Source organism: Lygodium microphyllum, chromosome 18 (genome assembly GCF_053477565.2).
Source record: "Lygodium microphyllum isolate KBCC chromosome 18, Lygodium_microphyllum_v1.1.10, whole genome shotgun sequence".
NCBI lineage: Eukaryota > Viridiplantae > Streptophyta > Polypodiopsida > Schizaeales > Lygodiaceae > Lygodium > Lygodium microphyllum.
In genome coordinates this window covers 14,579,872-14,651,960 of record NC_141152.1, presented here as the reverse complement: position 1 = coordinate 14,651,960, position 72,089 = coordinate 14,579,872, and the positions used below count along the sequence as shown (strand labels likewise).

Genomic DNA, 72,089 nt, shown 5'->3' with positions numbered 1-72,089 from the left:
GGTCGATGCAAAAGTTTCTATTTTGATACTTTTGAAGGTTGTTAAGTATAATATTGATTTTTTAAAGTCACATCAAATGTGTTGAAAATTTAGAAAAAGGGAGGTGAGATGTCATCTCAAGTAAAAAGCTTTTGATTGAAAGTACCTAGAGAGGATTGGATTAGAGCCTCTTTCTCACACATTTTAAAAGTCATATCAAGGGTGTTGAAAATAGAAAAAAGGGAAGGCAAAAAACATCGAATCAAGTATAATGCTTTTGGTTGGAGGTGCCTCCAGGGGATAACTTTAAAATCTCTTTATCACCTTTTTGCTAAAAGTAGATGAAGATTGGATGAATTAGTAGAGAATCAAATATCACTTTTGACCACACATAGCATTGTCATATTCATCTATTCACCAATCTTGTCATTAACAAAAGTCAATCAAACAACTCGATTGGCCTCGAAATTGGCCCTAATGTGAACACTTGCATGTGATTGTAGCTTCCCCCAAAAATTTTGGAATTGTAAGGGAATCAATATAGATTTTGCATTCTTTGCAATGTTGATAAAGAGACATTCCTTTGGAGCTATGGAAATTATGGATTTGCAAGGCATGAGTGAAAGGTAGTAAAAGTTCAAAGTGGGGTGCCTTTACAAGGGCATGCTACTATAGTCATAAGTTAGGTCATATGTCAAGCCAATGCCCTATTGCATTGCACCCTCCTCCTCTCATAGCTATGGACCAATTAGACATTAAATTTAATAAATCAATGCCAACTTGTAGCCAATAGCATATAAATCAAATGTGGACAAGATAAAGTTAAACATGATACATTGATGGCTATCTTTTGTGGGGTATTGATAAAGAGACCATTCCTTTGGGAGCTATAGAAATTGTAGATTTACCTGGCATGAGTGAAAGCTATTACAACCTTAAGTGTGGAATCTTTACAAGGGGATGCTACATTTGTCATAAGTTCGGATATGTCAACCAATGCCCCATTCTATTGCATCCTTCTCCTCTTGCACCTCTGGATCAATTAGATGTTAAGTTGAAAAAAGTATATACTAACTTGTATCCAATAACACATGTAAAGGTCAACATGCGGTACTGATGTCTACCCCTTCAAATGAATAGTTAAAGAAGATTTTAAAGGATAAACTTTTAAAAGTATTGTTAGGGAAAAAACCTTGAAAAAAAATTATGTAAGAAAATGATGGTATTGTTAATTAGCTAAGATTTCCTCCTAATTTGGTCATTCAAATGTGAGTTATGGGAGAATTTATGGTTCATTTAAGAGGTCAGCCATTAAACATCTAGCTTCTTTAACTCGTTTTAGGGGTCACTTTTCAATTGTTATTCTTTATTTTTGAAGGGTTAAATGTCCTATTCTTAGAATTTTCCACCAAAATAACATTCCATGCTTTCTCCACAATCATTTGAAAATATTGTTCTCTCTTCTTTGCTTCTATTTTTTGCTTCTCATAGTAGATTCTATTTCTTCCTGCACAGTCCTTTAAACATTGTTCTCTCATGTCTCTTTTGTTTAATTCTTCCCTTCTCACATGCACTAGCTTTATTAAAATGGCAATCAATACTTGTTTAGAAAGCACAAGAGCATGCAAGTCTAAACTTACTATTTAGGGTTGATCAATCATATTCATCTTGGAAAAGACTACTTCATCGAGTATCCTTGGACAAGGACAAGACCAATAGATTACGATTCGAAGAAAGGAATCACATTGATTATGGTTATATCAAAACATTTATTCAAAGTATTATTTTGCTAACTAGTGAATGTCTTTTATTTTTCAATGTTCATGACTAGATAATATATGTTGGAGGTGGTTTTGATGGTCTACTTATATATTATACAAACTTATGCTCCACATGTCATACATATACAACGAAAATGCACCATATGAAGTAACCTTGTTAATAGCACTAACTAAAAACTATTTTTGAGATTTTAAAGAAGATTTTGGATTTAAAAACTCCTTTAAAATCCATTAAGAGAAAAACTAGTACACTTAGTAGAAACTCCAATAGTTCCAATTGCTAGGTGTGCTATGAATTACTAAATGATAGGTGTTTTGGGGGAGTATGTTCGAACACATTGAAGCGTCAATGCCTTATGCAAAATAGGAAAAAAAGGGACTATCTTAAAATATAATAAATGTAACAATATTTGGGTGGATCTCATGAAAGTACAAAATCATGAAACATAAGGAAGTTTTGTGAAATATGAAGATTTAAACTAAATGTTAATTTTAAATTATGCAACACATCTATCATATTCATGGGCCTTATATTGTGGAAGAGCATGGACCCTTGGAAACAATTTGTAACCAAGGCATGGAAAAAGTGTACTACTAAAGTATGTGCATCATTCTTTCAAAGCACAAGACATGGAGAGAAGCTACATAAAGTAATGCTCTTGTGGAGTTGTTCAATTGGTATTTCAAAAGACATGACTATATCCAAAAATCCCAATAGCAGATGTCTTTTCTATAAGAAAGACTTTGCTAGCATTAAATTATACGCCTAAGTAGCCAAGTTGCCTACTAAGAGCTTTTAAGTAACATAAGCCAAGGTACCTCTTGTGAGAAGTTGTTCTGGAACACAAGGAAATCATATTCATCAATCTTGGACAAGTAATATCCAAGATCATTGTCCTTGGAAGCGCTAGCACTCCTTGATCATTTGCTATATCTGACTAGAAAAAATTGGATATGTAACAAAATTGCATATATAATAGCAATCATGACTTTGTAATTTTCCTTAATCTAATATTAAATTTTGGTTTTCATCACCTCCAAGTGTACTTGATCTCCATAATTTAATTTTTGTGTCCTTTGATACCTTTGAGTCGTACATAATCACTTTGTTCCAAAATTGGAAATTCCAAACCTCTTTTGAAGTTGGTTTTTTTGTATCTTTTGATACCTTTGATCTCCACAAGTTAATTGTCATATCCTTTGAGACCTACCATATCACCAAGGTGTGTAGTGGATGGTAGGTCGTGTTGAGCTCAACACCTAAACACTCCCCCTTGAGCTCAACATGAGCTCATGTACTCTAAACATAGTCTTGAAGTAGCGGAGCTTCCCAACTCCCAATGCCTTGACATACTCACTTTGTTCAAAGTTGGAAATTCCAAGCCTCTTTTGAAGTTGGATTCACTTCTCATCTAATATTCATACAAAGAGGCAAGGCATTAGATGCATCTGTGAACTTATCATCTAAGGTTTTGAGTATCTAGTTTAAGTAATTTGTCCTTAGAATTGTTTTCACCATCAATGACTCCATCAGTAATAGTGGAACCCTCCTTACCAAACAATAGTCAAAGCATAAACAATCAATGCAATAGAGTTTATCACAAACCTACATCTCTTTGAGTGAAGAGATAAAATCTCTACACATGAAGAGTCACTCTCCTTGGAAACTTTTTGGGGAACTTGGAGGATATGGGGCTTGGAACTTGGAAACCCTTTTACATTTGAAGACTAGATAGAGCAACATGAAGCAGATAAGGTGACTCCTCGTAAAGGCCAAAATGGTGTGATTACAAGGGTTGAACATGCCATGAAAAGTCTATATTGTATTGTTACAACCTTCTTCTAATATGCCACAAAAAGGTTGAAACAATGGATTGGGGATTGAACTATCACATAGAGTCTATATTGCATTGTTATGGCCTATATGATTTTAGAAATGGAAGATGCAAATAAGGAATATAAGTTGGTCTATTAATGTTTGAAGTATTCATTTTTTCTTTTAAAAAATCATTGAAAATACGAAAATGGTGCAATGACAAGGTTTCAATAGGCTAGGAACAATCTATATAATGTCATTACAATCTTCTCCAATAGCTCTATAAATGGTTGAAAGAGCATGATTTGAGGGGATTGAATCACCATGTAGAGCCTATATCATGTCATTATATATGCAAATAATGAATGGATTTTCTAGAATATATAATAAATAAAATAATATATACATTATTTACATTTTCTCAAATATCACATTTTTCAAAAAAATCTTAAAAATATTGCATGATTTGGGAGATTCTTCATACTTTTCTAGATTTTTTGGAGCTCTCATGCTATTTTTTGGAAAATTTTAATGTGGATTTGAAGTCAAATCAAGTAGTAATTTTTAAGATTTATTTTATTTTTTAATAATCATGGTATTTTAAAAAATGTGAAAGTACAAATATTACTATATACATGCTTAAAATGGACATGATGCTTAATTTTCACTAGAAAGGTATAGCAAAATTTTCATAACTTAGAGGAATATATCTTTAAGGAACTTATCAAAGGTAGCTTAATGAAACTCCTGCTAAATGTGACAATATAAAAATTGTTACAACTAGTTGGGAGCGTCACTTAATGAAAAGATTGTTACAACTAGCTTGAAGTGCCCTTAAGCATATAAGACTTGCAAAAAATTTTGCCATCCCTTTTTTATTTATTCAACTTATCACTAATTTTAATGTCTAAAATTCAAGAAAGGCTATCTTTTCGAAGAGACATTGAATGGGGAATCTTTACCATATAAAAATATGTATATTTTTGAGACACACAAAATCAAAGTTAATGTATGTACCCCATGATTCTTGTATCTTGGCTACCATAACATACACACATTGTTGTGTCCTTCAAGTACCTCATGATACCCTTGATGGCATCCTAATCTCATCTACCAAGTATAGCCATATAGCGTGCCACAACTCCCATTGCAAATGCTATGTCACGACGAGTGGCTATCATGGCATATATCAAACTGCCCACCGTGGATGCATAAGGGATCTTGGCCATCTTGTCTTTCTATGCATCAAATTGCAGACCATCGGCCTGACTAACCTTCACATGAAAAGATAGATGAGAGCCAATAGGCTTACCATCCTGCATATAAAACCACTCAAGGACTTTTCGGATATACTTCTTCAAATAAAGGAGCCCCTTAGAGCAATTGCACAGGATGCGCATCCCAAGAATATGTGAGGTCTCTCCCATGTCCTTCATCTCAAAACTCTTCTTGAGCTAAGTTTTCAAGGCATCCAACTCATCATGATGAGCGCTCCCAGCAAATAAGCATATCATTCTCATAAAGTACTAAAATCATAAGGCTCCCATCACGAGCCTTGTTCTCATGGATCCATAACACTACAAGTATATCTTTGTGAATGTATAAAAGCATCAAAATTGTGGTACCATTCCCTAGGTGCTTGCTTAAGGTCATAAAGACTCTTTCTCAACTTGCACACTAAGTATTCCTTGCCTTTTTCTTCAAAGCCCTTAGGTTGTTGCATATAGATCTCATCATGCAAGCTCCCATGTAGAAAAATCATCTTGACATTCATTTGATAAAGGTCCAAATCTAGCCAAGCAACCAAGCTAGTACCAAGTGACCATAGGAGAAAATACTTCATCGAAGTCAATATCATATTCCTACTTGAAACCTAAATTTAGATACCAATCTAGCCTTATAAGTAGGCTTGGAGTGTCTAGGGATACTTTTCAACTTGTATATCAACTTTCATGGAAATGCCTTCTTGTCACTAGGCAAAGAAACCAAATACCACATATGGTTACTTTATAAGGAGTCAAACTCTGACTACAAAGCCCTATCCCATGAGTGACTATCATCTCTGTGCATGGCCTTATCATAAGGGAGAGGCTCACTTACATCTATCACCATAACATAATCTATAGAGAACGTAAAGCACTTAGGCTGATGTCTAGCTCTAGCAGAGTGTCTCAAAACAGACTGATCCCTCACAACAAGTGGATCCTAGATCACTGGGGCATCAACCACTACAGGCTATTTAGCTAGCTATACGGGAGCATGAAGTTTCTCCCAAAAGATCACCCTATGTACCTCAATCACATGTTTAGAAGACTGCTTATGTATCTTTTCCTCATGGAAAACTACATCATGGCTGTGGACAACCCTTTGAGCCTATGGATGCCATAGGTGATTGTCCATCTTGCATGCATCCCCATAACTAAGAAATATGCATTTCATGGACTTGGGACCTAGCTTATTGCACTTGTCCTTGGGAACATGGCAAAATGCCACATAATCAAAGATATGTAAATGAGGATATAATGGAGGTTTTCTAGTCCATATCTCCTCTATAACCTAGCAATCAATAGTAATGCAAGGGGACTGGTTAATCAAGGGTGTGGTAATAGTAACTGCCTCAGCCCAAAAGTGATGTGGTAGGCCTACTTAGCTAAGCATACTGTGGACTCTCTCCTAGTGTAGGGGTAGAAGATACTACAAAATGGTAAGCATTTTCATTCCTTTCAAAGACATGTGCCCAAGGCGATAATGCCAAAGAGATACATGCGGAATTACACCCATAACCAAAACATGGTCAACCGACCTAGATACAAGCAAATGATAGAGGGTACTAGACTTAGCACCATGTGCAATAAGAAGATTCCCATGGGTGATCTTCCATGAGAAATCACCAAAAGAGGCAACATAACCTGCATCATCCAAGGTGTTAGTAGAGATAAGACTCTTTATGAGAGGTGGTATATGACATACATCATGAAGAGTGAACATGCTACCTAAACCAAAACACAAATGGACATCACCAATACCAACTATCTCCAATGCCAAGTCATTACCCAAACAGACAGATCTAGTCATACTGTGATAGGAGTGAAATCAACCAGCATTGAGTGTATCCTGACAAAGCATCGGTTAATTGTGAAGCATTGAAAGAAAAGGCTACCAATATAAGATCATCAAATACATCAAGCTACACCACATTAATTTCTTCAATCTTGATGCTAGACTTGCTAGGCACAATGCCGCAATCATCATTCTTTTCCTACACTTTGCCCTTGCCCTTTTCCTTGCACTTGTCTTTGTGCATTCTATGGCTTTATGCTTGGATCTGGCTTGCTTTCCCATAATAATGACAAGTAAGACTAGACTTACAACCATGGGAGTTACTGCAAGATTGTTGATTGAGACATGTTTGAGTCTCTACCATGGCCATTTCCATATTGCCAGCATGTCAAGTCAATGCATGTGACATACAAAAAGCATCCACATTCTTTCTTTTCATCTCTTCTGTTAAGAGGGCACTCTCAATATCCTGCAATATTAGCCCATCCTTAGCACATAGAGCCATACAGAAAGTGTCCCATGACTCAGATAGAGTACCAAACAAAAATAAAGGATACAAAGTATCCTTGAACTCAATCTCCTATGAAGCCAAATGGCTAATGATGGATGGAAACTCATTCAAGTGTGTAGACATAGAAGTCCCTTCATATGCGAAGGTCCATTAACTATTTCAGCCAATACATTTGAGATGTAGGACTCTACTTGTCATAAAGATTCTAAATCTGTGTCCAAAGCTCATATGTAGTTTGATTTTCAGTTATAACATTATAGTGAACCTACTTAGAGAGTGATAAATGATTGTGGACTTGCATAGCTCATCCAATTCATGCTAATCCTCAACCGCGCTTTTTTGGGGTTTGGCACCCCCATTTTTTAGTGGTCGAACTTGCAATTTTTGCACTAAAACCTGTCACATCTAGGTCTTCTAATAGCTATAATTGGTAGCACTATCGCGAGAACCACTAGCCATAATCAGACCAAGTGTACAAAAGGGCAAAACATGCTATTGTAATACCCTACAAATGAATCCCAAAACCACTACTAAATTGAGCAGTAGACAAGAGATACTACCAAAGTGATGAGTTGTCCATAAATTGTAAGCAAAAAAACTCAAGACCAAGTGATTGCCCTCGAATTGAATGTATAAAATTGAAATGATAGACTACTAGAATAAATTGCAACAATATGCCAACAACTAACTGTGAGCAACCAAGAAGGAAGAAGCCATGAACAATCGGCATTGAAGACTGTCACAATTGGAGTGTGTTAAATAGTAATCATGCATGCAATAGGCATAGACACCATGCAAAAGGTAGGTCTCAAGGGTAAATGAAGAGAATTTCCAAATGCATAACCCACTAAGCAAAGCTCAATACATAACCCAAAATAATATACCTTATTACTTGGAAGTGTCCTATCTTCACTATCAAAAACACTTTCAACTCGCCTTTCTCCTAATCCAACTTTGAAGCTATCTTTGAATTGATTTTATTCCTTGTGTGTAACAATCAAGAAATCTATGAACATATAGAAAAGGTTTTGTTCCTACTTCTTTTTATCAAGACTCTTCTTTGCTCCCATCTCACAAAGTGTCCCTGCAACAAGCGACTTCACAAAACCCCGCGCGAATTTCGTGTGACACCTGGTGAACCCGACATGAAAGCATCCCTTTTGATCATCGAGATGGGAGACTCTTCGAATACTCCACCCACCTCATCATCGACTGCTTCTTCTTTTTTGACGGATGAGATGAAGAATTTATTGCAAACTCTTTCTTTAGCTACTATGATGCAAAATCAGCAAATGCAGTTATCTATGCAGCAGCAACAACAACTACATCAGTAACAATTGGCTCAACAACGAATGCTATACCAAGAACAAGAGCATATGCATGGTGCAACGAAAGAAATTGAGGCTGTGGTAAGTGAGTGTAAATTTTTTGATGGTTGCATTGTCTTAGCTTATCTTAAAGCTTTTGAAAGTCAGATGCACTTCTTTGGAGTTCCTACCAACTAGAGCAACTATTTCCTACAACTTGTCACACCTGCTTTGCGGGTCAGAGTGACTGATTTATTTATGCAAGATTCAAATTGGAATGTCTTCAAGAAGGTGCTCAAAGATGAATATTTTCTAGAGAATTATGGTATTGCTACTTGGAAGACATTTAGAGAGTGGGTCTATCAACCCAACAAAGGACTTGTCACTTTCGAGTTCTTGCGTGAATTTGAAGATCGTTACAACCAGTTGTATGCACTTGAGCAAAGAGCCCTAAACTCGGAGAAAGTGGAGTTATTTTTGCAGGTGGCTGATCCTGCACTTCAGGATGAGCTAGGAGAGCTTCTTGAAGACCGTACGCAACCTATGGGATTGAAGACGAATTGGCAAGATGCTGTTGATGTGGTTTCCACATTGAAGAAAAGGTGGAGATGGAAGGCTCACTTACAAAACGGTATGTAAACACCTCTAGCTATGTCTTCTCCTACCTCGACTTCTCCTACTTCTCACGTTGCTCCTTCCACTTCTTCTCCTACCTCTCATCTTGTGTCTATGCCTACTCCTATGCCTATGCATATTCCTACTTATGGTTGTTAGACCATTTGCCAAACCGATAGTCGAAGACATTGTGGAAGAAATTTCAAAGAACTTGAAAGATCTTCAAATTATGATGACCAGAAGAGAACAACAACCACTTAACCCAGCTCCAATTTTTGCCCCATCCTCTTCTACCCCTATGAATTCTTTCATAAGTGATCAAGTACATCGTTGCATATGGTGTGATAATCCAAACCATGAGTGGAAGGACTGTCAAGACTTTGAAGAGGCGAAAAGACTGAAGTTGGTGGTTTGGAAGGACGGGATGATATGTTTTGGAGATATAGAGCAACCACTTAAAAAAATTTCGGCAAAGGAGGTATGAAGAAATTATTGGAGGAATCTCTTTTATGCTCTTCTTATGTGAAGCAAGAGGCGGCAAGAGAAGTTGTTGCTTATGGTCTTCAATTGGAGCAATTACCAAATGATAAGTCTCCTTTATGGTCCTATGCACTACATGTAGAAAAGAAAGGTAAAGCTTCATCATCTGTAGGAGATGCAATTAGAAAAGGGACTGGATGGAATGATCATGTAGATGTCTTCTCTATCTATGGTTACATTGTAAAATCTCAAGGCTTTGAAGCACTTGTTGAAGAAAAGCACAAAAGAGATAATGATCGACCTAAAGGATCAAAGAAGGCAACTAGGAGGAGTGAACCAGTTCTTCAACCTTCTTCTTCAGGACCGGAGCAGAGTATGGCCAACGTATAGAAGCCAAAAGTACAAGAAGATCAGAAGGCCCCAAAGACAAAGGATTCGAGGCCAAAAAAGCAACCTGGATTCAAGCTGCTAATCAACATCGAGACATCCAGAGACTTGAAAAAGGTACTTGAGGATCAAATTCTTAATTGCAAAATTGAATTTACACTTGGAGAAGTCTTGGGGATTTCCAAAAGAGAGTTTCATGATGTTATTATTGACATCATAAAAAGAAAGCGGCAAATTATTGAAGAGCCAACACAGGATATGATCCATCGAGAGGCTTTAGCTATTGCCGAAGCTATTCTCTATGGGTTGTAGATTGAGGAGATTGATTCTGAAGAGGAAACTATTGAGGAGTCTACATATGGAGCTCTATGTATGTAGTCCAAGAAGTCTCTTCATCCTTTACTTCAGCCCATACAGTATGATGAAAGCGAAGATGCGCCTAGATTGGTGCCTCGTAGCCATTTTTCTCAAAGTCACTAGGCTCGTGCAACTACAAAAACTATCATCAAGCTTGGTGAGACTGATATTCCTTGTGTTGCTCTTTTGGATCATGGTTCCGAGATTAATGTAATTGTGCGATTTTTATATGATACTGGTAGGTGGCTAGTTGATGTGGATCATGGTTGGCACATGTGTGCGGCTAACAACACTACAAGAGATTTATATGCTACTTGTCCAAACCTGAAGATTTCTATTGGAGATGTGGGTGAGTCTTATCATTTCTTTGTACAAAACTCTTGTTGTTATCCTATTATTTTGGGGCAGCCATTTATTGCTGACTCTCGGATGGAAACTAAAGTTTTGGACAATGGATCTACCTATGCATGGATTCGAAGCAAGGATGGAAAGAGAGCTGTCCAATTTATGACCGTTTGTATCAATCATCATCGAAATAAGGATTCTTTGAGGGATTTCCCTCTTCCAGCAAGAGAGCCAAATTTTTGCTAGGTATCACTGTCTTGCGAGATGGTGGTGGTACAAGTCAGGAAAAGCTCTCGCCTCCTAGCAGTGGTCGTTTTTCCTCATGTTTTTATTGTGTATCCACTGAAAGTACTTTGTGTTTTCAGTATATTTTAGACATGTGTAGAGCTCCCAAGTAGTATGTAAAAAGAAAAGAAAAAGAATTAATGATTGTAGGTGTTTGCAGGAAGAAGACCGAATAGATGGTCTCTATGATGGCCTTTCATGCTTAGATACCATGGAAGAACTTTCAGTATTGCTAAATGCTAACAATCAAGGGTTGTCATATGTCTTACAAATCCATTCTCTGGCGATGTAGTGTGAAATTTCTGATTTTATGCTTCAAAAGAATTTGGGTGCTGAGGATTCTCAACGAAAAGTATTCTTTGTTGACATATTAAGATTTCGGTGTTGCTGTTTATACACATCAAAGTTTGTGTTTACTAGGGTATTTTCATCAAGGGGTAAAATTTGCAAGTTGTAGCAATGAAGCTAGAGTTCAGACAAAATATAAGACAGTTGACAAGAAGGTTAGACCAGTTGTGCAGGACCGCTACCTTTGGACAGTGATGAGAGGATTAGGAGAGCTACTATGCAATCTCCTTTACGAGATCCTACAAGTATTGGACATAAGTTTTCAGCTAAGACATTGAAAGAGATGAAGATTGGGACCAAAGATTTTGTGCTTCCTGAAGAGGTAAGATGTTTTGAAGAGATGTTATGCAGACATGAAAAAGCTTTTGCTTTCTTTCCACATGAGATTGGATGCATTGATCCTAGGGTTGTGACGCATATGGTTATCTTTACCATTCCACATGTCCCTTGGAATTTACAGCATATTCTTGTGCCGAGGGCTCACTTGCCCAATTTGGTAGAGCTTTTGAATGAGCAAATTAGGACAGGGATTTTAGAGCCATCTTCAGCTCCATATTCCAACAGATGGTTCATGATTCCTAAGAAGAATGGGACACTCAGATTCATACAGGACCTACAGCCAGTAAACAAGGTCACTATTTGAAATGTTGGTACTGGACCTATTGTAGATGAGTTTGCCGAAGCTTTTGCTGGACGTGCTATTTATTCTCTTGGTGATCTTTATTATGGATATGATTAGTTTCAGCTTGCCCTTGAGAGCAGAGATTTGACTATGATGAAGACACCTCTAGGCCTTGTTTGAATGTGTATGCTTCTGCAAGGAGCTACTAATTCGATTGCGCATACAATGAATGGGATGAACAAGGTTCTACGAGATTTTATTCCTAAGCTTACTATGCCTTTCATTGATGACTTACCTACCTATCAAGGGTTGTTTGGAAGAAGAAAAAGATGATTCTTTAGACGACCATGGATGCAGATTCTTTGCGGCTTCACACATTAGAGATGTTGAGAAGATTCTTTGCAAACTAGAGAAAGTGAATTTGACCTTGTCAGGGTTGAAGTTTATTTTTGGAGCCAGAGAAGTTTTGATTATTGGACATATGCATGGATATTATGGCAGGAAGCCTTCTCCTGCGAAGGTTGATGCCATAGAGAAGATTGCGGAGACTTGCTCTTCTACTTTGGAGGTTTGCAGGTTTCTTAGAGCTTGTGTATTTTATCTTATTTGGATTCCTCATTTTGCTCATATTGTAGATGATTTCTACTAGCTCTTGAGAAAAGGACAACGTTTTTCTTGGGAGATAAAACATACTAAAGCCATGCAAAAATTGAAGAAATTATTGAGAGCTACTCCAACTCTTCGAAAGGCAAATTATGAGTGTGGGAGACCTATTGTTCTTACTGTTGATACTAGTCCTATCGGCATTGGATGGGCTGTTGGTCAAGACGATGCAAATGGGAATAGGTATGCTATTCGATTTGGGGTGAAATTCCTAAACGAGTGACAATGAAGGTATCCACAAGTTAATAGAGAGCTTTTGGAGTTGTCACGGCTCTCAAGAATGACAAAGAGTACTTCATTGGAGCTCCTGTGGTAGTCGAGACTGATTGTTTGCCTCTTCTAGGTATGATCACAAGTTGTTCTACTCCAGATATTGCCATGCTTAGGTGGAATGGGTACATAAAATCCATGAATCCTGAGTTTAGGCACATAGCAGGTAAAGACAGTAGCCGATATGCTTTCACGAGCAAGATATGATGATATGGATTTTTCTTGCATTGATGATGCTGATGATAGGACTGATATTTCAACCATGCATGTTGATCACATTTGTCATGTGACTGCTTTGGAAAGCTTTGATGAGTCTTTGTATACATGAGAGTATTTACAGATTGGTCGTTATTTGAGTACTATGTCTAGACAGGATGGATGGACTGATACAGACTTCAAGAAGATTAGAAGAAAAGCTTATGGTTTCTTCTTGCGAAGTGGGCTACTCTGGAAGCATCCACAAAAGCGAGGAGGACAACCATTGAGAGTTGTTTGTGATAGAGCTTCACAAGTGCATATCATGAAAGAAATCCATGAAAGTCTTTGGGCTAGATATCGAGCTATTTGGGCGACCTATGAGAAGATCAAAGAGCGCTATTGGAAAAGTTACTACAAATAGAGGTGAGTCGGATACTGATGAGGCTAGGGAGTTTTTCTCTCGCCTTGGCATTAAACTTGCTTTGACTTCAACATATAATCTAGAAGGAAATAGGAAGAGCAAAAGAGGCCATCCGCCAATTGTGAAAGCCTTGGCCAAAGCATGTGGTGGACGGGTTTGAGAGTGGCCTAAGTTGTTGCCTTATGCCTTATGGGCCGATTACACTACTCACAGTGTGACTACAAGATATATGCCAATCGAGTAGATATATGGACAGAAGCTAGTCATGCCTACAGAGATTTGCACACTTACTTGGAGTGCTTTACCGTGGCAGCAAGAAGAGATGACTAGAGAATATCTTTTGGCTCTTCGCATTTGTCAGTTGGAGAGAAGACCTGAAGACATTGAGAGAGCAATTCAAAAGCTCAAAGAGGCCAGAATTCGCAACAAAGACCACTTTGATAGCAGACATAGATTGAGGCCTAAAGAGATTAAAGAGGGAGATTAAGTGTTGGTCTATGACAGCAGTCTAAACAACCAGTATAGTGCTATCTGCAAGGTTTCTAGACGATGGTTTGGGCCCTACTTAGTGCAGCATGTCCATGACAATGCTATATATTCCTTAATAGATCTTGATGGTACGGCTTTGCAGATTCCAATTGCAGGGGAGAGAATCAAACTATTCAAAAGAAGAGATAATGCAACCTATGTAGTTAAGGAGTTGGATGATGCGATTTATGAAGGACTTGAGCTGAGAGATGATGAAGATGAAGATTGGACATTGCAAATACTTTTGCAGAAGATGAAGAGATTGCATTGACCGTCGAGCTTGGCGGTGATGAGGATGGGTACTTCTTGCCCATCTAGAGGATGTGCAGGTTTGGAGGGGGTGGATGTCATGACGCTATGCGTCTACCACTACAAACCTAAGGGTGGAGTTTTCTGCTAGGATTTTGAACTCTTTAGTCAGTGTCATTATGAGTTGATTTTCCGTTGTGTGTATCTTTTGTGTTTGCATGACGCACGAGCACAAGTAGTTAGACAAGGCACATTCTTTTAGTATATTCATAATTTTTGTGAGGAGTATTGTTTGTTTGGTCGTACAGCATTAAAGTATACATGTCCTGAAGGTCATGAGGATTCACCATTTGATGAGGAAGCCTTGAACCATGCTATATCAAATACAAATGGGAAATTTCAGTTCAATGTCTTGTGGACAGTACATGCTTGTGATATGGCTTCGCTTGTAAATATGCAACAGTGATCTTGAGGGGGTTGCAAAGTAGGTTGCTTCACAAGTTGAGAGTTTATCGATCTTCTAAACTTGTGCAAAGGTCTTACATTAACCATATTGAGTGTATACGGTGCTATTGGGTCTCTACGTCTCTACAATATTCTTCTTGAATATGTATACCCTCAAAATTTGATGTCATGAATTGGACTAAATTAAGAGGCATTAAGATGAGACATAAATGCTTTTAAGGAAAGGGATTCTGCTTGTACAAGCTACGTGCACAGGATGCTAAACTTCAAAGCTATGAGGCACATCGAATTGCTTGACATAAATCCAGGAAACTCGTCATCCAAGGATAGAAAATGGAGTGCTACTTGGCTCTCGATTATGGCTTAATCAGCTAGGAAAGGGAAAAGGTGATATGGTGTAAACTGTCATTACAAGCTAAGTTGATGAAGTATAGTGACAAAAGTGATGACGCTCTGGAAATGCAGAAAAAAAGAAAACGGCTGAGCTTTTCTATGAATCGTGATCTTTTCGTGAGAAAAGTAGCACCATTAAGGACAATAACTGACTAACTCACAACAAAGAATGCAGAATGTAGTAACCTAACTACCCAACTAACCAACTTATTGACTACTTAACCTACTCACCAAACCAATAACAACAACAAATAAACTAACAAATACAACAAAACAAAATTACAACCCAGAAGAGAGAGAGAGAGAGAGAGAGAGAGAGAGAGAGAGAGAGAGAGAGAGAGAGAGAGAGAGAGAGAGAGAGAGAGATCACCAACTAGATTAATAGTCGTCAAACATTGCCCAAACGACCAATCCTCTCAAAAAAAACTATACCAAGCAAACTAAAACACCAATAAATTAAACTATACCAAGCAAACCAACCTACTATCTCTCTCTCTCTCTCTCTCTCTCTCTCTCTCTCTCTCTCTCTCTCTCTCTCTCTCTCTCTCTCTCTCTCTCTCTCTCTCTCTCTCTCTCTCTCTCTCTCTCTCTCTCTCTCTGTCCCCCATAACTAACCCATAACTAACTTAGAATAATGTACTCTAACTAATCTACCTAACCACTAACGCACTAAGCTACTAACAACTAACTTACAATAACGTACCAACTAACCAACTAATAACTAACTTACAATTATTATTATTCTTTCAACACCCCCTCTCTTTCTCTCTCTCTAACTAACCTACCTAACCACTGACTAACTAAGCTTCCATCTCACACTAATGTACTCTAACCTACCTAACCACCAACTAAGCAAGCTACCATCTCTCTCTCTCTCTCTCTCTCTCTCTCTCTCTCTCTCTCTCTCTCTCTCTCTCTCTCTCTCTCTCTCTCTCTCTCTCTCTCTCTCTCTCTCTCTCTCTCTCTCTCTCTCTCTCTAAAGTAATCTAATCAATCAATAAACTAAACCAACTAACTAAACAAACTAAAAGATAAAAACTAGACATGTATAAACTTACTATTAACATAATAAACTGAAAGTAATAACAATAATAATAAAGCAAGCAACTAAATTATCTAACTCACTCTAAACTAAATGTATAAATAAAAAATTAAACAACTAAACTAACTAACCAAGCTACCGTCTCACAATAATGTACTCTAAACTACCTAACCACCAACTAACCAAGCTACCATCTCTCTCTCTCTCTCTCTCTCTCTCTCTCTCTCTCTCTCTCTCTCTCTCTCTCTCTCTCTCTCTCTCTCTCTCTCTCTCTCTCTCTCTCTCTCTCTCAAGCAATCTAATCAATCAATAAACTAAACCAACTAAGTAAACAAACTAAGAAATAAAAATTAAACACATATAAATATTTAATAACTAAAATATCTAATAGATAATAATAAAGTAAATAACTAAACTAACTAACCAATCAATACAAATTTAACGTAACCCTAAACTAAATCCATAAACTCACCCTAAACTCACACATATAATCTTACTAACTAATAACATAAGATAAACAATTGACGAACTAGCCAATTGATAAAAAATTAAACTAACCCTAAACAATTAAAGTAAACATACAATTTAAATAATATAAACTTATTAACTTACTAACTAAGCTAACTAACCCTAAACTAAATAAACAAACCAATATCTAAACTAACTAACTAACTAAATAAATAAACAATTAAAATAACATGCTCTCTCTCTCTCTCTCTCTCTCTCTCTCTCTCTCTCTCTCTCTCTCTAACAAGACCCTCCCTAAATTGATACACATAAGATAAACAATTAACTAACTAACCCCAAACAATTTAAATAATACAAACTAACTAACCTAATTAAAGTAAATAACTAAACTTCCCAACTAACTCTAAACTAAATTTAAAAACCAATATCTAAACTAAATAACTAACTAAACACACAATAAAATAACATAAACTCACACACCTAAACTAACTCCAAACTCTCCCTCCCTCCCCCCCCTCTCTCTAGCAAAACTCATCCACTAACTAAATATTAATAGACAATAATAAACTAACTAACTAAAAATTTAACAAACCAATATCTAAACTAACTAACAAAATAATAAACAAGCCATAAAATAAATAAACATTTAAACTTTTATGCTCTCTCTAACAAAACTTACTAACAAAAAGTAAATACTCTCTCTCTCTCTCTCTCCTTGCAACGGTAGAGGATGGTGGACCACTCGGTGCCTAGGAGGGTGGCCAAAGGACTCCCCCTAGTTCTCGAAACACACTCTCCACCACCCCCACCACATTGGCTTACAGCCCTCCTAGTTGGCACCTCACTGTTAGAACCTCAAGAGGCTACCCTCGTCAACTAGCTCCTCCTGTCTCCCTATGACAGCCCTCTTGAACCTTGCCCAGTGTTGGAGGGTCACTTGCAAGGCTAGCCGTCCAAAGCATGCCTCCCACTCTTGCTGGTGCCTACAACGCGTAGTCCACATGATGAAGGCTAGTGTGTACAAAGAGAGAGAGAGAGAGAGAGAGAGAGAGAGAGAGAGAGAGGACTACCGTAATCGTACTCTCAATATCTATGCTTAGTTCTTAGTGTCTCTCTTTTCCTACAGATTTTCCTCTGGATTTACCTACATGCCTCTCTCTTTCCACCTATCGTCTCTTTTCTTCAATGGCATGCTCTAGGCCGACAAGCAAGGTCCTTCACCTCATGGAGGAAAATCCAGCTCGACATCGCCCTCGGAGTGGCTGCAGGAGGTGGATTTGCATGCCTTGGAAGGTCAACTTAATGCGTTGGTTATCAGAGCAGTGGGGACATGCCTCGTCCAGCTCGTGAAGTTGGTGTGGCTATGGTAGCCGTACTTGCTTAAAGCATGGCCTTCCTACTTCTCATCTCCTTCCTCCTCTTCCCTCCAAACTTCGGCCATGGCCATTGATGCCTCCTCGTCGTTGTCATCTTCTTTGTCCCACATTGGGTTTGTATGAGTAATACCAGGAGGCATATTCCATGATGGATTTTGTGAGACCACGGTGGATTCCATAAAACTATATTTATTTGTCGGAGCTCGTACACAAGGTGGATTCCTTGTGCGAGAAGTTAACGGGGACGCCAGTCCTTTTCGGGCATCATGTTAATTTAATGTGCATGTAGGTGATTCCGCAAAATACGTATTTAAATTAATAGACATTTATGAGTTTAGAGTGCACTCATATTGAATTAAGGTTAGGATAGAGTTCCAACCTATTTATTTATTTTGTAGCTGAAGACTACTAGGTATTCACTTTTGTGGATTTTATCTTATTATTTTCTAACAATTGTGAATGCTTCAATTGATGTAGACAGTGGTGGCACTGGGAAGCACCAAGCGATGGTGTGTATTCAGATTATCTAGAAGAATTATTATTTTTGATGGGCGCGCGCCTTATCATTAAAGGCGTGGCACTAATATTTATTTAGACACACTTATTTATTAAAGCACTTGACAAATATTTATTATTTTGTATGTGCATAGGCGCTTGGTTTAAATATTTCATTATTAGACATTGTATTTGGGCACCGTTTGACTTTTTGGACACCCAAATGTTTAGTCTTTATTTGGGCAAAAGCAAACACGAAAGCCAAAGCATGCTAATTGTCAAGTGGGCTATTTTTTTAGCTTGGAGATTAATAAATTTATATATACACGCCTTGTGAAGTGCTCATATAGGGCATGGGGGAAGATTGTACCCAATTTGTTTTTTTGTCTCATGTCGTGCAAACCTTTCTTCTTGCTTTATGAGCTTTTGTAGAGTTCTTTGTTCTTGGGGACCTTTCGGTGTTCACTATGCGCGCATACAACATCCGATTTGCACACAAGTGGTATCAGAGCAAAGTTGAGATCAAGGCTTCCAATCATTTACCATCTTATACGAAGGCAAAGCTCTTGGAATGAATGGGCTCTACATGTTGTCTCGCGACAAACCGTCAATACTAGTGTGTTCTTGGCAATGGAAAACTCCCTGTTGCACTGTCAGATCACGAAGCACCACTCCCAAGAGGCAGAGGACCACTTCTTAAGCTCCTTTATAAAGTTGTTTTCTTCTCAGAGAAAGGAATTCAAGATTAGTGCTAAGTTAAGCTTTATGCTTAAGCTTAAAAATCTTAAGCTCTCTAAAATTTCATGAACGGAGACAGAATAACATACTCACTGGCAATAAATTTGGCATCAACATATCATCGTCCTACATCGAATTTCAAAATCCTTTTAAGATTTTTAAAAGCTTAAGGTTTTAAAGCTTTACTAAGGCTTGAAAATTTCAATCCTAAATCTCCTATCTAGCGGGTGTTCACACTTAGCTCTTTCCGAACCAATCCCAACCTCTGTCCTATATGCAATTTGACAGAGTTGATTTCTAGCAAGCAAACTGTCACACGCAATCTATTTCTCACTTGGAAGAAGACCATTATCAATTACCGTAGTTGTGAAAAAAAGCAAGATCACAAAAGTTGTTTTAAAAAAAAGCAAGCCTTGTAAACCCAAATTTAAGCTTAGCTCATCCCTCTAACGAGATTTCGATTGTGTGAGGTTGTTTGAGATTTTGTAGGATGTTCGATCAAAACATGGAAGATTTCATGGCCGAAGGTGATTTATCGAAACCAACCATGGAGCAAAATTTGGACTTAATTATGATGCAACTTCAAGAGAAACAAAGAGTATGTCAAAATTTGCAAGCACAACTAGCTACACTTCAACAATCAAGATGGAGCACAACCCGAAGATGTTATTCGATGTACGATTGATGTGACACTCAAAGCACTGTCTCTCATGAAAGAAGCCAAGATAAGTAAAAGAAATTTCAAATTCCATACTTTTAATGGGCAATGCTGAAAAAGATAAACTTAAATGCGTCACTAACCATCTAGCAAACAGAGCATCATTATGGTGGACTATTGTCTGCAAGAGTATTGATTGTCTCTCTACTTAGGAGGCCTTTCAAAAGAAAATTTTACAGAATTTTCTTCCACCTCAAATCTATGAAAAAGCAATCAAATAGTGGGATCTTCTGCAACAAAGAGATAGTGACTCCATTCCGCAATACACTGAGTGTTTCTAAAGTGCGTTACTACAACTTCAAATGCTTGAAGATGTTCTTGAGACAATCCATAAGCACAAGTATATATCTAGTTTGCTTGGTCACTTCTATGCGTAAGTGAACATATTCAAGCCAAAGACTTTGGAGGATGCGATTTCTTTAGCGCATGATACCGAAGACAAAATTCATGGATGAGAAAAGTGACAACAACAATTTTTAACTAACAATAACTTTAATACAAAACAATTCAATTCTAACTTCTGAAGATTCAATCAAGATCGCTTTGTTCCTTCTTCTTTCCATAAACCCTGGACTCGACCCCTTGCTTTACCATCAAACATAAACTCAAACCCTAAGCCTTCTCTCTAGCCAAATCCCAACATACCCAAAATTTTAACCATTACTAATAATGTTTCTGAAGCAAAGTCTATAGTTTGCTACAAATGTCAACAATTTGGACACTTAGCAATGAATTGTCAATCCAAGAAGCCAACTATTCAAATCAATTACTTAGGAGTGCGACTGAAGACAAAGACCATGAAGATATGCTAGATTTTATTGAAAATGATGATGATATCAGCGATGCTTCAGATACTTTATCATGTATGTCAAATCCTCATTCATTATTAATGATGAAATGTTTTGTGCATGGTCAAGAAAAGATTGTTTTGCATGATGATGGGAGCACACATGATTTTATTTCTGCAAAATTGGTAAAAGAATTGAACTAACCTACTGTTCCAACTCATTACCACATAAAGACTGTATTCTTAGGCACTAGATACAATGGTACATAAAAAGTTCATGATTTAGAAATTAAATTGGCGATTATGTTGAGCGCATAAATTTATTGGTTATGCCTTTGCGAGCTAGTGATATTATTTTCCTTGGCGCCACAAATATAATCTCGACATAGATTATTCCTCACATTCCATGAAAATTCATTTTAACAAAAATCACATTACATGGAACGCACACCTTTGATAATTTTCCCTTGCTTAGTCACACACATGCTAAACGTGCATTGAGAAAATGTAGCAAATCATACTTAGTATGGGTGAATGAAATTGAAGCTAATGAAAATCAGATGTATCCTAGGCATATATAATTTCTTTCACAATTCAAAGATTGTTTCGCTGCTGACTTACCCCCTGGTTTACCACTTACATGTCTTGAAAACCATAAAATAGATTAAAATCCCTGGTTCTCAACCACCATATAAAGTACCTTATAGACACAATCAGATTGAACAAAAAGAAATCCAAGCACAAGTTGAAGAATTGTTAACCTGAGGTCTCATTAGACCCAATAGTTCTCCTCTCGGTGCACATGTCCTATTAGTTAAGAAGAAAAATAATACATATAGGATGTGCATTGACTATCGTGTCCTAAATAAGATCACTATTAAGAATAGATATCTAATCCCTAAGGTAGATGACCTCATGGATAAACTACAAGGAGCCACTATTTTTAGCAAGATAGATCTCAAATCTGGATATCATCAAGTATGATTGGATACACCTGACATTTTCAAGACTGCATTTAGAACTCAATATGGTCATTATGAATTCCTTGTTATGCCTTTCGATTTGACCAATGTACCAGCTACATTCAATCGTATGATGAATTGAATATTTTAGAAGTACTAAAATTGTGTAATTGTTTTCTTTGATGATATATTGGTTTTCAGTAAGAATGAGAATGAACATTGTGAACATCTATCTTTGGTTTCAAATTGTTAAAAGAGAATCAATTATATGCCAACCCTAACAAGAGTGAATTTTTCGAAATTCAAATTGAATACTTAGGTCATATTATTCCTTCTGATGGTATTCGTGTTGATCCTAAAAGGATAAAAGCAATTTTAAATTGGCCAATCCCTAAAAATATGCATGAGTTACGTTCTTTCTTAGGTCTTACTAGCTTTTATAGAAAATTTGTAAGAAATTTTTTATTGTTTGCATTACCTTTAATGAAATTGTTAAAGAAAGGTATAGTGTATCACTGGTCTGATAACTAGCAAAAGTCTTTTGATTTACTGAAATATGCTTTAATAGATGCACCTGTTTTGCAGTTACTTGACTTTAATCGACCATTCTTTCTAGTAGTCACTAATGCTAGCGAATCAGAAATAGGAGCTGTCCTTATGTAAGATTCACATACCATAGCCTATACTAGTTGCAAACTTAAACCCTCTGAACTGAAGTATTCCACCTATGATAAAAGAATTGTTAGCTGTGATTTAAGCCTTATGTCAATGGAAACACTATATAACGGGATCCAAAATTATGATCAAAACTGACCAACAAAGTATCAAACATCTCCTTAGTCAGCCACAAATCTTTGACTGTCATATTAAATGGGTTGCTTTCATTCAAATTTTCCATCCACTTATCCAATATCAACCCGGAAGAGAGAATGTTGTTGGTGATGCATTGAGTAGAAGACTAAGTATCCATAATATTTCGATTCTATCTTTTGATTCCCGTATTCCTATGAAGGATACCTATGACCATGACCCCAGTTTTCAAGCTGATTGGAACAAATTGGTTACTAATAATTGGATTCTAATTGGTTCTCTATCTTATTCTGATGGATTTTTATTTTATGAGAAAAGATTACGTGTCATTGTTCCATTTAAATCATTTGTGTTGCACGAAATTTATTGTCCCCAATATCAAGTCCATAGAGGTATTATTTCCACTTTAAGAACATTAGTTGAAGATTTTTACTGGCCACAAATGGAATATGATGTTTCTAACTTTGTTTTTGAGTGTTTAATTTGTCAAAGATTTAAGCGACACCATGTTAAGAAATATGGTTTGTTAATGCCTTTACCAATCCCTGAACGTCCATGGGAATATATTTCAATGGATTTTATAATTGGTTTGCCTAACACGCAAGCTAATCATGATATGATTTGGACTATAATAGATCGATTTAGCAAACAAGCATATTTCCTACCATGCAAGAAAACTTTAATTGCATCTCAAGCTGCACAATTGTTTTTGAAGATTGTTTTCACTAACCATGGTTTGCCAAAAGTTATTATTTCTGATTGTGATTCTAGATTTTGCAATAATTTTTGGACTACTTTGTTTGCTAATTTAGGTACTAAGATTGATTTCTCATCTGCATTTCATCCTAAAACCAATGGGCAAATAGAAGCTACTAACATTACAATTCTAGATCTTTTGTGTGCATACACAATTTCAAAACCACAAACATGGGACACACACTTGCATCTACTTCAATTTGCATACAATAATACACCACATACAACTACACAAAAAGCACATTTTAAAATCATTTATAGATATAGATTGCATACACCTATTACATCATTGTCGAATAAAGTTAAAATTGCTAATGATATTGCCAATATGCATGCTACTATTTTTGCTGAAGTTAAAGATATGATTGCGAAAGCCTAGCAATCATATACTAAACAAGCTAATAAGAAAAGAAAAGCCATGAGTTTCAACGTTGATAATTATGTTTAGTTACGCATTGAAAAGAGAAGATTGCAAAGTGTTGAGAAACACCCTGTTGTTAAATTAGCACCTAGATTTTATGGACCTTTCAAAATAATTCACAAGCTCAATGACAATGCATTAAAATTAGAACTACCCCAACATTGGAAAATCTATAATACTTTTCATATTAGTTTACTTCAACATTTTAGAGGCCAATTACCTGTCCACCCTGTCTATGAAAACCCTCCTTTGTTAGAAGAAGAAACTGAAATCTTTGAACTTGAAACTATTCTAGACACCGACTTTATGACCACTAGAAGTAGTCGAAGATATTCTAGATATTTGGTTAAGTTTAAAAATCATCCTGTTGAAGAGATCCAATGGATGCATGCCCGCGACCTAAGTACTTATCCCTCACTGCTCACTCCACATTGAGCTAACAGCAATTGAGGACAATTGCTATCCCACCCCGGGAATATGATGCCATGAGGCATATTCCACGGTGGATTCTGTAAAACTATATTTATTTGTCGGGGCTCGTACACAGGTGGATTCCTTGTGCGAGAAGTTGACGGGGACGCCTGTCCTTTTCGGGCGTCATGTTAATTTAATGTACATGTGGGTGATTCCACAACGGGTGATTCCGTAAAATACATATTTAAATTAATGGACGTTTTATGAGCTTAGAGTGCACTCGTATTAAATTAAGGTTAGGATAGAGTTTCAACCCATTTATTTATTTTGTAGTTGAAGACTGCTAGGTATTCGCTTTTGTGGATTTTATCTTATTATTTTCTAACAATTGTGAATGCTTTAGTTGATGTGTAGAGCAGTAGTGGTGGCGTTGGGAAGCATCGAGCGAATTATTATTTTTGATAGGCCCGCGTCTTATCATTAAAGGCGTGGCACTAATATTTATTTAAGCACACTTATTTATTAAAGCGCTTGACAAACATTTATTATTTTGTATGTGCATAGACGCTCGGTTTAAATATTTCATTATTGGACATTGTATTTGGACACTGTCCGACTTTTTGGATGCCCAAACGCTTTATTCTTTATTTGGGCAAAAGCAAACACAAAAGCCAAAGCATGCTAATTGTAAATTGGGCTTATTTTTAGCTTGGAGATTAATAACTTTATAAATACATGCTTTGTGAAGTGCTTACACAAGGCATGGGGGGAGATTGTACCCAATTTGTCTTTTTGTCTCATGTCCTGTAAACCTTTCTTATTGCTTTATGAGCTTTTGTAGAGTTCTTTGTTCTTGGGGACCTTTTTGGTGTTCACTATGCGCATATACATCATTCGATTTGCACACCAATGTGAGAGGGTGTTCACTATGTGCACATACAATATCCGATTTGCAACCAATGTGATATATATATATATATATATATATATGACAGCCACACTTGCTCAAAGTATGGCCTCCCTACTTCTCATCCCCTTCCTCCTCTTCCCTCCAAAACTTCGGGCATGGCTATTGATGCCTCGATGTAGTCATCTTCTTTGTCCCACATTAGGTTAGAGAGAGAGAGAGAGAGAGAGAGAGAGAGAGAGAGAGAGGACTCGTCCACCCCTGCACACTACTACCTCGACTTGCTCTTGCCTTTGCTTGCAATTGCGTCTTTGAGAGAGAGAGAGAGAGAGGACTCGCCTGCCCCTGCACACTACTACCTCAACTTGCTCCTGCCTTTGCTTGCAACTGCCTCTTAGAGAGAGAGAGAGAGAGAGAGAGAGGAGAGAGAGAGAGAGCACATTAGTTTCTCTTTGCCCCCAATCATGAGCAATTAACGAGTATATTAGTTTGGTATGGAAACTAGGTTCAAGAGTTTCATAATGCTTTGACACATTCCAAACCTATAGCTCAACTAATAAAGTAAATTAGATACATATATAGATATTCGATACTAAGTGTCTCCTCATTCGAAATCATGCAAACGAATATTTATTGACCTTAGTTAGATCAAGGCGAGGAGTTTTTCACAGTAGTTCTGCGCAGGGGTGCTACTTGAGCAGTGAGGCTTGTTTTGCATGGCCGAAGAACAGCCAGACCCTTGTTTCGAAGCTGTAAGTATCGCCCGATTCTAGTTGTATTTGATTGGATGCAGTGGCCTCTGTATTCGTCTTTCATGGCTGCTTGCAGTTCTCGTTGTAGGCTTTTCCCCTTTGTCACAACAACAGAGACACTGACAACATAATGCAAGTGCATAGTACGGAAATATTGCTCTCCCAGGTCGACTTCTCCAGAACATCGTGCCATGTGTTGCCCTTAGGGACATCATTGAACGGTACTAGAGTTTTCGACATTCGTATTTGACTCATAAGCACAAAGAGAGAGCCATGATTCACAGGAAGTAGGCTGCCAGGCTTATGACAAGCAAGGTTAGCGTCCATTCCCATTCTACCTATTGTATTTGCAGTCATGGTTGTCAACACACCTTTACTCGAGCATGACTTTACGATTGCTCTAGCTTAAGGAGGATCCAGACATGGACATGGTGGTGTAGATCCACTTTTCTACCTATTGTATTTATAGTCATGGTTGTCAACAAATCTTCCCTTAAGCATGACTTCTAGCTTAAGGAGGATTGAGACATGGACATCATGGTATGAACGGATCCGCATTTCTTCATGTGTTATTAATGAGACAACTTGGTCATATATGTCACAGTCGGAGCTTCATGGAAGTTGAGGCATTATGGATTATCTTGAACTTAGTTGCAGTAGTCTTAACCATGGTTAGAGTGACAATGCACTTGAGTCCCACTAATCAAGGAGGAATTGAGACATTCACATCGTGGTACAGATCCACTCTTCTTCAAGTATGCTTTATCAAAGAGAGAAGCTGGCCGTATAGGTCATAGATTGCGCATCATGGAAGTTGAAGCATTGTGGATCATCTTGAACTGAGTTGCAATGGCTTGTTTTTCACCCATAATTTGTGATGATTGTTTTTAGCCTCGACCATGATTAAAGTGATAGTGTACCCAAGTCTTGAGTGTGTGCTGGTGAGCTAGTTGTAGTTTTGCTTGTTGCTAGAGGTTAGAGCTAGCCCTTGGACTCTATGCATTTGTTGTTTAAAATTCACCACTCCTTTGCTCAACTCCTTTGAACCTTCACCCACATAGAGTCATCAAATGATGACCACTTCCACACTTTGTGAATTGGCCATTAGCTAGATTTGTTTGGGTCTAGGACATTGTAAACATGAAATACATTTTGCTAAGCATGAAACACAAAATGCATTTCACTAATGAAATGTCTCAATGTGCAACCTTTTGACCATCCATTTCACTCTAGGAAAAGACAATTTCTATTATAAACTTGTTGGATATATGTTTTAAATGTGTGACATTGTTGTTTCATGTGGTGTTTTGCTTAGGACCCACCAAAAGGTGAGACATTTCATGTTGAAACACAACGTTTTGAGGTGAAATGTTTTAGGGGTGAAACTTCTCACGGTTAACTTGGTTTTTTGGAGCTAGATAATGTACTGGGTCAAGTGTTGTGTTTGTTTGTTGATTTTACACATCTGAGCATTGCTATGTCTAGTTGTTGTGTCCTCGCTTGGTGCTATGAGTCTCTTAGCTTTGCCATGATCTTTAGACTTCTTAATGTTTTTGAGCTTTTAGGCATCACCATCTCAATTTGCACAACTATGAGACATATTCATGTGGCTTGAGTGGTTTTTTCCTAGCGCTCAAGGACTTTGCAAAGCTTCGCCTTTAGTCTTCAAGTTTCCTTACTCAATCTTGAGCATAATTCCTCCTTAATTTAAAATTGTCACATAGGTTTGAGTGAATTTCTTTTCTTACTCAAACCTCTTACTTAGAATGAGTCTTGCATCTTAAATCTTAATGCTTGTTCTTATGTGCTATATAGATGTATTCCTCTTGGTCATTTTGATATGAATGCTCCCTTTAATGTATCACTTTTTGCTAGCTTGCATAAAAGGGGTTTTTCCTAGTGTGATTACTTGCAAAGGGTGTGGTATTTATTCCTTAGGGCCTTGTATGTTTAACTTTTCATTAATGAGGGAGAGTGCAAGTGTCAACATAGTGCACATGTACTTATCTGTCAGTTTTCCATGTGTTTGTATGACCCAACATTTGATATCTTGACCTTGTTGACTTTTATTTCAATTTATCTATGGTATTAGTGTTGGCAGTCTTGAATTTGCACAATGGAGTGAGAGGCTGGTTTCTCTCTTGTATGCTTGTGAAGTACTCATTGCCTTTAGGATTGTCCTTGTAGTCAACATGTTGTAGTGACAAAATGTTATCCTCTCATCCTTTTGTCTTTGGGCGAGCAATTATGTACTATGTTTGTTAGGTTGCCTCAAGCTCTTTAAAAATTACCACATATTGGAGCCAACTCAAGTGCACATATGCTCACTACCATAGTAGAGTTAATGTTGTTGGCCAAAATTATAGAGCAAGTTTTATTTGATGAGGAATCCTTGTTTTCCTTTAATCTTTATTTTTGTTCCTTGAGAAAAGAAAATCCATTAGCAACCCCTTAGGAAAATTCCCCCAAGCTAGAAATAGAGTATAAAGAGGCCCTTTAAAGAGCAACTGAGTATGTCATAAATACAATGGTTGTGTGAACAATCAATTTGTGGCTATTGCGCCAAACTAGGGATTGCTAGACACCTAGTGTGAAGAAAGAAACGAGCATATTTGGCTAAACTGGGAGTAGAGAGATATACTGGTTGTTTTTGGGGCGAGATAACTGGAGGGCATGGGAGATGTTTCAAGAGAGGTAACTGAGCACCCTGATCACAGCACTAGAGGCATGGTACAAGTATATAAATAACTTTTATGATGTAGAAGGCCAACCCCCTATGTCCCCTCTCGAGTGCCTCGATCACAACACTAGAGACATGGTATAGGTATGCAAAGAATCTTAATGATATGGAAGGCCAATCCCTTATGTCCCCCTTGCAAGGGCCTTGTCCATCTTGCACATCATACTTTACTATAGGGACGGTGATAGATGCAATGATGGCCTTGTTGAAGAACATTTTGTACATTCATGTGAAGTTCTTACTTCATTGTTGATGCATATTTTTAATCGAGCCATGTGTGAGGGCTTTTTGACAAGTTGGACAGAGCATGATCATAAATGCAGTGCTATTGGACAGATGTAAACATTATCACATTAGGTTAGTATTGAGACAAGATGGTATATATATATGTTGAGGACGCATGCATCTGTCAGTTATGCCACTAGGAGGTTGAGTTTGAGGAGCACATTATTCGTAGATGTATCATATTTTATGAGATTGGGGGGGGGGGGTTCATTGCCTTTTTCTAGAGGGGTTTGGGCCTCTTTGTAGGGTGATGAAGTACGAGGACCAGAGATGTCTAGGATTGTTCTTATTAGAGATTGTGCATACTGAGAGAAGCTTTTGAGAACCAAGACAAAAATAGAGGCAAAGTCAATGAGTTAGTGGGTTCTTATAGAGTTTTTTAGTACTAGCTTTAGAGCTAGCTCTATACATGCTGCTATTATAGATGCTAGCACTACAATTGTGTCATCACACCATGCATGAGTTAAGAGGGGTCACAATAGACTAGCAAGCCATAGTCCATAGAGTAGGGCATCCACAACCTTGTTGCAGTACTCGACATCCTTACCTCCAATAGATTTGAGCCATCATTGCTTATTGCCTCAGTGGATGTGATGTCTTGGACCACCCCATGACATATGACAATGTTTCTAAAGAGTCATATTGACTAGGATGGAATCCTATGGGTCAATTGAAGGATCATGGAGAGATCTTTTTGTACATAATGGTAGCCTATACTTGCAGTAGTCATAGTTAGTTATTTTCATTTTCATTGTTGTTCTCCAATCGAGACGACATGGTCAGCTGTACTCATTTCTTTGGCTTTTTGGAGATGTAAATACATATTTCTTTCTTTTTGTCTAGCGCATACTTGTAGAGATAGAAAATGAGTCTTGTGTTACGGAGTTCTAGGTTGGAAAACACTACATATGGAAAGTGTGATAGAGTTTATAATGGTGGGGAATGATTACATTCATTATGTCTTTTGAGGAAAAAAGATGGCATGAACGATTTTATGTGATCATCGATGATGCTACACTTGTGATGGGGTCAAAGGACTATAGAACGTAGCTAGTGGCATTGATTCATGGTTGATCTCTTTGTGGAGAAGGCATAATCTATTTTGGGTCATTTCAGGTTGCATATTGTTTTGTTGATTTTGTTTCAACTCCCTTATGGGTTTGGGGACAGGGACAAGAATTGCCATCCCCTATCACCATGACAGGGAGCTCTAACTTGGGGACATAGTATGTGCATGGGGTGGGACTGGAACATGAAGCTAGGAAATGGCTATTGTCACAAAGATGTGAAATTTTGAGATGCTTTAATCTTGCTGATAACATTTGATTAAGTTATTAATCAAATGTGCAAAGTTGTTTAGCACATGTGATGCACATGGCGGTTATTTCATGGTAACAGACCAAGGACCCTAAGGATGCAATGGGTGTCAAAGGCAAAAGTTGTGATAAGTTGCCATCTGGGCTTTGGGGATTGGTTGGTGTTAGTTTTGACATCGGGATAGTTATTTGGCCAATAAGTGTCCATGGTGACACTAGGGACCAACATTAATTAATTAATTAATTAATGCCAGTTTAAGGTTCAACAAAGATTGGGCACCACCCCAGGTTGCAAATGGCCTAGCTAAACTAATTAAGGATAGGCACATTGAATTTTGGGCAAGGTCAGAAGGGTTGAAATTAATATTCAGGATTATTTAATTTTGAAAATTAATTAAATGGTTAGATAATGCTGAAAAATGGGTTTAGAAGGCTGCCGGTTGGCAAAAATGCCCATGCAAATTGAGATGACGTTTTTGGGCTGGGTCTTAGCCATTTAGTCAATTTACAGCTTGAGAGAGAGAGAGAGAGAGAGAGAGAGAGAGAGAGAGAGAGAGAGAGAGAGAGATGCTGGTCCATTTTCTAATCGGAGAACAACAATTTGCTGCAGAAGATAGCCATTCCAGCCTCAGCAGGCAGGGAACAGCAGGGAGTCACCTTCCAAGGACTGGCAACAACATTGTTGATGAGGTGACAACATTTTGGAGGTGCTCGGTAGTAGATGATTGCATTAAATGTAGGTTGGAGTAGGGCAGCAAGCAGAATTTAGGATTTTCGCGCGAAGAAAATCAAATTTCTCTCTCATCATGGCTTTCTCTCACCTTCTCCAACCCATTCTTAAAAGGTCTTAGCATTTCTCAGCCATTTTGAGCAGATCTCCACCAAATTTGGTGGACAGCAGAGAGATCTTTGCTGTAAACCCTAAATTTTCGCAGAAATTAGGGTTTAGTAGCCACCTTGGGACTTGTGCTAATAGGAGAAGGCATCGTACATTGAAACCAACAGTTCAAATTTGTGAAATTGACAGGGATTTCAGAAGTAGGGGCATCCATTGTGAATTGGGGCAACATTTGGCCAGTTGGTGGTTCCATTTGTGCAATTCCTGGGTGAAAATCAAGGGGCAATTGGCCCAAATTTCGTGCTGATTGTATGTACAACAAGGGCCTTTTGGATCAGCAAAGGAGATTGTGGAATCTCAACTTGTACTCAACCCATTAGCAATTAAAGTGAAAGAAATACCGAAAGGGACACTAGTTTTCGGGCCAACCGGGTGTTTATTGTCCAAGATTTTTCAATGTAAATTGTGCATTTCAATTTATGCTTATTTGCTAATTTCTGTAATTAAGTGCATAATCAGGGAATTACTACCTTTTCCAAGAAAGAAGGCTGGTTTTTAACCGTCCCATGTTACTATGCTGTTTGTAGAGTTACTTTGTTGGGCCCGTCCACATGCTTTGAGTGCATGGTTAGTAAAATATGGTGTTAGTAGTCACAAGATATACGAGACCCCATTTGGGTTGAGGTACAAACATTGATGAGATTGTGTTAGCTTGTCTCCATTGTGCTTGGTGGGTTGCATAACCCTTATATTAGGGAATTTGAAGTTGTTGCTAAGGGAAATGTCTACATGCATACCTTTGACAATGGCCTTGCTATTACAAGAGGAACATTGCCACCATAAATAGTTAGCATCTTTGGGCCATTAGGCCTTCGTTGTCTTATATCAAGGGAAAGACAAATTGAATGTAGAAGTTAGGGGCTCTATGGCATTCATATGTATCTATCTTTTCTAGGACATCATATGTTTGAAAGTTGCAAAATAAAATAATAAACAAGTTATAGATTACAAAACACAACAATCAAGTGGTTGTTGTGGGACTTTTAAGCTGTAACAACCCAGGGATCGCAAAACACAACAATCAAGTGGTTTTCCTGGGGCTGGTAGGTTGTATGGCACGGGCCATTGCAAGTTGAGGATGATGATGTCAGCACAATTGCAGGTTGCTAGGCAATAGATGAGAATGGTCCATGGGGCAGATAGGCTAGTGCTGGTGAGGTTGAACAAGAACATAGCTGGTAGGTGACAATGGCAAGGGTTGTGGGTGCTGATACAACGACAAGGAAACAAGGGATGGTAAGGATGGAAAGAGTGACCAGCCTATGGATTTCTTTTATATAAGTTCTCAGCTAATTTTACTACAAACACTCAAAGTTCTGTATCTAGAATGAAGAAATGTGAAATTAGCCCATAATTTGCTGTAAACCTTCTCCTTTTATATCTAGCAACATCTCATTGACTCTCTTGCCGAACATTGCGATCACATAGTTATCATAGAACTCTAGGCCCAAAATGACTTCAAAGTCATCCATAGCTTCCACTTACATTGCAAACACTTGCTTCACATCCTTTGCTTCTTCTTGCACAAATGTTACTATTAATCCTTTTGGGGCCTTAGATGGCTTTAGCCCATGCTTTGCTACACACTCTAGCGCCTTAGACAATTTTCGCCCATGCTTCGCTACACACTTTAGCATGATGAAATTGTGCGTCACTTTTGTATCCACCATGATTGCTTGATTTCTTTCACTAACTCTTCCCATCAAGTATAGGTGGTGCACTACTGCTACTTGTGCTGCCATGCATTGGGGTCATACACTCACTGTTTTTACTCTTGTGTGATCTAGGCTCTCCTCACTTTCATTGGGGATCTGCTCAATGCGCATGGGTTGTGGGTTCTCTCCTCCATAAGCGCTTGTGGCTGCTACTTTGAGTCCACTTTTTGAAGCTGTCTTTCATGGGACATCTATTCTGGTAGTGTGGTCCCTCGCCTTGAAATGTCTAATTTTTGTAGTTGAGGCTTGGGGTCTCCACCATGATCTATTTGACCTTGCTGAGCTATAAGATGTGCTTGGAGCTTGTCTGCAATGATTATTTTCCCACCTTCCAAATGCTCCCCTTGTGGTACCAAGGCAGATTGTGAGTTGTTGGGGTTGACTTTTAATCTCCAAAATGTGTCCTCTTGGGGGGTTTGGTCTTGTGGTCCAGAGTTGGTGTTGAATGTGGTCCTCCTTTGTTTCCAAATCTACTAGTCTTTTAGCCATCCTCACAGTATCCACCAGACTTGTTGGTTCTTATCTTTCTACATCTCTTCTCGTTCACTCTTGCCTACTGAATAGGAATCCATGCAATTTTGTATCTATGTCCATGTTTGGGAGTTGCAGTATCGATTATCTATACTTGTTGATATATTCTTTCATCTTCCCTTGTGCTTGCTTTAGGTTTCTCCACTTGTCCTTGACCTTAAGTTTTTCCATCTTCCGAATAAGGTAATTCTTCAGCTCCTCTTGCGGTTCCTCCCATGAGAAGATGGTGCGGCCTTGCTCTTGCTCCAATAGGTACCAACTAGCGGCATCTTGAGGAGAGTTCAAGATGCTCCAACGCACCAAGTAGAGAGAGGGGCTGATTTTGAAGAAGTAAATCGCAAAAGCACATAGATACTTGAAGTATGCTAGGATCACTAAAGAGAGAAAGGGCTAAGTGACAACCATCTATCTTGAAGAGGATGTCGCTAGTTTGTACCTAGTGGAGCAAGAGTAAGGCCGCACCATCTCCTCATGGGAGGAACTAAAAGAGGAGGTAAAGGATTACTTCATCCCGAAGATGGAAAAATTTAAGGTTAGGTGCGAGTAGAAAAACATCAAGCAAGCACAAGGAAAAATAAATGAATATGTTAGCAAGTATAAGCAATTGATGTTGCAACTTCCAAACATGGAGATAGATATAAAATTGCATGGATCCCTATCCGGCATGTAGGAGTGGGCTAGAAGAGATATAAAGAGATAAGAATCAAGAAGTCAGGCGGAGGCCATGAGGATGGCTGAAAGACTAGTAGATTTGGAAGCAAAAGAGGATTGCTCAATGGAACCAAGCCAGATTCAACACCAACTTTACCACCAACTCTTAGACCGCAATACCAAATTTCTTAAGAGGACCCATTTTGGAAATTAGAAGCCAAATCTTAGGAGTAACCCCAATCACTTCACAGTCCGTCTTGGTACCAAGGGGAGCATTTGGAAGGTGGGGAAACAATCACTATAGACCAACTCCAAGCTCATCTTTGGATTAGCAGGGTCAATACATCATGGTGGAGACCCAAAGCCTTAACCATAGGAGTTAGATGTTTCAACTGACCACACTACCAAAATAGATGTGCCATAGAAGACATGGCTTTAATGAGTGGATCAAGAGTAGTAGCTAGAAGTGCTTATGGATGAGAGGAGCCATAGTCCCCGCGTGTTTAGGAGATTCCTAATGGAAGTGAGGAGAGCCTAGATCACCTCACCCAAGAGTGGAAATAGTGAGTGCATGACCCCAATGCATGGCGGCACAAGTAGCAGTAGTGCTCTACATTTACTTGAAGGAAAGAGTTAGTGAAAGGGATCAAGCAATCATGGTGGATACAAGAGCGACATACAATTTCAACACGCCAAAGAGTGCAACAAAGAATGGGCTAAAATTGCCTAAGACCCTGGAAGAATTAATAGTAACTTTTGCGCAAGGAGAAGCAAAGGAGGTGAAGCAAGTGTTTGTAGTGCAAGTGGAAAATGGGCAATGTAAAGCCAGACTCAATTTTCTAGTAATACCTATGGATCACTTTATAGTCGTTTTGGGCATCGAGTTCTATGACATGCATGTGATCTCAATGTTTGGCAAGGGAGTCAATGAGATGCTGCTAGATATGCAAGGAGAAGGCGTAGAAGTGCCATCTAAAAGAGTGTAACTCCCAAGCAGAATGCCAATCAAAGTGTAGATGAAGGAGAGCAAACTAGGAGTCTCTTGCCAAGCCATAAAGTTAGGGCCTACCAAACCAGGAGCTCCAGTTCAATCACCACCACAACCAGTTTCAAATATTAGGATGTTCGGCAAGGGAGTCAATGAGGTGCTGCTAGATATGCAAGGAGAAGGCATACAAGTGCCATTTGAAAGAGTGCAACTCTCAAGCAGAATGCCAATCAAAGTGCAGATGCAGGAGAGCAAACTATGAGTCTCTTGCCAAGCCGCAAAGTTAGGACCTAGGGAACTAGGAGCTCCAATTCAATCACAAACCTGCAGTGGAGTCTCTTGCTAAGTTGCAAAGTCATCACCTAGCAAGCCAGAAGCTCCAGTTCAATCACTACCACATCTAGTCACAAACATTAGGCCTCGCATCATGACTTGTAGTACAAAACATGTGGAGAAATCAGTGAAGCAGGGGGACATGGTGTACTTATGCATACTCAGACCCATTGAGAAGAAGGTAGCCAAAGGCCCCAAACTACAAGTTGGCAACAAAGAAGTAGAAGAAGTACTAAAGGAATATGCAATTGTGATATTCGTAGAACTACCCAAAGTGTGAGAGACAAAATGTAGAAGATTCAATAAGAAAAAGTGATTTAAGTAAATAGAGATTCCTTCAGGAGTGCCGTAAGTTTCTGTGCTTAACCCAAAAGATTATCTCAAATTGTAGGACTTATTAGGTACGGGACACTTATGCTTATCCCCCAAAAGAGATGTAGACCCCAAGATTGAGTTAGTCCTAGGGGAAGTTCCACTAGCTAGGGCCCTACACCGAATCACACTTAACAAATGGAGTTGAAGAAGCAACCACATGAATTGGAAGAGCAAGTTTTTATCCGGCCAAGCAAGTCCCTATTTGAAGCCCAATCTTGTTTGTCAAGGAGGATGGAGGACTCATAGGGCACTTAACAAGATCACCATCAAGAAAAAATAACCAATGCCCTTAGTTGAGGACTTGGTAGATAGACTTCATGGAACGAAATACTTTAGTTGCATAGAGCTTAGGTCAGCTACCACCAAATCCGCATAGCCAAAGAAGATATTCTGAAGACGGCTTTTCGTACTAGATATGGAAGCTTCAAGTGGCCAATCTTAGGATTTGGACTTAGTAACGGGGTGAGAACTTTTTAGGGGTTAATGGATGGAGGATTTAGGCTAGAGATAGATGTGTTTATCATTATATATATAGATGATTTATTAGTCTATAGCAAAACTTTAGAGGAGCACAAGGAACATTTAAGGTTAGTATTGAAGAAATTGAGATAGCACAAACTATATGCAAAGCTAGAAAAATCAGAGTTTGCAGTGAAAGAGCTAGAATTCCTAGGGTTCATCGTAGGAGAATAAGGAATTAAGGTAAACACCAAGAAAGTCAAAGTAGCGAAGAAGTGGCCAATGCTGAAAACAATTCAAGAAGTTAGAGAATTTCTAGGCTTCGTCGTATTCAATAGAAAGTTTGTAAAGGATTATAGTATAGTCATGGCCCCTTATTCTAATTGATAAAAGGAGAAGGAAATTTCACATGGGGGAGTGATGAACAAGTAGCCTTTGACTTGATGGAGGAGTGCATGAGCCAGACCCCTATTCTCAAAGTGTTAGACTTCACCAAATCCTTCGAATTCTCAATAAACGCATTTGATTATGGCATCGGGGGATTGTTGATGCAAGATAGTCACTATGAAGAAATCCAAAAAATTCACAAACACAGAAACTAGGTGGAGTACTCGTGAGAAGGAGCACAACTAAGATCCTTTGATCTCTACTAATCCAAGTGCCTCTTGTTGTCAAAACTGACCAGCAAGCCTCCAAACAAATTTACACCTTGGTTTGCTTGGAGATTGGCCTGCACCTTGCACCTTGAAAGACAAATTCAACCTCAAATCTAATATTGGTTGCCTGGCCTCTTGAATCTCCCTAAAATTTCTCCATTTCAAGCATTGGAATTCAAGTCCTAGGCTCTCAATTTTCAGCACGCATCCCGAGGCAGCTGTCAAAATCTTGATTTTTGCTGTAAATTAGGGTTTTTGTTTATAGGGACATGAAATTTTAAGATGCTTAAATCTTGCTGATAACATTTGATTAAGATATTAATCAAATGTGCAAGGTTGTTTAGCACATGTGATGCACATGGCACTTATTTCTGTTAGCCTGTCCTATTTTGTATGTCAGTATGTCATCTCCTACTTGTGAGCTCCTGTCAGAGTTTGGTAGGAGACAGAGGAGCTCTATCAGTCTAGGGTATTGTTATTTTAGTGTGCATTTCTTTTTTGGGTGGCAGTCTCCCCAATTAGGGCATTTTTTATGCAATCACCCCATTTCTTGAGCAATCAGCCAGTTTTAGAGCTGGCACCAGTAGGCTGGCCAGATCTGGAGGTTTCGGGCTATATACAGCAGCCTCCCCTAGTCATTCTCACTCACTTCTCTTTGCAGATTCAGCACAGACTGCTCCCTCCCCTCTCCGATGCTGCCATCTTTTCCAGCCCGATCTGGTGCCCTCACTGATGCTCTGGGCTGCGTGCAGGGGCTGATCAGTCCATAGCTTTGTATCCAGCATTCATTTCAGTTAGTGCAGTCTTTCTTCCTTCATTTTCTGCTCTCTCTCTCTCTCTCTCTCTCTCTCTCTCTCTCTCTGCGTTCGTGTTCCTACTTCCGTTGCGCACTGTCACATGGTATCAGAGCATGGTATCATCGCCTAACTGAGAGCACGGAGGAGAGTTTCCATTGCATAGATGGATACCCACCAGCCAGTCAACCATCTTTCCACCCAGTGCAGCCCAGGTGGTGCAGCCCTAGGCTGAAATGCAGCCAACACAATTTGCGTTTTTTTGTTTTGGTGCTTCTGTAAGTGGAGGCAACAGCTTTCAATGTGGTTGCAGCCTGTGTTTTTAGCCAACGCAGCCCTCTGGGGATCTGCAACAACACTTTGACGAGGAGGTGACTTCTTTTGGAGGTAGGTGGCAGTTTTCTCTCTCCAGTCGGTAAAATTTTCTCTCTCCTTGTGCAGGTGATAGCATTTATTGTGGTCTCCTTTGACTAGGTGGTCCATTCTGCTTGTCTTCTATTGTAGTTTGCTTGGTGATTACAGATTTGAAGGATGTCTTACCAGTTTTCAGGCTTTGATGACTCGGAAGAGGAGCTTCTTTCTCGTCACTCCTCTGAATGGAGAAGTAACTATCGGGAGTTTCGTAATCGTAGATGGGATGAGTCTCCTTGACAATAGATGGAACTCTCTGTCATAGGCCTTCCTTGATTCTCTTTATCTAGGTATCCATTCTGCCTTCCTTTTCCAAGGAAGACAAGTTGGATGGTTTCAACTATTCCCTATGGTTGTGCAAGGTGGAGTGCATCCTCGACACCTTCGATCTATGGGCGCTTGTTTCTTCACCTATTCCTCGTCTGGAGGACCCTGATGACGGGTCTCCATGGACCACGTTGCCTTATGGGATCAGCTGAACTCTCGAGCCTGTTCCTTTCTCTTTATGAGTTTACAGGATTCTTTTCTTGTACATGTTCGTAGGTTGCCAACTGCAGCAGAAGTGTGGGCGAAGCTTGTGTCTTTGTATCAACACAAGACGTTTGCCCACAAGATCTCTCTTGAGAAGAAGTTGCGGCTGCTCAGTCTTGATGCTTCTCCTTCTATGAAGAAGCACATCACGAAGACAAAGAATATGAGGGGTGAGCTTGCCTCTCTTGGACAGAAGATCTCCTCTGAAGATATGGCTATGATTCTTTTGACTCAGTTGCCATCTCCTCGGTTCGATGTCTTCTATATGAGCCTTATCACATCGAGGATCCGTGAGAAACTCTTACGGGAGGAGCTTTCACTGCTTGTCCTGGAGCATGACGAGTGACTCAGAGAGGTGAGAGCTAGTGGATTTGGCTCCACCAAGGCTTTTACTGCAAGTATAGGTGGCAGGAAGAAGAATAAGAAGATATAGAAGGAGAAGGCCAAGGACAAGAAGGATTTGAAGGAGAAGAAGCCTAAGTGTCCACATTGTGGGAAGGGCACTCACCCTGAGGAGAAGTGTTGGTAGAAGTACCCCCATTTGAAGCCGAAGGAGAAGGATGCAAAGGATTCGAAGGCTACCCTTGCTACCACAGAGTCTGTCTTCGTACATTTGTTTGACGTGGAGGATACCGCCCTAACTTTTGCCACTCAGGAGAAGCCTTGGCTTGTGGACAGTGGAGCATCTTCTCACATGACTTTCAGGAAGGATTGGCTTCAAGATGTACGTTCCCGAGGGGGCACTGTCACCATTGTTGACATTTTATTGTCCTTGTTCGAGGCATGGGGACTTTACCTTTGTTCTCAGACAGGCAGTCCTCTTTTGCAAAAGTCCTTTATGTAAGTGATTTGGATTTTAGCCTCTTGTCTGTGCATGGTCTTGCACAACTTAGTACCCGCGTCACAAATGCTGCTCTTTGGACAGGTACACAGGAGGGTGGGCTCTACAAGCTCACAATCTTAGCTGGGAGGGCTTCTCACGAGCTTGGGTTGCTTTGGCATGCTCGTTATGGGCATCTAAATCTTGATGCGATTTGGTGGGCTTTTCGGAGGAAGATGGTGGAGGGACTTATTGATTTCCCTCCTCTTCACACTTTATGCCTCAGCTACTTGAGGGGCAAGCGGCATAGGCAGCCTCACCCACAGGTTGCTTCCAGGCAGGCTTTTTCTCCACTGGAGTTGGTTCATACCGATCTTTGTAGACCTATGGGCATGGCCTCCCTAGGAAAGGCAAAGTTTCTGATGCTGATTGTTGACGACTTCAGTCATTATGTGTGGCCATATTTTTTGGAATACAAGAGCGATGCGTACTCTTGATTCTGCGAGTGGAAGGTGTTTGTCAAGTCACAAACTACTTTCAAAGTTCGTGGTGTACAAGCTGATCATGGTGGCGAGTTTACTTCTCACCTCTTCTCTCAGTTTTGCAGGGATCATGGTATTCGGGTGGAGTATTCCCATCCGAACACACCATCAGAGAATGGTGTGGTGGAGCGTGCGAATTGGACCATGGTGGAGATGGCCCGCTCCATGTTGGAGCATCGAAGTCTTCCTCATTCCCTTTGGGGTGAGGTGGTGGCTACTGCGGTTCATGTCTGCAACCGTTCTTTGACTTCGGCCTTAAAGGACATGACTCCCTATGAGGCTTTCTTTGGGAGGAAGCCGTCTGTGTCTCACTTTTGCATCTTCGGATGTGATGCCTATGTTCATGTGCACAAGAAGAAGAGGCAGACGAAGTTCGACTTGAAGTCATGGAGGCTTATCTTTGTGGGTTATAGTACGACCATGAAGGGCTATCGGCTCTATGACCCCACGACACAAAAGATTGAGGTGAGCAAGGATGCGATCTTCGATGAGGTTGCGGCCTCCGAGGATCCTATTGATGGTTCTCTTACAGGTGATACTTCGTCATCGGCTGACCCTCCCCCACCCTCTATTTCTCTTCTTCCTTCCAAGTTGCCTCTTAGCACTCCTTTGTCCTCGGCTCCTCCCCCTCCTCACTCTTCTCCTCCTTCTGTACCCTCTACTCTGGTTTCCCTTCTGCCTTTGATGGACGCGACTTCTTCATCAAGTTCTACTACCCCTTCAGCCTCCCTTCCGGAGTCTTCTAGGGATACTTAGCCATTAGAGGGGGAGCCTTCTTCCGATGAGGAGGATCTATCTTCCCTTGGTAAGGGGGAGTCCCTTTCATAGATAGGTGCTTTGCAGGTTCCGGAGGCTGTATGGTCTCCTTTGCAGTGGGTGGTGTCCCTTAGGATTCCTCGGTGGTACCGGCAGCTTATGTAGGATTTTGGTGTTTTTCACTTTCTTGCTACTCTTGCAGGTCCACGTCGATCAGTTCGATTACAGGCCCATCGGGATAGTTCACTCTGTGTGAATTATGCTCTTATGTCTTAGATTCTTCAGGATTTCAAGCCTTTTATTGTTGAGGAGGCTCTTGCATAGGATGTTTAGAGATAGGCTATGTAGGATGAGCTTGATTCCATCGAGCGAAATCAGACTTGGGAACTTGTACTGCATCCCAAGAAGCGCAGGTGATAGGTGTGATGTGGGTGTTTAAGACCAAGGATTGTGCCGATGGTTCCTTGGACAAGCATAAAGCTAGGCTTGTTGCCAAGGGTTTTGCCTAGCGGGCAGGATTGGATTATTTTGAGACCTTTGCCCCTATGGCTCAATGTCTACTATTTGAGTTATTTTGGCTCTTGCATCCACCATTGCTGGCTTGTCTATCAGATGAACGTCAAGTCTGCCTTCTTGAATGGTGTCCTTGAGGAGGAGATTTATGTTTCCCAGCCTCCCAATTTTCTTATGCAAGGGAAGAAGGATCATGTCTACAGGTTAGGGAAGGCCCTTTATGGCTTGAAGCAGGCTCCTCGTGCTTGGTACCAGCAAATTGACCGCTTCTTTGTGTAGAGTGGTTTCCATCGCTTCGATCATGACCCTAACCTATATTTGCAGGTTGCAGGTGGCTGTTGTGTTTTGCTGATTTTGTATGTTGATGATCTTATCATTACAAGGAACAACACTTAGGTGGTGGATTACACTAGGACTATTCTTCGGCAGGAGTTTGACATGACGGATCTTGGGATCTCCATCTCTTTCTTGGATTGGAGATCTATCAAATGGCATAGGGCATTTTTATCTTGCAGTATAGGTACATCTCCCAGCTTCTTTCGGAGTTTCGTATGACCGAGTGTAGGCCTATTTCTTGCCCCATAGACCCTAAGTCCAAGCTTGTGGCAGAATGAGTTCCCCTTATTGATCCCACCCGTTACAGGTGCTTTGTTGGCTCTTTTATCTGGCTTATCCGCACTTGGCTGGATATCTCTTTTGTGGTGGCTTTGTTGTCTTATTTTATGCATACTCCTGCACAGGATCATTGGTGGGTTGCCTTGTGTGTCCTTCGGTATTTTCAAGGGACTCAATCCTACGGGATTATGTATGGAGAGGGGGTCACTCTTTTTGGATGGAGTGATTTTGATTGGGCCGATGATGTGACTTTGAGACGATCCACTACAGGTTATGCATTTGCCCTTGGATCAGGCGCTATCTCTTGAAGAAGCAAGAAGCAATCTACTGTGGCTCTTTCTTCTATAGAGGTTGAGTATCGTGCCTTATGTTCGACTGCTATGGAGGTAGTTTGGCTCTGTTGTATATTGGCGGAAGCTCATGGACAACCAGAGTACCCTTGCCTTGGCTAAGAACCTAGTGTTTCATGCTCGCAGGAAGCACATTGAGGTTCAGTACCACTATGTTCGAGAGCGGATCGTGGATTCGGAGTTGGCGGTGGTCTACTGAAACCAGCCTTCCTCCTCGGATTGGGTGATAAATCCCTGATTACAACTTAATTACCGTAGCAAACAATAAATGCAAATCTGAAAATACAAATTTACCTTCTGATCTTGGACAATGCACACCCAGTTGGCTCCAAAATTGGCGCTCCTTTTGGTATTTCTTTAGCTTTATTGAAGAAGAAGTTGACTTACAATGGGATTCTCTTAATCCCTTTAGGTATTTCAACTCCCCTTGCTGTCCAAAGTGACAAGCAAGTCTTCAATCTATTTTGCCCCTTGATTCAGGCACTCAATTGGCCTTCACCGATTTCATAGATGATGGAAATGCCCCAAATTCAATGGCTGGCTAGTCCTCCACTTGAATTCAGCTGAAATTCACCTTTATTTTTGTTGAACCCACGTCTTGGAGCTTCCAATTTTTGGCATGCTTCCCAAGGCTGTTGCTAAATCCTAATTTCTGCTGTAAATTAGGGTTTACAGCAGAGAAATTTGTAATTTCTCAGCCTCCAAGGGTCCAAATGTTGAGATCTTTGGAGCAAGGCTGTAAAATGGTTGGGAGATGAGAGGGAACGCTATAGAGAGAGAAAATTCAGAGTTTTGTCGCGAAGAATGACTGAAAATCAGTCAAGTGCAGCTGTTGCCCTGCCACAACAGTATGCGAATGCAAAGAACTGAAGAAAATCAATCATTTACTGCTGTTGCCCTGCCTCAACAGCCTGTAGATGCTGTCTCCTGTTGTTGATTGGTCTTCTTTTGCCCCTAGCTGCCACAGAAGGTCCTCCAATGCTGCAAATCAGACCAGCAACCTCTCCTCCCTCTCTCTTGCAAGTTGAATTTATAGAAATGCCTCTCTTCAACCTCTAAAGAACTTTTCAGTCTTGTATGGGCATTTTTCACAAGTGGCAGCCTTCCCAAATGGTTTTTCCAGCATGTTCCATAATTAAATATTAATTTTCAGCCTTAAAATACTGAAAATTAATTTAATTATTATTTCAGTGCCTTGAAAAATAATATGACTGGCCAATAATTAAATTGGCTAGGCAACTTCCATTCCAGAGTGTCTCTCTTCCATCTTTGACCATCAGATTGGTATTAGGTACCATTAAACGTCACTTCTCTAGTGTCACCAACTGACACTTATGGCCAAATGGATGATCTAGGCCAACAACTGGCACCAAATACCACCAAATACCTGTGCGACATAACTTATAGCAACTTTTGCCTTTGACATCCCGTGATTTCTTCGGGTCCCGTGCTCGTAGATTTACTTTAACCCAGTTGCACTTCACATGTGCATCGTTTACTTAATCATGTGATTAACAATTAATCCATATGTTAAGTGAGGTTTCAAAAATACATGTCCTCATGACATCTACTGTCCCACGGCAGACAATGCGGCTGATCTCTTCACGAAGTCTTTGTCTCGTGCTTCTTTGCTTCATCACATGCAATTGTTAGGGCTTTAGACTCTTCGAGGATCTGAGAGGGGGTGTTAGCTTGCCCTATTTTGTATGTTAGTCTGTCATCTCCCGCTTGTGAGCTCCTGTCAGAGTCTGGTAGGAGACAGAGGAGCTCTTTTATTCTAGGGTATTGCTATTTTAGTATGCATTTCTTTTTTGGGTGGCAATTAGTCCAATTAGGGCATTTTTAATGCATTCGGTCCATTTCTTGGGCAATTGGTCAGTTTTAGAGCTGTTACCAGTAGGTTGGCTAGATTTGGAGGTTTGGGGCTATATATAGCAGCCTTCCCGAGTCATTTGCACTTACTTCTCTTTGCAGATTCAGCACACACTACTCCCTCTCTTCTCTGACATTTGTGCTACTATCTTTTCCAGTATGATCTGGTGCCCTCACTGACCCTCCGGGCTGCGTGCAAGGACTGATCAATCCACAACTTTGTATCCAGCATTCATTTCAGTCAGTGCAATCTTTCTTACTTCATTTTTTGCTTTTCAGGCCAACGACCATGAGGATGCAGTGGATACCCAAGGCAAAAGTTATAGTAAGTTATGTCTGATAGCTACTAGGTGGTACTTGGTGTTAGATTTGGACCTAGGCCAATTTATTAGCTACAAATGTCAGTGGTGACATTAGAGACTAGGCATTAATTAGTTAATTAATGCCGGTCTAATGGCTAATAATTGTTCAAAGATACTTGGAAGACAAATTGGCCTAGCGAATTTAATTATTGGTTAGTGAAATTAATTTTTTGAGCACTAGAGTTAATATTTTGAAAGTTAATTTAATAAGTTGGATAATGCTGGAAAATGGGATTAGAAAGTTGCCACTTGGAAAAACTTGTCTATACAAGTGGGAAAAACGTTTTTAGGGGACTGGTGGAAGTCTATTCCAGTCATTGTGAAGAGAAGAATAATGTTAGAGAGCAAAGAGATGCTGCTGATGTGATTTGCAGCCACCAAGGATTAGTCCTACATCATGTGACAGTAGTTTGGAGCCCTTCAGGAGTAGGTGACAATAGCCCAATGTCCTTTTGGTGCAGATTGCAACATACAGGAGGGATCGTAGTCTATCTTGTCGTCCTAAGTTGTAGGTGACAACTTCCATGATTGTTTTGAGCAGGACAGTAGTAGTTTTTTAGTGTTTCTTGCAATAAAACTTTGAAATTTCTCTCTCTACAGCATTCTCTCTCATCTCCCAGCCGTCTTGCAAGTTATCTTAGCATTTTTCAGCAGTTCAAGACATCAGAGGAAGCGATTTCAGTCAATCTTTACTTTAAACCTCAATTTATAGGAAAAATAGGGGTTTGACAGTTGCCTCGAGATGCGTGCTTTGAATTGAGCGCTAGGGGCTTGAATTCCAATAGCTGAAATTGAAGAATTTATTTCAAGGAGATTCAATAGGCCAGCTAGCCAATATCAGATTTGGGGTTGAATTGGTCTTTCAAGGAGCAGGGTGAAGGCCAATCCCGAAGCAAACCAAGGGGCAAATTGGTTTGGAGGTTGGCTAGTCAATTTTGAGAGCAAGAGGCACTTGAATTAGCGGAGGAGATCAGAGGATCTCAATTGTACTCCTTCCATTTGCAATATAAGATAAAGAAATACCGCAAGGGGCGCCAATTTGGGGCCAATCGGGTGTCCAATGTCCAAGATTAAAGTGGTAAAGTGTGTATTTTTAGTTTATGTAAATTTTGTGCTTGCTGTAATTAGTGTTGAATTAGGTTACTTACCACCCCATTTGAGGAGGAAGGTCGGTTTCATGGTTTCATCGTGGGGATACCATTAATTTCCTTGACTTGGTGGGGTCGAGGCACCTGATTGAAGGTTAGAAGCTTTGTGCTAGTGCTGAAATTGTATTCAGCCAAGCAGTACAACAAGAATGTCTTCAGATAGTGAGATGGGATCAAGCAGGATGATGCCTCTCGAACTGAAAATTCACGGAGTGTTGGGGAAAATGCAATGCTTGATCTTGGCTTAGGTACCAAATGGACAGCAAGCTGATAATGTTATTTTAGACCAAAATGTGGGTTCTTCTAGGCCTTTAGAAGCTGATGATCAGCAAAAGTAAGAGGTATTTGATGACCATTTTAAAGATTACCTAATGATTGCAGCTAAAATGTTTTTGCAATTGGCAAATGATCCTCAATTTATGCGCCTTTTGAACTCTTAAAGGAGGGCAGCAAAGGCAAGAAGAGAAAATCATCTTCAAGAGCTTTGGGATAGCAAGATATACCGAAGGAAGAGCCAATACAATAGCATGATGTTCTAAACGTGGGTAATGAGCAATTGATGTATATGCAAGGTTAACTTGGAAGTGCCAATCCAATGCTTTTTGGATAGCAGGGCATGCATGCAATTATGGGGCAACCAAGCTACTTTGGTGGTGGCATTAGTTTCCATTCTATGGTGGGTGAGGGACCGTATACAAAGATGTATAATACAACTCCTTATGGTATGCAGCAACTAGTGCATGGTGTGCAAGGTCCAATGTATCGATGTATGGTTGGTAATATGCATAACCCCATGTATAACGACGTTGGCATTGGGTTGGGACACAAAGTGGCAATTTTGGCAATGCATATATGCAGTCCATTGTGTTTGGGACTCCTGGTATTAATGTTGGTCATGCAGATGCTCCATATAGTGTTGGTCATGAGGAAAAATGCAACTAGTTATACATGCAATGTATGTGAAAATGTATTTTGGTATGGTTGGTAGTATGCAAATTCCCATTCATAGGCACATTGTAATGGTTCAAAATATGCAAACAAGAATGCTTCCTAATGCATCTAGTGCTCCTAGGATGTTAGGTACACATGAGGAGTTGGTCAACTGTATGCAATGTTGCATATCGGTTAAGTTGCAATGGCAGCAATGTGAAAGTATAAAGCATCATAAAGCTTAAGGGGAAGAAAGGCCTATAACCTAGTGGAGGTTTTGAGGCAAGTAAAGTTAGAGGTAAAGTTTCCATATGCTTCTTGGTGAAGCTTCAACATTGTTTCACCAATAGATGCAAAGTGGATAGAAGAGGATGACGTGGCAGACCATTCTCAGCTGTTGCAACTTTGTTGAGATGCCTTCAATTAGAGCCAACTTTGGTTTGGGCTTAGTCAGGTTCAACAGAGTAGGGTTTTTGGAGCTTTACTTGATGCTCAAGGGGGATGGAGCACTTCCACTCCTCTAGTTGTGGGACAACTCTCGTATGTAGTGGATCTCGGATGTATTCAGTATACATCCAAGGTACTATGCTGACAGTATATCTACCATGGGGTCACTACTTAGTGAACTAGTCATTGTGAGATGTATGTAGATGAATATGGTTGTTATTGCAGCTTTGAAACTGTACTTTTGCATTAGTTTAGGATTAGTTCATGATCATTTGGGCATGAGCTTTTGTCTCAATTTTGAGATCAATTTTTAATCAGATTTTGCAATCTATTTGTGATTAGTTTAAGGTCACATTTGCAGCAGTTTGTGATTAGTTCTCAAATCAGCAAATGATCAGATTATGCTAAGTTTTCTATGGTTTACAGCTGGTTCCATGGACAATAGCATGCTAGTAAATGTCATTGATAGTTTCAACCATGGTTTATGTTGAGAATATGCTTTATTACGGTTGTGAAGTTCAGAACAATTGAGAAACGTGTGTTATGGATGCATCCAATGGGTTTCTAGCAACAGTTTTGAACTGTATTTCAGATTTATATCATGTTTATGTTGGCAAGAAATTTTCAGCAAGATTTGGGGCTTGTGGCATAGTTAGACAATTGTGGCTAATATTGTGACTATGATGCCTTAAGGAAATTCTAGTGTACTATGCTTTTCTTTTGGCACAATGCAGTGCAATTGAGGATGATTGTAGGGATTTTAAGGGGGAGGTCTATCAGGGATGTGAAATTTTAAGATGCTTTAGTCTTGCCGATAATATTTGATTAAGATATTAATTGAATCTCCAAGGTTGTTAGTACATGTGATACACATGGGAGTTATTTCATGGTAATAGATCAAGCACCTCGAGGATGCAATGGGTGCCAAAGGTAAAAATTGTAAGTTATGTTTGACAGGTACTAGATGGTACTTGGTGTTGCAAATCACATTAGCAACATCTCCTTGCTCTCTAATAGCCTCATTTTCTCTCACAATGGTTGGAATAGACTTCCACTAGTCCCTGAACACGTTTTTTTCATTTGCATGGGTAAGTTTTACCAAGTGGCAGTCTTTTAATCTATTTTTCAGCTTATTAAATTAATTTTTAAAATATTAATTTTGAAAATTAATTTAATAATTACTATAGTGCTTAAAAAATTAATTTCACTAGCCAATAATTTAATTGACTAGGCTAATTTATCTTCCAAGTATCCCTGAGTAGTTATTGATCCTTAGGCGAGTATTAATTAATTAACCAATGCCTAGTCTCTAATGTCACCACTGATATTAATGACCAATAAATTGGTTTAGGCTCAAATCTGACATTGGGTACCACCTAGTACTTGTCAAACATAACTTATTACAACTTTTGTCTTTGACACCCGCTGCATCCTCAAGGTCCTTGGCCTATTGCCATGAAATAATTGCCATGTGCATTACATGTGCTAACAACCTTGCATATTTGATGTTATTGGCAAGATTAAAGTATCTTAAAATTTTACGTCCCCATGACATGAAACCTTGATTGTGTGGCATCACGAGGTATAGTTTTGGGGTATGCTTAGGTTGTACCATTTCTTTGTTGAATAATACAAGTGTATACTATGCTTTTATATATCATTTTACCTTTATATGATGTGTTGGTGCTCCTTGTGAGACAAATTTAGCCTTAAATTTGATATTGGTTTGCTTGTAAAGGTTAGCTAAAATCTTCACCTTTGATGACTAAATGACTGAATTTTGTTGAGATAACTTGAGAGATGGCTAAAGGATAAGAGAGAACGTTGAAGAGAGAAAATTAAGACTTCCATTGCTAAAAAATGAAAGAAATCAGCAACCATAGTTGTCAAGTACGATAAAATATGGTACTAAATGGTATCTTATGATTTTATAAGGTACGGTATGATATTAGTTTGAAAAAGAAAAAACTTGATTTAAAAAAAAACCTTAAATCATTAAGTGATAGAACACATGTTTAAAGTGAAAATAGTCATTTTATTACAAAATAAGATGAATACATGAGGGTAGTGCTTGTGGTCACATGTGTTGCATGCAAAATGTAATACAACTAGAGTCTAGTACATACATGGACGATGGATAAGTCACTAGTGGCATCTGGATGCAATGGTAGTAGATACAAAAAAGAGAGAGGCTTATGAATCTATGATAAGGCATCACTATCATCATCATAATCATTGTCAGAACCATTTGAGTGCTTATCAAGAGAGGCTGAAGATGACTCCTTGGCATTGGATAATCAGACATTGCCATACTCATTCTCATTGATGAGGTTACTATCATCATCAAATGATGGCTCCCTAGGTGGCAATTGTGTAGACAAGGGGGGGATGTCATCATGAGCCACAGGATGGGAGCTAAGGCATGGGATGAGAGCTACTAGAGCCCCACCTTACATATATCTGCAAGCCACTCAAACCATGCGTCCTCGATGTGGATACATGGACTATGAATCATTGTCACTAGTGGCATGTGGATACAATGATAGTAGATACAAAAAAGAAAGAGACCTATGAATCTATGATGAGGTATTACTATCATCGTCGTCAATCATTATCATTAGAACCATCTAAGTGCTCATCAAGAGATTCTCAAGATGACTACTCGGCATTGGATAATGAGATACTCTCATACCCATCCTCATCCTCATTGATGAGGTTACCATCATCATCAAATGATGGCTCCCTAGGCAGCAGCTGTGTAGGCAAGGGGGGGGTGTCATCTTGAGCCACGAGATGGGAGCTAAGGCATGGGATGAGAGCAACTAGAGCCCCACCTTACATATGTTTGCAAGCCACTCAAACCATGCATCCTCGAGGTTGAAGGGCACTGAAGGACCATGCCTTTGCTACCACCTACTCGAACTTCTCACCCAAGAGCATGTTGATTGTGAATATCATGAGTATTTGCTGCTATAAGCTCTCTATATAGGTTTCCAAAGATCTTCTCCTCATCCACCTCCTGATTTACACTTGGAAGAGTGTCGCTTGTTAACTTGAATTTATCAACATTCACCTACACAATGCACATAAGATTGTAAATTCTAAATTCTAAATTGTAAAGTATAAACTTTAAAGTTTAAAACAAAAAGTTTTAAATTTTACGGTTAAGTGTTTACTTGCTTTGGACTATCCATGCTTATCATGGCCCTCACCGTGCGTAAGTTAGTGCGGCAATAGACTAGCTGCTCTTAATTGTCATGTGCTAAGTTGATTGCGATTCTTCACGTGAATGAGAGAATAAGCACTCTAGTTTCTCTCACATGCACTTGAAGAGCAATCCTAAGCAAGGACTCTCATGGCTAAAGGTTGAAGGGTCTTCGGCGTGTATCCAAAGGTTTGCCACCAAAATAGAGGCTTCACAAGTGACTCTCTTCTTCAACAAGTGGAAGAAGCAAAAGCCACATGCTCTCTTCGATCCGCATAGCATCCTAGCTCCTCAAGCACTGCATTGTGGTCATCCACTGGGACCACATGAGTGAAATAAGCAAGCGGGTCTGAATGGAGTTCTTTATCATTCATGGCTGTTGGTGGCTTGTAGGCCGGATGTACCAATGCTGCAAAACTATATGGATGGGCTTATGCATCCATGCCCATCTTCTCTCTGCTATCTCTAGAATATGTGTATGTTGTGTATCTGTAATCGCCGTCCAAGTACGTGCCTCCACCAATGCCGCTCTAAAGAAGTGAGTGAGAAGGCCCATGGTGGACCCCTCCCAATTACTCATACGCAATACGTTATAAAAAGGAGTCATGACAATGACAATGGCACGAACTTTGTGCCAAAAATACTCATTGAGGTATAAGCTCTTCATGGCTTTGGCCTCCTTTGTCTCATACTTGTCTCACTCGTTCCATAGAGTGGGTAGCATTGCGCGGATTGCACATCATAAAGGCGCTTGGGCAATAAGCATATGCGAGCAAAGTGAGTTGAAGAAGGCTTCTTCAACTCGAGTATGCCATACTTCAGATACATTGTAAGCATTGTTACCTTTACCGTGAAGGTGACAATTGATGTGGCTTTGTGGACCACCCTTTTCACCCACTTCAGCTTTCCAATGTCCTCCATGAAAGTCCAAACCATACCTTGCACATGGAGTCCACACAATCATGGGCAACTCCGCCTCAATCAAACGGCCCATGCGCCGACAATTTGATGCATTGTTGGTAACAACTTGCACTACATTCAAGGGGCCCATCTATAACGACAAATTACAATACTTATGAGAGAGAGAGAGAGGGAGTTGAGCCTTGAAAGATTCAACTTTCAAGAGTCAAGAGAGGTAGAGGCTTGGGGGGAAGAGAGAATCGAGATAGATATTAGAGAGAATAGGGAGATAGATGAAGGCGCATGTAGTTTTTCTCCCCCTTTTACTAGTATCTATATCTTGCCAAAAGTAGTGCCAAGTGGACATGAGAGGAGTATATTGATGATATCTTGTTTCTTATGATCACTCCATTCGTCAGTGAGAATGGACCAACCGTATTTTATCCATGCGGCTTGACTAGGATCAAGGGCTCTAAAAATCCTCTCCTTCTCTTCATCAATCTTTTTTGTCCTCATGCCATTATATGTGACATTGGTCCATTCTTCACATGGATCCACATTGGCAATGGATTTTTACATCTTCCATTGCTCTTGCTTTAGGATATTGAATGCAAGATTGCATTCAATCACCATGTGTGCAATTTTAATGTTAGCAAGTTGTTGCCTTTTCTCTAAGAAAGGCAACCTATCCATGCATATGATTGGAAGCTTGAGAGAGAGAGGATTGTCTCTTCGGTGTTGCATGAGCCTCCACTTTGTCTTTTGTTGGAGCTAGATGTAGACGTGGAGCCCCCACCACCAATGGTGAAGTCCTCTCTCGCATTGGTTGAAGATATACCCACATTCAGTGCTTATTCATTAGTAGACATAGGAGTTAGTGCCGATATGCCACTTTTTCCTTCGCTTGTGGATCCCCCTTTAATCTTGGTGAGAATCTTGTTTGTGATATTTTGAAGTATTTCCTTGCATGGAGCAACTTGTCCCTTGTCTTGGAAAGATATTGGAGAAGCCGAATAGCGCCACTTGTATAACGCTTCTCGCAATACTTGCACATCCAATGGTAGGAGTTGGATTTCTTTGTGTCTCTCTCCACATGGATGGTGTGCAAATTGAAGGCCTCGTGCTTCTCATGAGTCATGATACCAATGTTGGATAGAGAGGCCTGAGTGAAAGTTAGAGAGAGAGGGAGAGTGAGATACTTGAGACTTGACTCTTGAAAGTTGAAAGAGAAGGAGAGGGTTGGGGTAAAGTTGAAAAGAGCAAGATTGAGAGAGAGGGGATGGGAGAGGCTTGAGTCTTGACAGGCTGCGTGAAAGAGGAGAGAGTGAGAGGCTAGAGCTTCACGGATCATAAATCACCATCGAGATTCAAGATCCAAGAGGGGAGATGAGAATGGCAAATGCTTGTTGAATTGGTGTGGAAGCATGGAGAAGAGGAGCACCTTTTGTAGATGAGAGAAGGGTCAAATAGTTAAAGAGGGATCAAACAATCAAAGTAAGTTGCAAGTTGGATGGAAAGGGGGTTGGGGGAGGAGTGCATAGTTGGAAAAGGGGGTGGACGGAAGTACTAAGCGCCCCCCCCTCCCCCCCCCCCCACCCCGCCCCCCCTACCCCGCCCCCCGCCCCTCCTCCCAAAAAAAAAAGTGCCATTCAGGACGACGCGGACCTAAAAACGTGCAAGCGGGAATGTGCATGAACATGCAGAAACACACTAGATGCAGTAGCTAGAAACAACCAATTTGACCATACGAAATTATACGGATACATATTGTTTCGTATGGTACGATTAGTACCTACGACGTACAGAGGCAACTATGTCAGCAACTGCCCTATCTAGACATCCATGAAAGCTGTCTCCATTGATGGGAACACTCCGAATATGATTAAATGCTAAACAAAGCATTAAAATTTCATGTCCTCATGACAGCCACCAAGCTCCACATCTAATCCCGGTCAATACTTTCTAGCTCCTTTTCCATGGCCTCTTGCCATTGGGGGTGTTGAAGAGCCTCTTGCTTTTATGAGCTATTGGGGGTATTGAACGATCTTTTTCTATAAGCACGATTTGTCACCTATAAGCTGAAGGATAGAATCCAATAAGGTCATAAAAAGAAAAGATCCTTCAACACCCCCAATTAGGGGTGCTAAAGAGCCCGATCTTTTCTCTTTACGAGCTTATAGGATTCTTTCCTAGTACATATACACAAGTTGTGGCAGGCAACAGAAGTGTGGACAAAGCTTGCATCTTTGTACCATTAGAAGACATTTGCCCACCAGATTACTCTTGAGAAGAAATTATGGATCCTCGCTATTGATGACTCTTCTTCCATGAAGGATGGCATCAATAAATTGGAGGACATGAGGAATGAGCTTTCTTTCCTCAGCAGGATTATCTCTTTGGAGGATATGGCCATGATTCTTTTGACTCAGTCGCTCTCTTTGAAATACGATGTCTTTTGCACCAGCCTTTTTACATTGAGAACTCGTAAGACTCTTCTATTGGAGGAGCTTTCCCTACTTATCTTGGAGCATGATAAGTGTTTGAAAGAGGTAGGAAAGGTAGCTAGTGGATCCAACTCCATGAAAACTTTTATTGCAGGTACGGGAGGGGAGAAGAATAAGAATGAGAAAACAAAGGCCAAGCCCAAGAAGGAGACACAGAAGCATTTTGTAGGCTTTGAGATAGATTCAGAGAAGCCTCGATGCCCACATTGTGGGAAGGGAACACAACCTGAGGAGAAGGGTTGGAAGAAGTATCCTCACCTTCATCTGGGAGCGAAGGATGAAGCTATGTTATCCATCTCTTTCTCTATCTCTAAACTAGCTATTACCCATGAGTCCATGTTTCTTCATATCCATGTGTTGGAGGTGTTAGTAGCCATGTGTGTCTTGTGTAGTCATCTCCTACCTGTGAGCCTCAGTTTGAGTCAGATGAGTGCATTAGGAGCTTTGACATTATATTTTTGTCATAGATGGAGGGCACATTAGTGCATTTCTTTTTGTGTACTTTTGACTATTTTTAAGGGTTTTGACTACATTTAGGGGTTTTCCTCATTTTCACCTATATATAGGTAACCTACACTCTCACTTTCATTGTCCATCATCCATCATTGTTCCTTTGTGATCTGCCAGCCCTCCTCAATCTCTCATCCCCCTACTATCATCTGGTGCCTACACTAATTTGTAGAGCTTTGTGTTGGGGCTGATTGTTGCAGCCTTGTATCTTTAGCCATAGCAATCACTTTGTTCCTTCTCTCTCCTGCGTTCTCTCTTTGTCTTCTCCTCTCCGTGTTCACTTTTCTCTTTCCATTGTGCACTCTCACATGATATTAGACATAGTAGCTAAGAAATGCATTTCTTTGAATTTGAAACTTACGAAACATTTCTTAAAATACGAAATGTTTCCGAGAGTAAAAAACGTGGGCGTTTTTATTTTTTTATATTTTTTTGGTGAGTTGGGATCTAAAACATGGTTTTTTTGACATGACTTGTGAGGGACTGAAGATTTTGGATGAGAGATTGATTTAGTATCTATTCTTGTATTGAGATTTGAATATTATACGACTTTAGTCTCATTTATTTGTTATTCATGATATATTATGATTCATTCTCGATTTTGACATTTTGTTAGTTTGTTTTGAAATGAGAATCATGATGTTGCAACTTGACCCAATCCATATTATAGATAGGCAATTTACATGTTAATTACAATTTTCTTTGTATGATATGTATGAATCATAATGTTTGAGTTCTAAACCATAGTATAGCTTGTCCAAAGACTAACTTTGACATCATTGACAAGTCAATAATGGATCATGGATATGTAACGTATAATTTATTATTCTCAATTGACTCTATTATCACTCAAGCTCAATTAGCCATTCTTTGTTTAAGAGAGAGTTCCATAGAGGTTTAGAACCTCTTTTCCCAATCAAAACTATTAAAAATCCCTATATAAAAAAACCCGCGTTTCTTATTTTACCCCCTCTTGAAAGAAACTTACGAAACACGTTTTTGACGTTTCATTTCTAAACGTTTCTAACGTTTCTGGCTGCTATGGTATTAGAGCCATGCGTGGGAGGTGGAGATCTTGAAGAGGAGCATGCTAATTGCGACAAAACTAGCTAGGCATCATCCCCACATGCTGTAGACCTTGCGTTTGGAGTCAAACAAAGCAAGTTAGCTTGTTTCTAGCCCTTTTTTTGGGCTGTGTTTACTAGGAAAAATTTGCATTTTGCTCCTGGCAGCCTCTACTAGGTTGAGCGGCACCATAACTGCATTTAGGCGGTGTCAAAACAGGTTGGGCAGCCATTTTATTGGCTGGATAATACCAAAACAGACTTGCGTTTTCTGCAGGTAGCCCCCAGTACAAGTGCTGCAGAACTAGGCTTTGCATTACCTACGTTTTTGTGTAGGCAGTCCTTGTATCTCTGTGTTTTGGGTAGGTAGGTCATCGGTCCTCCTTGGCGATGCATTTGCAAGGTGGGCGGCCTCTTTATAGGCAGATGGATTTCTTTCTTTGTTGTGTTCTCAAATTGGCTGGTCTTTGGTGACCAGGGTGACTTCTTTTTTGTTTCGGGCAGCCTCCATAGCAGGCCAACATTAGGGCAGATTTGCGTTTACTGTAGGGACTCGCTTTACAGGCACTCTCGGTCCTTGACTAGCCCCTAGATTGGTTGTGTTTACAAGCTGAAGACCTGTTTTCCTTTGCATTTACTACTCCCTTTCTCTACCTGTTATTCTATGTTCCCTCCAACATTGGATACTCCCCATCTATCTTGCCTCAGTCAGTTTTCTTCTGTACTGTGACCCAATGGACCTTGACTATCCCAAGGACACCTCTTATTGGTCACCTTTATTCTAGTGATAGCATCTTCTTTTGTTTTCTTGCAGGTACTTTATTGAAGGACATCTCTGGCTGACATGTGTGCTATGGGGGTGTGTGGTTGAAGATCTTTTAGACCGACCACCATCTTATTATACTTCCCCGTTATATTCTTCTGGGGCTTCTAGTCCTTGATTGGCATTGATGGCATCTCCTAAGTAGGTTTCAGTCCTACCCTCTCTCTCCACATCCAACAAGTTGGATGGGATGAACTATCCTCTATGATCGTGCCGCATGAAGTGCCTCATCAACGACAATGACCTTCGGAATTTTGTTACAATTCCTATACCTCGACCTATTGTGGATCCTCATGATGGTGTGACCATGGATTTGGTAGCTTGATGGGATCGATTGAATGCCAGAGCTTGCTCTTCTCTCCTTTTGAGTTGTACAGATTTTTTGCTCATGTATGTTATACATTTCTACATTGTTGTAGAGTTTTGGAGGAGATTGGTATCTCTCTTCCGGATCCAAACATGTGGGCATCAATTATCTCTTGAGTTGAAGCTACAACAACTTTTTGTTGTAGATTCCCCTACGACGAGGGACCACATCCAGAGGATTTAGCAGATTCGGGATGAGCTTCCATTCCTTGGTGTAGACATTTCTTCTGAGGATCTAACTATGACACTTCTCTCACATCTTTTGTCATCGATATATGATGTGTTCTACACCAGTCTTCTCACTTCTCATAGTCAGAAGACTTTCACTTGGGAGGAGCCAGTCCCATTAGTGCTTGAGTAGGATGTTCGTCAGAGCAAGATAGATTTTTGTGAAGCCCGTGTACATGGCTATGCTTATGCGTTTTTATCTACAGGTGGAGGACAAGCCAAGCAGAAGAAGTTGGAGTCATCTTCCTAATTTGATACATATTTTGCGGGGAAGCATAGAGGATATCCCATGTGCCCTCATTGTGGGACGACCGCACACCCTGAGGAGAAGTGTTGGAGGATATACCCTCACCTTTGTCTGGGAGTGAAGGGTGGATCTACGTTGGAACCTTTGTCTCTCTCTACTTCCTCACTTGATATTCCCATCAAGTCCGTGTTTTTATTCACATTTATCAAGTGGAGGGGAGCCTTCTTCATCTGTCTCGTCTCTTGAGCAGCCTTGCCTCTTTGACAATGGTGTATGGAGTCCTATGACTCCCCGAGGTGATTTATTACAGGATCTCCATCCGTTAGAGGGTATTGTCACTGCTAGTGACATTTCTTTGGTGCCTATTAGTGGTATTGGCACCTTTCCTCTATTATTTGATCGTCAATTAAGCTTCCCTCTCCTCTCAGTTCATGGCCTTCTTGGACGTAGGACCCGTGTTGTCTTCATCAAGCTAACCGTCTTTGTTGAGGATTTTTCTACAGGAACCACTTTTGTGATAGATTGGCATGAGAGGGGGTTATCTATGCTCCATTCCCCTTTCTTTGTGCAGGGCCCTCCAAGGTAATTTTCTATTACCGCACCTGTTTCCAATTGTGCACCATCTATTCCACAGGTTCCATCCGATCTCCCACCATCTCCTTTGGTGGTTCCTTCTTACCTCTCATTCCTTTCAAAGGGGGATGATATCAATGATGCGGCTATGAATTCCTTGGTCCTTTGTGTTTTAGAGGGGACATTCCAAGATCGTGAGGATTTCTTTCAGGGTTTCCAATCTACTTTGGGCCTTTCTTTTATGTGGCTATCCCTTTTCTTCGTCATCAAGCCACCATTCCTTGGCCCTTGGTTCCTATCGTTTCTATACAACTTATGGCGACTTCGATAGTTCCTCGCTATCGTCTCATAGTTGGGTTAGAGACTTGGCTCACCCATTCTCAATTGGAGTTTTCAAGAGTGATTCGCTCGATGCCTCTTCATTTCCATTGCCCCTTGGTGGCCTTATGTTTGATCGGATTTTTCTTTGGAGAGTGGATCTTGCTCCTTAGCTGGCTTTCTTAATCTACGGACTACATCGGCATTTGCACTCTTCTTGCTACCCTTGGATCCACATCTTCTTTGGCCTTCCCCCACATTCAGGATATGAGAGGGGGTGTTAGTAGTCGTGTGTCTTGTGTGGTCATCTCTTGCCTGTGAGCCTCAGTCTGAGTTAGATGAAGACATTAGGAGCTTTGACAGTGTATTTGTCTATCATTTTATGTGTTTTAGACAGTTTAATGGAGGGCATATTAGAGCATTTCTTTTTGTGCACTTTTGGCTATTCTAGGGGCTTGACCACATTTAGGGGTTTTCCTTTTTTTTGCCTATATATGGGCAGCTTGTCCCCCTCTCTCATTATGCATTATCCATCATTGTTTTTTACTAAGAAGCAGCATGAATTGTGTAGTTGTTAACACGTCTCTCTCCTTCTTGCAATCACTCTTGAATGCATGGCATTTCCAACATAGGAAGGCACGGATGCTGCCTAGATGGTTGCTGGATACACTGGAGGATAAGCAGCCCACCCCCTGTCTGGGAAAACAAGGAACAGCTACCAGGAACTTGCTATGCATCTGGGAAGTTTGTTCATGCATTGTAATTTACTGGCCATGAGAACTTTGCTGATTATGCATTGTGGGCAATAGTATGCCATGGGGAGCAGTTGAGTGTAAAACATGCAGTTGAGGATAAGCATAGGTTGCCACTCATCTAGTTAGAGTGTGATCATTTACACAAAAATGCTACATGGGAGTTACATAACTTGTGATGTGTCCAAAGGTAAGTGTGTTTTGTGCTCAAAGTGGGTTGTCGAGTTAAAAGAGTATGGATAAGGAGATGCATGGCACGAAGTCCATGAGACATCCAAGAAGTAATCACAATTTGATCAGGAAGAGAAAGTTGCGGCCACTTTGTCAGATGATGGTCATGCATCTAATCATTGCAATGGCATGTGCCTCAGCTGAACATTAAGATAGCGTTTTTGAACTGGGACTCACATGAAGATTCTATTTACCTCATATTGGGTTTCAAAATAGTCCAACCAAGAGCACCTGTTACGTCCAACTTGTTGAAGAGGGTCCAATTCTTTATCTTGTTTGTTCATGACATGCTGTTGACTAGGGCATGTGAGGCAGAAATGCAGCATTGAAAGCTGATGGTAATCTTGGCAATGCATACTATTTCCAAGCATTCTACATGCTATAGTCATGTAGGGCAGAGTCATGAAAAACTCCCAAGTTTTCTAGGGAGCAAGCTCATGTGCATTCTCATTATGACAACATGCTTGGAGAGATTGACTTGGTGTTCATCTACAAGGTAACAGAAAAAACTTGCTCACAAAGGATCTTTCTAGAGAATTTTAAGTGTTTTTCAGGCTTTGGGCTTACTACCATCTGGGGTCAGGTGTGGTATCTCCCTGTTCACATGCATGGCTTCACTCTAGGCCCTAGGGGGTTTTGGTACAGTGTGAACAGCACCTACTAGGCACTTTTTACCCTCTATGTGGAGAGAGTTTTACTCCTCTGTGAATGCCTGCAATGTTTCATTATCCATACACAACAGAGTGTTTGCCAAAATCTGCTCACATGGCCGTTTTAAATATCTAGTTTTGTCATAGAATGGACCAGCAACTAAGTAGATGGAATTCTTTGGCTTTTTAATCATGGGTGTAGTCGACCAGCATCAGCAGACATGTTCATCCATTAGTCTGTATAATTCTGTTGGTACACATTTTTCAGTGAAAAATATATTCACAGAGTGAGAGTCTAGGCAGGTTTTGATTTGGGTTTCTGGGCGCAAACAAAGTAGAGCAACTTGGTGCTTGTTTGCTATAATTTGAGCCTTAAAGAAAGCATTTTGACTTTAGATATGGGTTATTGGTCTCAGATTCTGACAGTTATGTGAATGTATGCTGTGCCTGTACTTATATTGTGTTCCAGGAGACAGTCTTGGAAATTTTCAAGTTGGTGTGGTCACGAACCTTAAAAGGTGTGATACTGACTTTTAATATAGTGTCTGGAAACTCTTGCGCAAATTGTTTCTCATTAGATTCTTTAAATTAACAGAACGTGTGCGTAAACAAGATGAGGAAGCAATTGATGCTGAGGTTAGTATCTTTTATAATCACTTGAAATCTATGCCCCATGTCTCTGGGAATCAGCAGGCTATCACTGCTTGTTTTTATAACTGTTGTAATGTCCCTTGCTGCCTCCAGATTGGGTCTCTCATGCCAAAGAAGAAAAAATTGCTCATTGGTGATGCATGAAACCTCGTCAATTTTCACCCTATTGTAATGTTGTGACGTTTGTAGTTTCTATACACGATTGAGTGAAGGGTTTCCTATGTTGCTGCAGCCAATGCCAATTCCTTGAAGCTAAGCTGTGAACTGCTCAAAATATTTGTAACAGGTGCAAGCTCTGTACTGTGTCTGTGCTTTGGCAAGTTTCTTAAAAGCAGTTGCATTGCGCACTCTGTAATGAGTTTGCTGCTGCAGAGGCAACACAGAGGGCTGCTCTCGTGGCTGAAGCAGAAGGATTGTCCGTGATTGAGGCAACTCATCTGGAGAGGATACTGCCACAGCTTTTGCTAGACTTCTGAAGGGTTTACTTTTCTTGTTGTGGTGGATGGTGGGCTCTTTTAGACATCAACAATCACACGTACTTTTCACATTTGCAATTATGGGTGACTCTCTGCTTTGTATGTGGCCTGAACACAGGCTTACTGGAATATGACCAGCCTAGTGTGTTTCTGCACAAGGAATGGGGCAATGTACATGGAGACACTTCCAAGTTAGGAATTTAAATAGATTTGCATAAACAAAATGTCAGCATACAGTTCTCGAGCACATGTTCTACTATACTTTTGCCCTTAATCTGGCTCTTTGATTATGGACGTTTCTTAATTTGTCTGTGTGGTATCCATTCTTTTTTGTGACGTATGTTAGTTCTCTAGAATGATTTTTTTAAAGGGATTCATGTGCAGCAGGTTGGCCATAGGTCAAAACTGATGGTGCCAATGACATGCGGAATGGACACGATGTTTTTCAAAAAGGATATTTCATTCAATCTGAGATGAATTTTCACATATTTACGACACCAAAAGGTGATAATAGGAAAACTTTGTGTGGAAAGTTTATGCTGCTTTTGACAATACCAGCAATTCTGGTTAAATTTGCTCTTATACCTGCTCCAATATTTTCCAGGAGCGTGCTTCTGTCTTCAAGGGATTTGACCAGAATCCAAATGCTTTTGCTTATATCTACCTTGTACAGGCTTTGCAGATTATCAGACTCACAGCAGCTCTGGTTGTTTTTCAAGCAGCATGTATGCCTTGCAACATTTGCCTTCAAGCTGCAAGAAGAGCTTGCTTTCATGTCATTTCATCATGTAGACCAGGCAAATATTTATAGGTACTGCCTGCAAAGGTCCTTGCATTAACACCAGAGTACTTATCTGTGGTAGAAAATCTCCAATACTCTCCACAAAGCCTTTCTCAGAATCTGACAGGCAGCTGTCTGTAACCCTCACCCAGTTTTCTTGACGGAAGGGCTAAGGTCGTATCAGAGAGATTGAGTAAAGTAGACATTAGCAAAGATGGCCTGCTGCTTAGCACCTGGGTCAGTTATTTTCAATCCGATGTTAGGGCTCTGCACTCCAGGGTTGGTCTGTCTATCCAGTTTCTTCCAGCCCAGTGAGTGGAGCTGATTTGAGCCTCTGAGAAGCCAATTACTCAGCAAGACCTTTTGCTAATCATTTTGAATCTTGGGAAGCTACACATGAACACGCCAGACACACTGTTGCTGAGACTGCTCCACCATAACATTTTTGAGAAGCATTACAAGAATCTTGAGCGTCAGAATTTTTGTAGGTTTATTTCCGAGGCATTTCATGAAAATACGACTAAACTGGACTCATCTTGATATGATAAACATTGAACTTAAGCCCTAGCAGTTATTTTTTTCGTGGCATTTTGTAGAGGCATTACTGAAGTTCAGAAGCACACTAATATTAGACCTATCTTTGTCATCTTTGAAACCTCCTGGAGACTTTATATAGGATTTTCTCCTGAGTTTTACGCGCAAGTTTCAGCATCCTTTTCAACTCTCAGGAAGTCATCTTATCATGTTGAAAGTTGTGAAAGAGGTTTTAAATGTTAAAGACAAATTTTTCGTGAAAGCAGGGTAATTTTCCATAGTACTCTTTCAAGCATGTACGCTAGAGCAGTGAGAATCAGCATGTTGTCTAGAGCTATGATTCTCATACCCTATGTTACATGTGGAGCCCACCTATAGACCGATGGGCGAATACCCATAATAAGTATAATTGTGAAAAGTACAAATGGATCAACTTAAAAGTTCATAATGTCTTGAATATGTTGCTACAATTAGGTAGTGCTTTTCTCTACATAACATAATTGAATCTACACTTTCAACGAAGTGGTTAGGTGTGTAGCGAAAACATGTATTTGAGCTTTATGTTGTTTCTTCAGACCACGATGTGGAGTGCACAATAAAATAGTGCAACCAACAAAGATAAGAAACACTCAAAATACGTAATCAAGATCAATCTTATCCTTTAGAAACTAGATTGTCAAAGAGAGGGTCATGTAAAGATCTAAAGTACAAATAGCCATCCCAATGATATGCTCAAAGGTCATCAGGTTGCAGAGTTTCCAAATAGTCCTTAAAGCCTAAAAGTGAATCCAAAAGGAGAAGGTTGCATAGGACAACGACCTAGGTGGGAATACACCAAAAAGCTAGAAAAGCTTGCTAAACCTAAAATGAGGGAAGTGAAGCATGAGAGAACAAACACTCTTCAAATAAGGTCATGAGAGTAAGGATGAGATCATAAAATGTGTGAAAAGCACCCACGAGAACCTTGACATTAAAGTAGTCTTACAAGCCATAAAAGAGGAACTTGAAGAAATAGCTCCAAGCATACATCTCCAAACAAAAGATACCATTTTAGAGGCAAGTTGTTGTTCCATGTGTTTGACAAGCGATGAAGTACATGATTGCATACATAATTTGTAAATCTTGAGCATGTTCGCATGTTGTGAAATCCAAGACAGAGGAAATGCATCCTCTTAGCATTCATTCCGTGAATAGAATAGTCCTTATAATTGTATGGGATGCTCCAATCTTTTAGCCGATCTTCAAGCTTCAAAGGATTTTCAATAAGTAAGCAACACATGAATATGGATATTGAATCCACCATGATATTTAGGAGAGCATGGCCAATAACCTGATACCCTTCTTGTGCCACTTGGTTTTCCATAAAGATTCCATGGACATCAATATGAAGGAATCAATTGCAGAGTTGGACCACATCACCAAGGGGCAATGAGAACTAAATATAGGCCATCGTGATGGATTGCATGGTTTGCAAGCAAACAATATTCAAAAATTACATATTGCGCTCAGTTTTGGGACACCCATCTCAACATTTGTTGGAGGGTGGTATTCCAATACGTGAGTCAGGAACCGCACCCATACATGCCAAATCTTTTTCCAATCACACGAAGCAATTTGAAAGATTTTGGAGCTACCCCTCAAGCCAACATCTAGTGCAAATTTATTCAACGCATCCAGAATGCAAGAGAGAGATCTTGTTCGGCGTCTATTGGTAAGAAGAAAGAATCATCTGCATTTTCTTGAGCAACAAGCTGAGACCCATTGTAAAGCTTCAAACCATGAAGTTGATTAGCAACCATCAAGATAACATAGGATGAGTTGCCATAGCATACAACATAGAGCTGAGAGGACATCTCCTCGTCTCTTAGATATTCCCAAATGTCATAAAGTGATCAAATTAGATCTTAGAATGTAGGAGAGGAGGCATTACTATCCCCATAGATAGGAGCCAATAAATGAAAAGTTAAATGTAAGGTCCAAAGCCTAGTTTAACCATCATTTGAGCAATGAAGAAAAGCTAGATTTTAGGTCCAAAACCCAATTTAACCATTATTTGAAGCGATGAAGTCCTAAGACACAAAGTCAAAAGCTTTATTATTACCGATGTGTAGTAATACGACATCTGAATCTGTATATTTGGAATTTCTCAATGGCAAAATATGGATAGGCAAATGTCGTTTATAATTTGCCTCTATGCAAGCCATTGTGAAGCACTCCCTTCCAATGTTCAACTATCATTTTGTGGCAAATGCATCAAGGTACTCGGGCGCCAATCAACCAATGTGTCATCTATTTGCTTCTGGGAAAAACCTTTTCTAAACCTTGCTTCCAAGATGGTACTCTTATATAAATGATCCAAGATTGATTTAGCCTCTTCCACCAATTGTCTGTTGAGGCATGTATAATATTTGTCACGATCTCTTATGGCATGTTGGATGCTCTCAACCAAGCAATCCCATACAAAGTTGACATCATCATGCAAAGGATGCCTACATGATAAGGAATCATCCTTAGTATTGATGCCAAAGTACAAGCCAAGCCAAAGAAGCACACGATCTAACACAACAATACTATAATCAATCCACAACTTGCAAGAGAAAAATCAAGGTTCATGGTAGTTAGAAAATGCCATCTATCCAATTGAGCCCAATAAGCACAAGTTGCATTATTATGAACATTTGGGTCATTAGAGCTAGGATTGGTTGCATGATTCAAGATACCCATACCAAACCCCTTGAACATTTGGGTCATTAGAGCTAGGATTGGTTGCATGATTCAAGATACCCATACCAAACCCCTTGAATATAAACAACTGCGACTAGCCTAAAACTATCATATCTCACAAAATGAACATGGTGGACCAATATAATTTTGGTTATGTTCATGTAAGAAAAGTACATGTCTAGTTGAGGTGATATAATCCCACACCAATCTCTAGTTGGTAAGATCACTAAGACATCACACAATGTATGCAAATTTTTTTTTGAGGTGTTCACAAGAATATGTTCAAAGTTACAGTATGTAGAAAGGAGAACAAAAGTTACACAACATGCATTGCCTCCATCTCAACATCCTTCTAAGCGTGAGAGGACTTAGCCAATCAATATCCATACAAGGGTTTGGGCCTACCATTGTATCCCTGAATCCCAACTTCCAAATGGTGCTCGAATTCCAAATCCCATATATACCTTAGGGGAGCGTGAGACTATAAATACTTCAATACCTCTCCTCAAAGAGAGTTATTCAACTTATGGAGCATGATAGGAAATATTTTGCAAGTTCAAGAGAGCGCAAAGAAGAGGCCACATTTTTAAAGTAGCAACTTTCACAATTGTTTAAGATCTAGTAAGGTAAAAAATATTAACAAAAGGGCCCATTGCTAATCCTTGGATTAAGAAAAGAGCCAAAGGGAGTTTGCCATGTGTATAAGAATATGGTATTCTTATCTTGTCTACTTTGGAGATACTAGAGTCCATTTCACAGTTCTCCCCTTTTTTTTTAGTCAATATCTCTCAAGTTTGACATGTTGTGGTGATCCCAATGGTCCTATTCGTTGATAAATGTTGTCAAAAGTTAAGGAAAAGTCAGTGTGAAGCTAATACTGAACGTTTTAAATGCACATACCACTCATATTAGGGGGTCAATTTTTCTTGGATTTTGCATATATATATATGTATATGTATATGTATATGTATATATGTATATATATACATATACATATACATATACATATATATATAGATATATACATATATATATATATATACATATATATATATATATATATATATATATATATATATATACATATATATATATACATACATATATATATGTATATATATATATATATATAGTTCTCTAATAAAAGTCATTGAGTAATACTCCCTATGCCGACTTGATTATTTATTCTTCTCTTCTTTCTCTCTGTATTGGAAATCGTTTAAAATATTTTTCCTTCCAAATAGCTTTTGCTCTTGACCGAATGTTTTGGTCTTCTATTGCTCTTCATGTATTCTCTTATTTTGTATAATCTACCTTGCCATATCATATGTTGTCTTTGCCTCTACTCTTGTTTACTTCTCGATACTTCTCTTTAAAGTATAACAAAAGCTTTCATGTATCATAACTTCTTATTGACACAAGGATGCTACTTGGAAGTATAACAAGCATGGCTTTTATGAACAGAGCCAAAATATGTATAACACAATCTATTAGAAGAAGGTGAAGTAAGATTGACCTTGCAATAAAAGTACTAGTGATATTTTATATTATATCCAATTTAGGACCGAGAAGATCTCACATGTGCAAGATGCTTCAAGTAATTGAAGATGCAACTTCTTACTAAGTCTCTTTTGATAAGTTACTCAAAAATATATTCGTCTAAGCCATGGAAATTTTGGTATACCTTTATAGTGAAAATCAAGCACAATATCCATTTTGATCATGTATATATAATAATGCATAGACCATTTTTCCCCTAAAATATTGTACTAATAAAACAAACTCTCAAATTTTTCTAAAAAATACTATATGATTTGAGAGGTTTATGGTAATTCCTTAAAGAATTTTTAGAGCTTTGTTGCTTCTTTTTTTTGCAATCTTTCATGTTGTCTTGAAGTAATAAAAATTTATTAAATAGATATATTGGATCCCATATATGGTAGATCCTACATTAGTTTTCATGATTTTTAAGATTTCTAACTTCCAAATCAACTAAATTTTTTAGCATAAATCTCTTAAATCGAGTAGTATTCTTGAGCTTTTTAAAAATAGTTTTGATATTTTGAAAGAAAATACATAGTCAAAATATTACTATATTATATTATATATTCAAACATAACCACTTGTGATCCTTTTTTTCCCCCATATTTCATATGCAAGCACACAAGTTGTACTAGTGTGATATAGGCTCTTTGTGATGATTCAATCCCCATAGATCGCACTATTTTGATCATTTGTAGAGGTCTTGGAGAAGACCATAACAACACTATATAGACTATCACTAGCATATTGAGCCCCTATAATCGAACCATTTCAAATTTGACAAGGAGTTTCCTTTTTAGAAAAGACCAATATGCAACTCTTATTTGTATCTTGGATTTTCAAAATTACATAGGTCGTATGATGTGATATAAACTCTACATGATAGTTCAATCCCCCAAATTGCCACAATCATACCACTTTGACCTTTTCAAGAAGTTTCATGATTTGCTTCATGCAACTCTATCTAGTCTTGAATGTAAAATGGCTTCCAAGTTCCAAGCCCCAAACTCCTCCAAGATTTCCAAAAGTTTCCAAGAAGAATAGTTCTCAGGTGCAGAGATTTGCTCTCTTCACTTAAAGAGATGTAGGCTCATCACAAAGTCTACTGCATTGATTATTATTTGATAATGGTTCTAGAGGTTTGTGCTACTAATGATGGAGTCATTTTGATGTTGAAAATGAGTCTAAGGAGGAATAACTTAAACTAGTTACTCAAACTTTAAATGATAAGTTCATTGATGTATCTAATGCCTTGTCTCTTTGTATAAACAAAGCTAAAGATATGAAAAAAGAAGTATTGATATTAGATAAGAAGTATAACCATCTTCAAATGACCCTTGAAATTTCCAATTTTGGAAGAGAACAAAGTGATTATGTATGACTCAAAGATATCAAAGGATACATCAATTAACTTGTGAAGATCGAGTGCCCTTCAAGGTGACAAAGACCAAAAGGTAACATTAGATTAAGTAAAACTACAAACTTGTCATGTCTACTACTTGCATTTGCAATTTTTAAAATAAATATAAATTTTCCTAGTCGAGGATAGCAAATGATCAAGGAGTGGTAGTGCTTCCAAGGACAATGCTCTTGGATATGACTTGTCTAAGATTGATGAATGTGTCTTCCTTGTATTCTATGAGAACACCTGAGAAGAGGTAACTTGGCCTATGTTAGTTATAAAAGCTCTTAGAAGGCTTCTTGGCTCCTTAGGGGTATAACTTAATGGCAGCAAAGTCTTTCTTGTGGAAAAGACAATTGTCATTGGGATTTTTGGATATGGTCATGTCTTTTGGAATGCCAATTGAATAACTCCACAACAACATTACTTTTTGTAACTTCTTTCCATGTCTTTGCTTTGAAAGAATAATGCATATACTTGCTAGTATGATTTTTCCATGCATTGGTTATGCTCTTCTACAATATAAGGCCCATGAATATGATGAACGTGCTACATCTAAAAGCCATAACATTTAGTGTGTTTAAATTTATTCATGTTTCACATATTTCATTTATATTTCATGAATCTTTACTTTCCTCATATCCACTCAATTATTGTTAAATTTATTGTATTTAAAGATAACCTTTCTTTTTCTACTTTGATAAGGCATTAACCCATTAATATGAACACCTGGAATTTATTAATTCATAGTAGACATAGCAATTGAAATCATTGGCATTTTTCTTAAGTGTACTAATTTCTTTCTAAATGCCTGATTAGAAGTTTCTACCCCAATCTTCTTAGTCAAGGTCAAAAATATTTTTCTAAGCTATAGCAAGGCTTATTTTATGTGATGCATTTCGGTTACATGTGTATAAGATGTAGAGTATAGCTTCATTTATATCCAAGCAAACCATCAAAACCATCTGTTAACCCTCAAACGAACGAAGGTGGAAAATCCGGAAAAGCTAAAGCAGAAGACAAAGACAAAGGCCAAGGCAAAGAGAAACGGAAAATGAAGCACAAGGAGAAAAGTCCTAAATAAGGGAGAAAGGCGCAAGGAAAAGCGCAAGTCAATACTTTAGTAAAAGAGCGCAAGCGCATCATGGTTTAATTCAAGGAGCGCCGGGCTCTCACCCGTGCAATTTGTAAATGTAGACGGGCGGTGGAAAGGAAGCTAGGAAGATAGAAAGACAATGGGAAAAAGGGCCTAGGCTACAACCGGCCATGTAAAAAAGGGGAAAAGGGGATAACCGCCCAAAAGGGATTTAGGGTTTTGTATATAAAGTTGAAAAGTGAATGAGAAGCTTATTCTTGTGTCTGGCCAAAAGTGGCTCTCCTCTTCTTCTTCTTCTTCTTCTTCTTCTTCTTGCTTGCTTGAGCTTATGCTTGAGAGAGGGAGTGTGAGAGTGTGAGGGAGTGAGTGTGTGAGGGTGAGGGACCGGGGAGGAGAAGCTCTCCATCTTCTCCTCTCTTCTTCTCTTCTCTTCTCTTCTCTTGTCTTGCTCGCAGCAATGGAGCTTGGAGTGTGGAGCTTGAGGATGGAGCGTGCTTGAAGCTTGCACTTGGATCATGGAGCTATCGGAGTGCGTGAGAGAGGAGGTAACTCGATCGGCATGGAGGTAAGCTCACTACACCCCTAAGGTAGGCATTGTGCGTCGGCTAAGTGAGAGGTAGCCATTAGTGCTCGGCTTGGAACGCTTGAACAATAAGCGGTCCGTGGGTCTTGGAGGTTGAGCGAAAGCTTGCACATTTTGGTTCCATTGCCAGGACCAACGGATTCAAGCCTTGAGCGCTTGCATGCTTCGAATTGAGCATTGGAGTAGGGTTTTCCCCGAACCGGTGCTTGAGGTAGATAGTAGAAAGTGAGGGAGTTTGAAGAGGAATTCGATCTCCTTAGCAAGTAGGTTTTTGATTTGTTGTTGAATATTAGAGTAGGACAATCCATCTTATCTTTGATTTTGATTTTTGTTGCATTAGGTTAAGGTTAGGATAGGAAAAAAGAAGGAAAACTGTAGGGTTTTCTGTTGCTGTATAACAGACTGAAACATGGAAATAGGGGCACAGATCCAGATTTTTGACTGGAAGAGTATGAGGGACTAACCTCTGAGGTCACAGTAGATTGGAATGGGGCAATAAGAGGCCCAGGAAACTAGGATAGGCCACATTTGACATCCGGCCCTCTGAGAAGAGAGTGAGCTTGAGAGCCAGGGAGAGAGAGAGAGAGAGAAACCTGCAGGGAGATCGTCAGCGTGCTAGTCGATTCGAGTGCCACACCATTTTCAGGTACGCCAGGCGTTTCCTTCTGTGGCTTTGCATCTCATTAGGCGGCTCGGCACGATTTGGTGAAGTAGATGTCAGTCTAAGGCATCGCGTGCAACTCGTAGGCCGTTGGACCAGTGCGTCTGAGTCCCAGAATAGGATTGCTCTATCTCTGGGGTCCGACCGTCCGACTCCAAAAATCGGACCACCCAGAGTTGGATCACCCAAAGTCGGACCACCCAGAGTCGGACCACGTGTCAAAATCGGACCGTTGGTCCTAGCGTAAAAATCGGACCACTTTTTTTATCCGACTCCGAGATTCGGACCGTCCGACTACTGGAATCGGACCACCCTGCCCGATCCGATTCCTAGAATCAGACCACTGCAAGAATCAGACGTGACCAAAATCGGACCACTGGGCTGATCGGACCAACCCAAAATCGGACGTCTGATTCTGATAATCGGACTCCTGAAAATCGGACAGAAAATTATCAAAATCGGGCAGGTATCTAGGATACAAATTTTGACGCATCTAAACCCCGAAATTGACCCCAAAGACTCCGTAGAGCTAAAGGCATATCACAGATCCATCACTGGGCTGAAACTTAGAGCAAGTAGTTCAAAATTTGGCTATAAACGGTCTTTCAAATCGCGCATGGTGTTTACCGTAACAGCCCTACGGGCCGGGGGGACTGCCCCCCCCCCCCTCGAACCCCCGCAGAGGGGGCTCTACCCCCTCCACACCTCCCCCAAGTAGGTCGGAGAGAAAACGCACGCCATGACAAGTCCTCCAAATTGGACCCTAGTGTAGTAATGGCTCTACATGAGCGTGGATTCTCACTTGCAAAAGAGCAACCAAAAGCCCATACTCGAACAGAGAGAAACAGAGACCCTAGAACATCAATGGGCCAATCTAGCCATCAAGGGCAAAAAGGCCACACCATGAGAACACAAAGGCATTGTGTTCAGACCATGTCTAGTCAGAGCGAAATGCAACATCAGCAAGCTACAAATGCCAAGGTGACTAGACACAACACTCTTGACGAGAGATGTACCTTGAGCAACACTGCACAGACAACCCAAGACATTGGTGGAGAATCCACGTCTGGTCATGCAATTGGGGACTTAAGGGCATCTGTCAGAAGGCTTAAATTTACAAGCCAAGACCCGGAAGATGAAGACATAGTACCACCTGCTTATCTTAGGGTCAAACTCACTACGAAAGAAGAGCATACTATCGATGCTTTGATTGATGAAGGAGCAGATTTTAATATCTTGACTTATGAATCATGGACCCTATTAGGCCAACCAGAGCTCACACCGACTAGTGCAACTCTTAGCCCTTATGGGGGACACCCACAAGCACTCATAGGAAAGTGCAAAATCCTTGCGACAATTGAAACAGAAAGCTTGCCTATCCTATTTCATGTTCCTCCAAATAGTGCTAGCTGCGGGAAAGAAACCCTCCTAGGAAGACCCTTCAAGAGGGCGACCAAGTGTGAGGCTGACTATGTAGCACAGAGGATACACCTAACACTATCGGGTGTGAGGATAGTCACAACCTTTAGCAAGGGTGACCTCATCGAACCTCGAGGGAAAGGCAAGGAAGGTGTTGACATAACAGTCAAGCCTACTAACGAGAGCAAGGACTTGTTGGAAGAGTTGATACAAGCACAGGTCGAACAACGAGAACTAGTGAGTGAGGCCATGCCTGAAACAATAAGGTCAAGAGACAATGCCAATGACGGGCTTTGGACTTACAAATATCATAGAAGACCCCAAAAGAAGCCCAAGCCTTATAGACGAAGGCATCGATGGAGGGTCAGCACAATGCCGCGATGGATATCCAAAGCGTTGCTACGTGCTCAAGGGTATTACGCAGGTAACCGATGGATTTGGGTACCAAAATCCCCTGCTAAACCACCTCTAACAGCTGAAGGCCAGATTGCATCCAAAGCAATGAAGCACATGAGGAAATCTAAGAGAAACTCCAGGTCTCGAGGCCGAAAACCAAACATGAGTGTTCGAAAGGAAGAGCCTCAGCCTAGCATGCTTAATAAGCACATATCATATGGAACCATTCAGCGTGCACAAAAGCCATTAGTGCCCAAAAAGCCTTTAATTTCCTGAGAGGATAACAAGCATCATAGGCACAACATTGCTCATGGCAAGGCTGATCGCGCAACAAAGCAAATGGCACAATCGTCTAATAGCCTCAAGCAAATCATTCAGCCAGTGCCAAGTCCACCTAAGAGTCCTAGACCTCCTACACCCTCTTTTTCCAAACGGACACAGAAAGCACAACAGCGGTCACCAAGGGCGGCTGCTCGCTCCCAATCTCTATCTCCATCTAAGCTTCCAAATGTCCAAAAGGTGGAACATGACACCATCTGTAGCTCTCGGCCCAAGGATATGCTTGAGCAACTTAATGCGACTAGATCGACTCATTCTCGATCTACACAGATGAATGCTCAAAGGACAAAAAAAGACACGACCACTTCCGATCGCCCTAGGGACTTGACACCGCAATCCACCAAGGGTAG

The 72,089-nt window shown here is 39.8% G+C and overlaps 1 protein-coding gene across 3 annotated transcripts; it reads left to right on the top strand.

Moving 5' to 3' along the window:
* The first annotated feature begins 25,569 nt into the window (after positions 1-25,569).
* On the top strand, positions 25,570-61,727 carry LOC148020611 (centromere protein X). Of its 3 annotated transcripts, XM_087698400.1 has the most exons (7): positions 25,570-25,726; positions 59,605-59,653; positions 59,731-59,771; positions 59,880-59,919; positions 60,019-60,072; positions 60,159-60,766; positions 60,867-61,710. In XM_087698400.1, exons 1-6 carry the CDS (start codon positions 25,691-25,693, stop codon positions 60,260-60,262), a joined length of 324 nt encoding a protein of 107 aa, XP_087554526.1. In that variant the 5' UTR covers positions 25,570-25,690; the 3' UTR covers positions 60,263-60,766; positions 60,867-61,710. The 3 variants fall into 3 exon arrangements, with proteins under 3 accessions (XP_087554526.1, XP_087554527.1, XP_087554528.1); XM_087698401.1 differs by lacking the exon at positions 60,019-60,072 and having other exon boundaries at positions 60,073-60,766; positions 60,867-61,727; XM_087698402.1 differs by lacking the exon at positions 60,019-60,072 and having other exon boundaries at positions 60,867-61,721.
* The last annotated feature ends 10,362 nt before the right edge of the window (positions 61,728-72,089 follow it).

What these genes read in the sequence shown, in the direction of transcription:
- LOC148020611 (XM_087698400.1), top strand. Translation starts at nt 25,691, where the DNA reads ATGGCCGAAGAACAGCCAGACCCTTGTTTCGAAGCT. An exon ending in AGGAAGCAATTGATGCTGAG is followed by an intron (nt 59,772 to 59,879) that starts GTTAGTATCTTT and finishes TGCTGCCTCCAG; the next exon opens with ATTGGGTCTCTCATGCCAAA. An exon ending in GCTCAAAATATTTGTAACAG is followed by an intron (nt 60,073 to 60,158) that starts GTGCAAGCTCTG and finishes TTGCTGCTGCAG; the next exon opens with AGGCAACACAGAGGGCTGCT.